The sequence below is a fragment of the Hesperophylax consimilis genome, chromosome 20, assembly GCF_061612785.1.
Source record: "Hesperophylax consimilis isolate HC1 chromosome 20, BYU_Hcon_1.0, whole genome shotgun sequence".
In the NCBI taxonomy this organism is placed as follows: domain Eukaryota; kingdom Metazoa; phylum Arthropoda; class Insecta; order Trichoptera; family Limnephilidae; genus Hesperophylax; species Hesperophylax consimilis.
In genome coordinates, this window is record NC_142855.1 from 8,181,607 (window position 1) to 8,253,695 (window position 72,089).

General features: G+C 36.0%; 1 protein-coding gene, 1 long non-coding RNA gene and 2 other non-coding genes across 4 annotated transcripts in view; all 4 read left to right on the plus strand.

The window, feature by feature from the left end:
* Window positions 1-19,892: 19,892 nt before the first annotated feature.
* On the plus strand, window positions 19,893-27,056 carry LOC149414009 (uncharacterized). Its single transcript, XR_016304080.1, has 3 exons — window positions 19,893-19,955; window positions 21,012-21,220; window positions 26,916-27,056. It is a non-coding gene; the product is annotated as an uncharacterized LOC149414009 (long non-coding RNA).
* A 16,918-nt stretch (window positions 27,057-43,974) lies between these two features.
* On the plus strand, window positions 43,975-44,093 carry LOC149414010 (5S ribosomal RNA). The gene has a single exon (XR_016304172.1). It is a non-coding gene; the product is annotated as a 5S ribosomal RNA (ribosomal RNA).
* Window positions 44,094-44,415: 322 nt separating this feature from the next.
* LOC149414011 (5S ribosomal RNA) lies at window positions 44,416-44,534 on the plus strand. Its single transcript, XR_016304165.1, has one exon. It is a non-coding gene; the product is annotated as a 5S ribosomal RNA (ribosomal RNA).
* Window positions 44,535-70,610: 26,076 nt separating this feature from the next.
* The window catches only part of LOC149414012 (uncharacterized), a 3,693-nt gene continuing 2,214 nt past the window's right edge, over window positions 70,611-72,089 (plus strand). The window contains exons 1-2 of the mRNA XM_089644088.1: window positions 70,611-71,791; window positions 72,014-72,089. The exon at window positions 72,014-72,089 is cut by the window's right edge and continues 2,214 nt beyond it. Coding sequence (XP_089500214.1) covers window positions 70,611-71,791; window positions 72,014-72,089 — 1,257 coding nt within the window. The remainder of the gene's footprint in view (window positions 71,792-72,013) is intronic.

Consider the following 72,089-nt stretch of genomic DNA (forward strand, 5'->3'; position numbering starts at 1 on the left):
TAAAGTAATTCCAGGCTTCTTCAGTGTTGTTAATTTTTTTAAGGTGTTCCCACGTTTGGTTTTCTAGGCAATGTTTTAGGTTCACGTAGTCAGTTTCAGATTTTGTGATGTTGTTTTGAATTGTTGGGTTCAATGCCTGTGTGGTCAGTCCTATCATTGTTGTGTAGTGATCTGTGATTGTGGATTCGAAAACTACGCTACAGAATTTGTTTTTTGATTTGATCATTAAGTGATCTAAACATGATTCCGAGTCTCTGGTAACTCTGGTTGGAGTGTTGATGGCGCTTATTATGCCATGTTCCAGGAGCATCAGTTGGTATTCGATATTCTGGGGATGGCCTTGTGGGAGTATATTTATGTTTAGGTCACCAGTTACGATGATGTTTTTGAAGTGGGTAATTTTTTTTATGTGAGAGTCGAGAGCTATTAGAAAGGGTGTAATGTTGTGTGATGAAGGTGATCTGTAAATAGCGAGTATGAACGTATCTGGGTCAGCGATTATTTGTAAACAGTTTGAGTTTTCTAGGGTGAATTCTGAGACAGAGGCGTTAAGATTATCTTTTATGTAAACAACAACTCCATCATTTTGGTTTTGGTATTTTGTTGTGAAATATGAGGAGTAGTTTTTTTTGTGTTTTACAGTAAAAGAGGTTGGGATCCAGCATTCTGTTAATATAATAATATTGAAGTCTATTTTAAAGGAGGACAATAGTATGTCTAGTTCGTCGTAGTTTTTGTTTAGTGATCTTATGTTTTGATTTAATATAGTAAGGGTGCCTGTCATGGTCCAAGAGTTCGAACTCCTCATTCAAACCCGCAACAATCTCTGACCATGAATTAAAAGTAAAACGGTTCACCCTGAACCAGTTCAAAGCATCGCCTGTGAAAAATTCAATCGCGCTAGAAAATAGATTATTGGTACTTACACCACGAGAATCTGCTAGTTCTTCTACACGTTCTATGAAATTGCGTACGCATGTGGATCCGTCATAAACCAGATTCCATTTGTGCACGGGGAATGACTTGCAGGAAGAGGATTGCGTTTCCGCCTGTCCCTCCGGCGAAGCTTCATTTTTATTCAGCATTGTCACAGAATCCTGAATCTTGGCGTGACTCCTCGTAACAATTTGCGGTTCCGACATGACGTGAAGAAACTATGCTATGTAGGTATGAAATAAATAATTAGCACATGTACCAAATATACACGACGACAATAATCTTGCCTCGTACCAAAAAAATTTGACTACAGCGTACTGTAAGTCAATAAACAGTGAAAAACGCAGAGCGCTAGAGTTCTAGAGGGGACACTCAAATATATAAACTTTGTAAAATGATTATTTAATTATGGAATATCATCACGAAACAGATCCACAGAGCATCAAAACCGCGAGCGACTGTCATCATAAATTCACAAATTAGCAAGATTAACACTTGAGACTTTTAACTACACTAAAAAACATTGAGCACAAATTTACATCCTACCCACAAAATAACACATCACTAGGTTTAAACCACGTTGGGAGGCCAAATGTACCGAGATTTATTGGTGTGTAATTTCTGAAAAGTGTGTCAACATGTAACTCATGTGTTGCACAATATTAAATAAGGGAATCAGAAATTAAAAAATTGCGTCAATGCTCAGAACAAAATTTATTGAGTTTAATTATCAAAATACTTAATCATCTATTAAATTACATTATTATCAAGTTAAATAGCAAGAGACTCTACGTTCATTATTAAGATCAGGGCATGTTCAGATCGTTAAACAAAATCTGACTAGTGATGCGAATATACAATACTAATATGTTAATCTGCGGGTACTAAAAATTAAAAGGATAAGTTTCACATCTCAAATATTAATCTTGCTTGATTATATAGGGCGCCAGCTCTTCCCAATCATCTTGTGAAGAACAAATTTATAAAATTAAAGTAAACCATTTTGTGAAATCTAATTAGCATGATGACAATCGCTCACGTTTTTAATGGCGCAAATCTCTCTGGAATCCGTTCCGTGACGCACGTCCTGACTGTTGTCCGAATTCCCTAGAACTGGCTTGCAATCTCAGATGTCTATGATTAAGTACCCGGCCGTGGCTGTGTTCACAATTGCACGCTTCTTGAGTTAATTAGTTCTTCCAAGCGCTTGACACCGGGGCGAGTAGTTTCAAATCGTTACAATATGCAACGTATTCAACAGCTAGGAAACAAATACTACGATGTTGATGATATACTTAACACATCAATTTCAATGCTTAAGCATACCTTATTGAAGTGTTTTTCATCAAGTGGGGGAGTATTTAAATAAAGGTATTAAATTTGACTAACACATTGACATTTGTCGGATGAAAGAAAAAAAATATATATTGGATTTTTTATAATTTGTATATTTTGTATCTACATGCTGTGGGGATCAAATTCAATAACATTTTAACTTTTTATTTTCTTGCTAGTGTTTTAAATAGTTGTTTCCTGTACTTTTTACGTGCATAATTTCCTTTATATTTTTTATATATGTATATGTAAAAGCCTCAATAGGCGTTAAATAAATAAATACATGAAACTAGCAAACAATGGTCATGAAATTAGTGAACTTTTCTCAATTTACTCTTCTCAGTTTTTAATACAAATGATGTGTCAAATCAACATGTAAATAGTGATTCTCAAGAAAGTACCTACTCGCTCAGTCATGTCTTAAATTCAAGGACTGAAATATTCAAAACTATGAAATCACTAAACTCAAACAAAGGTCCAGGTACAGAAGCCATTCCACCATTATTTATATCAAACTGTGCTAAATCTCTTGTTTTTCCTCTTCATGTTATGTTTCGTAAATCTCTTAAAGAAGGTGTTTTTCCTGATCTTTGGAAAATAGCACGAACCAATCCTCTCTTCAAATCTGGGAATAAAAGCGACATCTATTAAATTATCGCCCAGGAAGTATACTCTCATGTTTTGTGAAAAATTTTGATAGCATTTTTACACAATTTAAACATATTTTAGGTTTTGTTCAGAATAGATTCGTATTCAAAAGCTCCACTACCACAAATTTTATGGAATATGGAGATTTTCTTAGTTCTAATTTTGACATTAGAACACAATTAGGTGAAGTCTGTACTGATTTACGGAAGGCATTCGATAAAGTCAGTCATCCTCTTCTGATCCAAAACCTTAAAATAACAGGTTTCCACGGCAACCCCCTGAGATGGATGATATCTTATATCTCTCACAGGAGTCAATATATACAAGTTAATAGTTATGAGTCCTCTCCCAAACTTGTCACATCTGGTGTCCCTCAAGGATCCCATTTAGGACCAGTACTCTTTATTATATTCATAAATGATCTAACGGCAAAACTTTTTTTTTTTGTAAATGTTTATTATAATATGCGGATGACTTAAAAAATGTTCATCCCGTGAATTCCAAGAAGACTGCGAAACTTTGCAAAAAGACCTCCTCACATTGTCTCAATGGTGTATAGATAATGCAATGGAATTAAATAATGGCAAATTTAATCTCATCTCGTTCACGAGAAATGTACGTAAAATTGATTTCTCTTACACGATCTGTGATGAAATCCTAATAAAAGTAGATTCCATTAGAGATCTGAGAATCTTACTCGAGTCGAAGCTAACCTTCAGAAACCATTACCAAAATATTGTCAATCAGGCCAATAGAATGCTCGGTTTCATCACTCTCTCTGGTTTCAATCCTGGGATTGGTTTGCAGCAATTTTATCTAATCTCCTCTTTCATTCTTCCCTGTCTTGTGCGGCTCTTTTGACTTCTGCATATGATGAGCAGCGCACGTCCACCAGCAGGTCCTCCAGGTACTCTCGGCGTGGGCGTCCCCTAGAGTTGGTCCCCTCGGTCATACCCTCTATTATGACATGCAAGAGGCCTTCTTGTCGTATAACATGGCCGATCCATCTTGCACGCCTTTCGGACAAGGTCCTGAGCAGGTGCCTTCCTCCTTCGATTCTTTGGAGAACCTCCTCATTTGTAACATGGTCTCTCCAGGAAATTCCTAACAGTCTTCTATAGGACCACATCCCAAAAGCCTCTAGTCTCCGTTTATCTCTTTCGGATAGGCACCATGTTTCGCAGCCGTACATCAAGATACTCCATACATAGGTCTTGATGAGGAGTATTCTCAGTTTTAGGTCTATATTATTGGATTCTATTATTTTCGGCCTTTTATTGAATGAAAGCCTAGCCTGATGTATACGGCTGTCGACCTCGCTCTTAGACCGACCGTCCCATGTTATTTTGCTCCCGAGGTAGACAAACTCCTTGGTGTTCTTTAGTGGAACTCCTGCCATCTCTACTCTTATCTGATGTTGCGTTCGGCCTACAGTCAGCAGCTTTGTTTTGTCTTTATTTATCTTCATGTTGTAGTTGTTTTGAAGAATGCTTTGCACGGTTGTTAAGGCCTCTTGCAGTTCTTCTTCGCTTTCAGCAACCAAAGCAATATCGTCAGCAAACCTTATCATATCCACCTTTTGCCCGTGTATCTTTACACCTTTTCTGTGACTCATTCTCTCTCTCAAGTCATCGATCGCACTCTGTATATAAGCATTAAAAAGTACAGGTGACAGAGAGCATCCCTGTCTCACCCCTTGTCTTATACTGGCTTCTTTTGTTTCATTGTCAAATCTAATTATAGCGGCCTCATTCTTGTATAGCGCCTGGATTATTCGTCTATCTCTATATTTTATGTCAATTCTCTTCAGAATCTCGAAAAGTCTTTTCCATTCTACTTTTTCGAAAGCCTTCTCCAGGTCTATGAATGCGATGAATGTGTTTTGGTTTATTTTTATTATTTTTTCTAGTAGTATTCGTAGCGACAATATTGTTTCTCTGGTTCCTACACCTCTTCTAAAGTCATACGGGTCTCCGGAAAGGATGTTCTCTACTTTTGGTTCGATTCTTTTTAGAATGATATTAGTCAATATTTTTGAGGCATGGGATATTAGGATAAGAGTTCTGTGTTGTTCACATTTCGTCGTGCCTACCTTCTTTGGTAATGCGACAATTAGGCATTTCTCAAAATCCTCTGGTATCTCTCCAGTCTTATACATGGTTTGTATCATTTTAAACATGGCATCTGTGGTTCCTTTTCGTGCTGGCTTAATTAGTTCAGCCTGAACGTCATCGATTCCGGGTGCTTTCCCGTTTTTGAGATTTTTCAGTGCGAGGTCAAACTCTTCTCTAGTGATTGGATCTCCCAAATCATCTGCGTCTACCTCATTTTCTCTTTCTATCAATGTTTCGTTGTCACAATTTCCCTTTCCATTGTACAGCATTTCGAGATATCTTTTCCACCTTTCTCCTATTTGGTCATTTTCGAAGAGTATTTTACCGTCTTCTCCTTCTATTGCATTACCCTTTCCAACTCTCATCCCAAAGAAGTCTTTCACCGCAGCGTGAGCTCTTTCTACATTTCCTCTCTTGAGGTCGTAGTTTATCTCATCGCATTTATTCTGGTAGAATGTTTCTTTGGCTATTCTTAACTCTCTATTTATTTTGTTTCTCAGCACTTTATATTCCTTTTGTGATTCAGCTCTTTTATCATTTTTGAGCTCTCTCCTATCTTTTATCATATTTAGGATCTCATCGGTTATCCATTCCTTCCTTGCTTGGGGTTTTTCCTTGCCTATAGTTTCCTCTGCCGTAGTTATAATCTTCGTCTTTATTACTTTCCAGATCTCATTCACGTTCTCCTCTTCCATTAAGCTGCACTCTTGCGTCTTTTCCCTAAAACTGTCGCTGATCTCTTTTATCTTTAATACTTTTGTATCCCATTTGAAATTATTTCTCTTTTTTATTTTTTTCAGTTTTAGAAGACTTTTGGCCATTACCATATTATGGTCACTATCTATATCTGGGCCGGAATAGCTTCTACAGTATTTAATTTGGTTTTTAAATCTATGTCTAACCATTATATAGTCTATTTACAGTCTTTGTCTGTCTCCAGGGGATTTCCAGGTGTATCGCTGTCTTGGGTGGTGTTGGAAACAAGTGTTTGCTATCACTAATTTGTGTTTTTCGCAGAATTCTGACAATCTGTTTCCTCTGTCGTTTCTTGCACCCAGCCCAAAGGGTCCAATGCAAGTTCCTTCACGTCCTTCTCCTACAACAGCATTCCAGTCTCCTAGGAGAATCAGATTTTCACCTGCTTTTATCTCTGATATAAGTTTATCCAGCGAACTGTATACCTCCTCTACTTCTTCTTCGCTATGACTAGATGTTGGCATATATACTTGGATAATTACAGTGTCTACAGGCTTTGTTTCTATTTTGACTAGAATAATTCTTCCGCTATATTGCACGTATCCCTTAACCCGTCGTCCCCACTCCTTGCACAGCACAACGCCTACTCCTCCTTGGCCAGGTTTATCCTTCATGCATCCTGTGTGGATGATTCTGTAGTCGCCACTCCAGAAGTCTCCACAATTGGGCCATCTCATCTCTGCTATACCTAGGGCATTCAAATTTACGTTTTGCATCTCAGCTTTCAGATTATCCAGTTTGCTGTTTTGCAGTAATGTGCGGACATTCCACGTTGCCCATCTCGCTATTTGGTTCTTTGTATTTGATTTTGGTTTCGCTATTGACTTTGTGTTTTTTGCATCTCGAGCAGTCCCCACCCGGAGATCCGAACGGGGGACTATTTTACCTCCGGAGAATTTTACTTGAGATTGGGTATTCATGTTTTGCTGGTTCTTGGGATGCCACTTGGACCTTTAATGTGGTAGTTTCCCGTTTCTTTCCACATCCTTTGCCGTTGACCTCGAAGGTTCTTCCGCCTTTGGAGATTATTTACTTCTCCAGGACAAGAGAGTGCCCTAGACAACAGACGCCTGGTAGGGCGAAAGTTGGTGTTCAGCTTATTCCGGCCAACGCTCAGTCCCTGTCTATATTTGCCGACACGAGGTCGTTGCTCACTCCCCACCACGAGAAGGAAATAGATCAGGATTTTCCTTTCATCAAACCTGACACCAGAAGGCATTTCTCAGAGTTCTTCGGTACTTTCGGGGAGCTATTATATAAATCATTTAAGGACATCAGTAGCTTCAGAATCTTGTACTACTCATATGTAAGAAGCATCTTAGAGTACGGCTCTGTGATTTGGTCACCATATTATGCAATTTATAGCAGGAAAGTGGAGTCCGTTAAAAAAATACTAAAGAATACTAGCTTACAAAACTGGAGAACATCTGAATCTCGGTAACTATTCTGAAAGACTTACTCACTTTAAAGAAGTCTCACTCGCCAAAAGAATAAACATATCAGATATAATCTTTCTGTTTAAAATCATTAACACTGTGTATGATTCATCTTAATTCAATTAATCAAATTAACTTTAATATAAAACCGAAATCCACACGAAACCTTGTAACCTTTTGAATCGATACTTGTCGTAGTAATACAAGTTTTTCAACCAACATCGAGAATGACTTGATTGTATGATAGATACTGCAATCTTCTAGACTTACGGCCGTTTTGGCCAATCTAATCTGAGCCGAATACTCGACTCAACCCTGCTGAAATGCCCAAATCCGTTTTGCCCAAAGCACTTGATCGCCACACCACTCAAATTTAAGGAAGCTAACCTCGTGGATTAAAGACGCTTAAGGAAGACCTACTTATAAAAACTGACAACAGAGCGAAATACGCGAAAGCAATCGATCTGTCATCGCTGTCATCTGTCATCAGTTCACGCTCTTGTCCAAACCATATTTCTTAATCGAGCTTCAATGGCATTTGAAGAACACATTATTATATGAGATAATCAGTATGTAACTTACCGGTTAATTGAGTTGCTGCTATTAAAACCGAGAACCACTTCGTTCCAAGCAGTTTCTTTAGATTTCAAAAGTGTAGCGTAATTTGGGCCGCCTGTAGACCTAGACAAAATGACCCGCGACGAGGTAACTAAATCGACAAGTCGCATTTTCTCATTTGGGGTGAAATTTTTTGAGCGTTTTGCTTTGTCCATTTTGTATATTTATGATTTTGAATCTAAAGTTTCAACTGCATAAAACGTCAACCTTGACGTAAACAAAAAAGTTAAGTCAATTAACACCTTATTTTTTACATATTAAATACGTTTGTTTTAAAAATATGAAATGTCGGTTTATGTATTACACTATTTCAAGTAAATTATCTGTTTAAATAATAAATACAATTAATTAATGCTTCGGTATTAATTTAAAATGTAAAGTTTCTAATTTGACGTCATTTTTTTGTCTATGTAAATAAACAGTGCTACACACGAGGTGTTATGATCAAAATGTTGGCTACAGGCGAAATGGAGCAAATCACTACGATCACTTAACTGAGCAGCGCCTGGCTCAGGCTCAGAATTCTTTTGATAATCCATCGAAATTGTTGGCCACAACGGCCGTTAGATATATTTTAAAACTCAATTAATATCTTCAGAAAGAACTTACACATACTTATTCCCGATGAACTCCTCACATTGAGCCATTTTATTAAATTTTTTTGTACTGGGTATGTGTTGTGATCGCGCGGGTAATAAGCAAATTTCACGCTGCATACCGAATGCTCTAGAATTAAAATCCCAGAGGTGTATGTGTGGTAAATTAATGAATGATCGTGTGAGAAATGAAGAAATCAGGAAAGAATGCAAAACTTACGTAAGCGTAATGAGTTAGATAAAGAAAAGTTGTATTGAGATATTTCAAGTACCCGTTATTTTTAATATTTAATTTTGACGCCTTATATCTGGCTACACTGATGAACAGGTGTTTCGAGTTTGGCTGACAGTAGGGGGTGCGCCTGTTCTCACATTACAGATAATTTTCATTATACTAGAAATAATATCTTGGGACGGTACTAAATCGCCAAAAAATGGCAACACTTTGAACATAACCAAAGATCACATTTTTCAAAGCATCTGTCACGGAAATTTTCAAGATTGATCAAATTGAGATTATAATAAGTTATCGGTAAGTTTGAATGCCGATATATTCCTCCCGAGTATTGTATGTGGTCAAATGTAGAACTGCCCTGTGTCTAACGCGAAGTAACTTAACTTTTACCTGGCTATATCGATATTTTGTCAGAGGGAATGGCGGATTGACTATACGATAATGTCACTTTAAATAGAGATACGGAGGATTAAATCATAGGATTTTGCCAAATCGTTCTCAATTATCTTAACTTTAAGTTTTATTCAGTCAAAATTATAATTTTTTTTCAAATTATTTACTATGCATACACCCAATTAGGTTACAATACATCAAGACTCGTTATTGTCTGACAAAGTCTGAAAAACTGTCTGACAAAGTCTGGTAAAATGTGGCAGGTAAAAACACTTCTATGTAGTAAAATCTTCATTCTAACGCTGTACATGTGTGGCTAAGATGTACATTCAAAGAATATTTCCGACTAAAACGATAGCGGGCGGCGTTTTGAAATTTGCGTCGGATATATTTTACGTCACGGGCGTGACTAATACACACTTACTCGCTTACACTATAAGATGAACATGGAATACTGTATGAGATCGACTGCTATTAGGTTGTTTTATTTATTTATTTATTTGGAAAAGTTGTAGGCAAATCTTTAATTATATAATGATACAATAATAATATTATTAATTATGCCAATTATGAACTTTCCACTGATGAATAGTTAATGGTAAGGTGTAGGTACAATGTCATAGAGATGTTCTCTTAAATTAATTTCTTGTTTAGTTAGAAAATATTAAAATAAAGGAGGGTGGGGGGAGAAGGGGGAAATATAGGATAAGGATTAAGAGGCAAAGGACGGGAACATATAGGAATTGAACTTCTAGTTTGAGTTTTGTTGATTATTGAGTTTTTGTTTTATGTCGCGTAAAGTCGAGTTAAATATGTCAATATGGTAATAATTTAAGTTAAATGAAAGTGTGGATCTGTAGATAAATGAGTTTTGCTTGGAATTGATCTTACAATGAGGGAGATTAAAAGTAAGCGACTGTTTGCTGTTGCGATTGGGAACATGGAATAATAGGCGTTAAAGAAGATCAGGACTATCGATTAAATTGTGTCTAATTTTGAATAACATTACCGAATCTGCTATATTTCTTCGGAAAGTTAACGTCTGTATATTGAAGAACTTTGCAGAGTCTTCATTACTAATATGAGATCGAAAAGAGCGGAAATTAGGGTACCTTAAAAATCTATTTTGAACACTTTCAATTCTATTTTTATGTATTGCATAGCCTGGGTTCCACACTTTTGATGCGTATTCAAGGATACTACGAACGTATGAGAAATACTGTGTTTTGAAAGTAGCAATATCTTTGAATTGTTTACAGGAACGGATTATGAAACCCAGCATTCATTATACAAACGTGTTGCTACTTTCACTATTTCACTTTCTCGTATGGCGCTTAAAATATTAATATCTGAAAACAATCGAAATATATATTTTTTTCAATAATAAAATAGTTTTAGTGTTTTACGAATGAAATTTTATCTGTTGGCTTTTTATATTGGTTTTGGGATAATAAAAACATCTTCTCATCACTCACAAAGGTTTTTTATAGTGTTTGTCGGGTAATAAAAACATTTTTTCATCACGTATGAGGGCATAATGGCACTTTTTAACTCTATTTACTTAGGGGTTGCACACGACCTTACGTGACGCGTAGTAGTTTAGTACTAAAGCTACAAAATTGAAAGCAATACCGTTTCACTTTTATCTTGCCACTTTTAGATTTCTACAGCGCGTCTATATGTTTGCATACACCTCATTGTTCTTACAAAATATTCCAACTGAAATAAAGTATTCAAATCTCTTCCAAATAAGATTTTCGTTCTTAATGAAACGTTCTGTTTCTGTAGGTTTCAGTTTTATTTTTGGCTAGAACCAAACCATAATCCTACCACAGTCTTACCATGGATCTACTGAATCCAGAGCGTGTCTCCATCAAGAAGGAACCGGGGCCACAGGATGAAGGCGGTTGTGAAATGCTGTATGGGGATATGGATTTTGACTTTTCAGATGTAAAGAAGGAATCCTTACAGCATGCGGAGAGTACTCGGAAAGCCAGTAAGTTGCGATGCTTATGTCAAATACTGTTTTGCGTAAAATTTCGATGCTAGTAATCCATGTCAGTTTTGAGTTGACCAGGCAGGCCATAATTTTTGTTAAAAAGTACTTGTTTTTGTTGTTTTTGCCGTACTTTGGTATTAACATTAAATATTATATTTACAGGAAACTGCCACAAGTTACGTTAAGGTGCATTAAAACACATGTAATATTGATTCGAGCATCAAGGAGTATGGGTATAACCGGGAACTTTCTTAAATGGGTAGAGATTTATTTAACAAATAAGCAACTGTTTGTAAAGTTAAATGACGTTATATCGGATGCCTTTTCTGCCACTAGTGGTGTGCCACAGGGCTCCCATTTAGGACCAATACTGTTTATTTTATTTATTAATTACATTGTAGACGTTTTTTCCGATGTTGACATCCTGTTATTTGCTGATGATTTAGCATTATATAAAAAAATAAAAATATTCTGATTGCATAATTTTACAAAAAAATTTAAACAACTTGTTTAATTGGTCTATATGCAATAAACTGGCACTTAACATTAGTAAATGTCAAATAATAAGATTTTACAAAATAAAGAAACCGAAAATTTATGAATACAATCTTGACAAAATTATATTAAACTCAGTAGAAACAATAAATGATCTAGGTATTATTTTTAACTCAAAACTTACATTTATCAGCCATTTAACTAATATTATTAATAGAGCAATGAAGATTTTAGGATTTATTATTAGAATGTAACATTGATACTATTCGCATGTTATACATAACGCTAGTGATAAGCATTTTGTAATATAACTCTACGATTTGGGCTCCACATTACAATATCCATATTCAAGCGATTGAAAAAGTCCAGCATAGATTCCTTAGGTATATTAATTTTAAATTAGGTATTCCAAGAGAATCCGTGGACTATAATTTATTATTAAACTGGACTAATCTCGTAAATTTATCAGATCGCAGAAAAAACTGTGATCTATTAATAATAATAATAATACTTGGATGACTTGTATAGCGCCGTTTTTGTGCAAAAACTCCTCAAGGGCGCTGTACAAACTTATAATACATTTCTACAGTGATCTATGTTATTACTTAACTATTTATGGAGAAAATATACAGTACAATACTTACCTGGTAGGTCACTTGAGATTAACACTTAATTAACATTATCTAATTGTTTATTGGCGAAATTTAGATATAGGATTTAGGACTTATAATATTATATAAAATAATTCACTCGGTCCTGGATACCACTAATACTAAGAACTAATACGATTTCATTGCCCTGGTCGCGCTAACAATAGACTGACTCTACCGTTCTACTATAATAACACACATACATTATCACATTATTATTCACCAATCAGTCGATTACACATTTTGGGAAATGAACATGCTAACATCGGCGACATTTATTTCATAAAATTAGCGCAATATAAACATAATGTAACTTTATATACGCAATATGGACGTGTTGAAATGAAATGATGATACTTCTCTTTGTTCTTTATTATATTTTTGGTTGTGATACACAAAATAATTGTATGTTATTTTAAAGTTTAAAACTACTTTTATGTAATGATATTATTTTTCTTACCTTTGTACTCTATTATTTGTTTATTTATAAAAAGCAGTATAGCCGTTTATGTATTTAAAATTAAAAAAAATTAAAATTAAAAAATTTCTCTAACAATACAAAACGTGTATAGAATGTGCTCAAGAGTAAATAGTATATCCTCCTTGAAACGAACATCTGTGGTCCTTCTTATTTCCTAAATGAACCCTAAAAGCCTGTTCTCCGGATTCCCGTTTTAAAATGCTATTGATCAATTGGATCATTTAAAATAAAAGTTTTAACAAAAAACATTTTTTTGTAGTACTCTCCAGGAGATGGACGACTGTAATTGTACTATTTTATAATGCACTTCGTCTGGACTTATCAATTGAGTATTGTTGATTGGTTTTTAGGTGGCATTAAAGTGGAGACTGTTAGCTTCAAGGTAGAACCAGGATCTCAAGAAGAAGATGGAGGGGGAATCCCTTTTATGGAAATTGACATAGACTTTCCGGATGTTAAAAACGAATGCCTTAAACGCCTTCAAAGTGAAACACAGACAACAGGTAAATAAAGATTTGTTTTTTTTTCTACATTTATTGAATTAATGATGCTTATACTTATACTTATTCGTAATGTTTTTCAGACTCATTGACTGATCAAAATACACGTTCTTTGGAAAAACCATTATCTTGTTCCTATTGTAAGTACTCCTGCAAGTCAAAATCAACGCTAGAACGTCACTTGCGGACTCACAGTGGAGAAAAACCTTTTTCTTGTTTCGACTGCAAATATTCATGTTCTCAAAAGCGTTATTTGAAGAGACACATGCTGACTCACAGTGGGGAAAAACCTTTTTCATGTTCCGCTTGCACTTATTCATGTTCTCGAAAGAGAGATTTGACGATACACATGCTGACTCATAGTGGAGAGAAACCTTTTTCATGTTCCGTTTGCACTTATTCATTTTCTAGAAAGGGATTTTTGACGAGACACATACTTACGCACAGTGGAGAAAAACCTTTTTCTTGTTCCTACTGCAATTATTCTTGTTCTCGAAAGGGAGATTTGATGAGACACCTACTGAATCACAGTGGAGAGAGACCTTTTTCATGTTCTGTTTGCACTTATTCATGTTCTCGAAAGGGATTTTTGACGAAACACATGCTGACTCACAGTGGAGATAAACCTTTTTCTTGTACTAACTGACAATATTCTTGTTTTATCCTGGAGAATTCTTTAATTACGCATTCCTAGAGAATGCCTAAATAACGATAACGTAATTTGTTCATTAAATTTAATAAAATTATCCGATCGTAGAATAATTTCCGATTTAACCCGTTTGTATAAAATTATTAATTCATTGTTTGATACCCCTGATTGATTGTAGGTAATCTCTTTTAATACTCCAAGCAGGTCATTTACAAGACAGTACCTACCATATTAATGTAGCAATTCTACATCAATGTCCCAATAATACACTCATATGCAACGGATTCAACAGCTAGGAAACAAATACTACGATGGTGTTGATATATTTAACACATCAATTTCAATGCTTAAACATACCTTATTGAAGTGTTTTTCATCAAGTGGGGGAGTTTTAAATGAAGGTATTTGATTTGACTAACACATTGACATTTGTCGGATGAAAGAAAAAAAAATATTTGGATTTTTTATAATTTGTATATTTTGTATCTACATGCTGTGGGGATCAAATTCAATAACATTTAACTATATTGTGTGTTGAATAGTTTTTTTCTGCACTATTTACGTGCATAATTTCCTTAATTTTTTTTTTTATATATGTAAAAGTCTCAATAGACGTTAAATAAATAAATAAAAGAAACTGTAGCAAACAATGGTCGTGAAATTAGTGAACTTTTCTCAATTTACTCTGCTCTGTTTTTAATACAAATGATGTGTCAAATCAACATATAAATAGTGATTCTCAAGAAAGTACCTACTCGCTCAGTCATGTCTAAATTTCAAGGACTGAAATATTCAAAAATATGAAATCACTAAACTCAAACAAAGGACTAGGTACAGATGCCATTCCACCATTATTTATATCAAACTGTGCTAAATCTCTTGTTTATCCTTTTCATTTTTTGAAAAGGATAAACAAGAGATTTTTGGAAAATTTTCGAAAGTCTTTTAACACATTTTAAACATATTTTAGGTTTTGTTCAGAATGGATTCGTATTCAAAAGATCCACTACCACAAATTTAATCGAATATGTAGATTTTTTAAGTTCCAATTTTGACATTAGAACACAATTAGGTGAAGTCTATACTGATTTACGGAAGGCATTCGATAAAGGCAGTAATCCTCTTCTGAACCAAAAACTAAAAAGAACAGATTTCCACGACAGCCCCCTGAGGTGATTATATCTTATATCTCTCACAGGAGTCAATAAGTTAATATTTATGAGTCCTCTCCCTAACTTGTCACATCTGGTGTCCCTCAAGGATCCCATTTAGAACCACTACTCTTTATTGTATTCATAAATGATCTTAAACATTTTTTTTGTAAATGTTCATTATATGCGCATGACTTAAAAAATGTTCATCCCGTGAATTCACAAGAAGACTGCGAAACTTTGCAAAAATACCTCCTCACATTGTCTCAATGGTGTATAGATAATGCAATGGAATTAAATAATAGCAAATGTAATATCATCTCGTTCACGAGAAATGTACGTAAAATTGATTTCCCTTACACGATCTGTGATGAAATCCTAAAACGAGTAGACTCCATTAGAGATCTGAGAATCTTACTTGAGTCGAAGCTAACCTTCAGAAACCATTACCAAAACATTGTAAATCAGGCCAATAGAATGCTCGGTTTCATCAACAAATCTGGAGTACATCGGAATCTCGGTAACTATGCTGAAAGACCACTTTAAAGAAGTCTCACTCGCCAAAAGAGTAAACATACCAGATCTAATCTCTCTGTTTAAAATCATTATCACTGTGTATGATTCATCTTTAAGGAATCAAATTAACTTTAATATAAGACCGAAATCCACACGAAACCCTGTAACCTTTTGAATCGATACTTGTTGTAGTAATACAAGTTTTTCAAACCAACATCGAGAATGACTCGATTGTATGATAGATACTGCAATCTTCTAGACTTAGATATATTTTCAAACTCAATTAATACCTTCAGAAAGAACTTACACATACTTATACCCGATGACCTCCTCACGTTGAGCCATTTTATTATTTAAATTTCTTTACCAATCACCTACTTATGCATTAGCTCAACAATATATGTATTTGTGCGTGCATGTGTGTGTATCTACATGTTTGCATAGAATATGCGTACAGTGTGCACATCTAAGCACATAAGCGTGTGTTGTATTTAAATGTGTTTGTGTTTGTATGTTTGTATGCATCTATGTATGTGTGTACATATATAGTGTTTAGATGTGTGCATAAATACATGTAGTGTTTAGATGTGTGCATAAATACATATATGTATTTCGATCCTCCTTGGTTTTTATACATTCTTAAAATTACATTAGTTTGTGTGTTTTGATAAATATGTGATCTAGAGTCGTGGAATTATTTAGATTTTCACTTGTTGGTGAGTTTATGTATGATTGATATCCCGCATATGACAAACAATCTAAGTATTCATTTATACATTTTGTTCTTTTGTTGTTTTCATTAATGTTTATATTAATATCACCAGTTAATATTGCAAAGTTAAAGTTATTTCTGTTAGTCATTTTTATAAGTGAATTAAGTTCATTATTGAATAGAGATTCATTTAAGGAAGGTGATCTATAGATAGCTTATAGCAAATTACTATGGGTAAATGTTAATTTGATTGCGTTAACTGTTTTAAAGTCTAGAATTTCGAAGGCAGGTTTTTTAAGAATATTTTTTATAAATAAAGTGATTCCATCGTGACCAGTATGTTTACATTCGGATGAAATAGTTATATATCCTGGCAAGTTATAGGGAATTACTTCTTTCATTTACGTTTCTGTTAAAATGACAATACTAGGAGAAAAATCAAGACTATCGAAAAGAATACAAAGTTCATCAAAGTGCCTTCTTAAGCTTCTAATATTCATATTAAGAATTGAAAAGTTAACGTCTTTAAAGTGATTATTTAGTTCACTTGTGTTTTTACAAATATAATTTTCATACAAAAATTTTCATCAGACATTTTGTTATATATAAGTTATTTTCAACGTGCTAGATGTTAGATGGTCCTTTATTCTGAAGGAATGTCATTCGGCTGCCTTATGTGGATGATTGGTGCTGTTTCATCTTTTCTCATCATAACGTTACCGTTTTTCGCCCAGATGAATTTGTAGCCGAGTCTTGTGGATTTCGCCAGAAACAGGAGGTGTTTATTTAGTTGTGTTAATTGTTCGTTTATGAAAATTTTGTTATCTTCCGGAAAATTTATATTTTTAGTGTACAAGACACCATATTTTCTTTTTTGGTCGATGATTTTTTCCTTTGTTTCTTTGTTTTGGAATGATACAATTAAGGCTGGATATTTGTTTAAAAGGTTTCTGTTTCTGATACGATATATATTTGTTATTTTTGATGATTCCATTTCGCATTTGATGGTTTCCATAATATTATTGACTATTTTTGGTAAGTTTTCATTTTCTTTAAAAGGAATACCTTGTATCTCAATGTTATTTTGTTTGTGTAACTGTTCCAGTTTGTTTATTTGCTGTTTTATTTCGTTGTTTTCTGATTGCAGTTCTTTGATCAGTGTATCTTTCTTTTTATTATTTTCTTCATATTCATCAATTTTATTGCAACAAAATTCTACAGATTTCTTAAGATCTCTTAGTTCATTTTTAATTTGTTCTCAAAAAGATTTCATCAATTGTTCCGATAATTCTTCAAACTTTTTTTCCATGAATTTAAATATTTTATTTGTCTTGTAGTCATCATCAGAGTCGCTAGATGGTGTTTTTTTGCTTGCTCATTAAAAAGAAAATTGTCATGGTGATTTAATGTTAAGTTAAAAATTGAAGGTAATCAAACAATGATTCTAATATTGCATATCTTTATGAAATTATTCAATTGGGTGCCAGTTCCAAATAATAAGGATGAAACAAAATTTATCACCATGGTAAACCAATTTTAAAGTAAAATTTAAAGGAATCAATGCATGATGTAAGACCTCACGTGTCCGTGTCTCGCCAAACCACGGAGATCCTTCTTCCGTACGTCCATAAATAAATCACTCAACCGCTACTAGAATACTACTACCATAAATAAACCACTCTTTAGATCGATATCTTCGGGCTTTTTGTATTCAATAAGTTTATACAGATTACAAGCCGTACTTACCGTACGGAGCGGAGCAGTAGACAATGTAAAGATACTCAAGGCCATTTAAAAAAAGGTGCAAACATAAACAATATAATTTTACTCAGCAATTCATTATTTACCCAAAAAATATTTTAAAAATAAAAATGTCCTTGAAGCAGAAAAATATCAAAATGTTTCTTGAGGGCATGGTTCATCTGACTAAGAAAATGAACTGTTACAGCTTATTTTCTCAAGATGAAACTTGTTAATCTGAGAAAAAAAAAAACAAAAATTAAAAGAAATTTGAACTAATGAAAAAACAAACACTGAAGAAAATTTGCAAAACATGACAATACGGCGATTAATTCCGAAATTTTTCTGCCTATTTTGAACTCATCGTTACATATGTTTAAACATCTTTAATTTCACCAGAACAATCCGAATAACATTACTCAATGTTCTCTTTGTGTAATGTGCTCTCTATACATAGTAGGGTAGATTACCAACTAACGCTAGATACATTCTGGAAGACGGAATACAAAAAACTTGTAAACCATAATTACGATACTAGGCACAGAAAAGCACAAATGTTTATTATTAAAATATCGCAAAATGTATACGGAGATAGAAAAAAAAGACATAAAATTCCGGAATTACTTAACGCATTACCTGAAGATATTAAAAATGAGACATCTTATTCAAAAATCAAAACGAAAATTAGATCGTTCTATCCCGTGAAACATGAAAACAAATAATATTGAGGATAAATACCTAGATCTGTGAAAACCAAATAATATCACAAATAAATAATATTGTGAAAAATACCTAAAACTGTTAATAATCATTGTTAAAAATAAAACAATTACTATCGTACATTATGATCATAAGCATTACAATAATTAGTAAGTATTTTTACATTAGATATATACTATTAAGTAAATATTATGTATTACGCATCAAGATATCAAGTTGAGATTTAAATATATTAGTATAAGCAAATAAATAGGAAAAGTGAGAGATTTCTTACAATCAAACTGATTGATCAGTTTTGTAGGATTTTAGTTAGATAAAATATTGTACAAATAAAAAAACTGAACAAACACATTAAAAAAAATAACATTTATACGTTGTGGAGGAAGACACATTATGCCAAGTATGAAGAATTTTTGAACAAAAAACTGAAACGTCGGAATATTCTAAAAACTTTCAATTCACTTTAAACTTGAGCTTACGTAAGTAGTTTGAATATATGTTTGTAATTCGCTAACACTACACTGGCTTTATAATTTTATCACGAAGAACTTAAACAAGCAACATTTTCGACGCGAAATGATAGTAATTCGACAACAAATATCAATCCGCGTGCATAAATAAACCACTCTCATTCTTCTTGAATGATTTGAAAACAGTAGAGGGCAAGAGATCAAACCAATCCTTCTGCTAAAACCAAGGAGATCTGAGCTTTTAGCCACACTATTAGTTTTCTATAAGAATAAGGAGGTGGGCGTGGCGGTTTCAAATGGGTTTCAAGGCCAAAGCTGAGTTGAATACACCTGCTGTCAGGCAAACAGCTGTTCATCAGTGTCGCCAGATATAAGGCGTCCCCATTAAATATTAAAAATAACGGGGTACTTGATTTATGCCGTTGCAACTTTTCTTAATCTTACTCACTACTCTTATATCAGCCTTGCATTATGTCCTGATCTCTACATTTCTCACACGACCATACAATTTTTTAGCATACATACACCTCTGGGATTTTTATTCTAGAGCATTCAGTATGCAGCGAGAAAATTACTAATTAGCCGTGCGATCACAACTCATCCCAAGTACAAAAATATCTATGTTTAACGATTTCATACAGACAATTACCATTTTAATAGAAATAATGTGTTGGGACTGTACTTAATCGTTAAAAAAATGGCAACACATTGAACATAACCAGAGATCACATTCATGAACGCATCTGTCACGGTAATGTGCAAGATTGATCACATTGAGATGTTGCGTCTTTTTCATAAGTTTTCGGTAAGTTCTAATGCCGATTTATTCCTCCCGAGTATTTTGTACGGTCAAATGTAGAAATGCGCTGTGTCCAACGCGACCTAACTTAACTTTTACCTGCGTCTACCGATATTTTGTCGAAAGGAATGGCGGATCGAATATACGATTATGTCACTTTAAATAGAGATACGGAGGATAACAGCATTAGATTCTGCCAACCGTTATCAATTATCTTAACATTAAGTTCTTTTCAGTCAAATTATTTAGTTTTTTCTAAGTATTATATTTTCTTAATATTTTATTAATATTTTCTATGCATACACCCAATACACCTAATTGTCTGACATACTCAAGATGAAATGTGGCAATTAAAAACACTCCTATTTTTAAAGTAAATTATTAATTCTACCGCTGTCCATGTGTAGCTAAGATGGACATTCAAAGAATATTTCCGAATAAAACGATAGCGGTTGGCGTTTTGAAATTTGCATCGGATACATTCTACGTCACGGGCGTGACTAATATACACTTACTCGCTTACACTACAAGATGAACACTCAATACTGTATGAGATCTACTGCTATTAGGTTGACCTCATTATACTTATGTGTTGCTACTTTCACTATTTTACTTTCTCGTATGGCGCTGAAAATATTAATATTTGAAAACAATCGAAATATATATTTTTCACAATAATAGAATGAAATTTTATCTGTGGGCTTTTTATAGAGGTTGTGGGGTAATAAAAACATCTTCTCATCACTCACAAAGGTTTTTTATAGTGTTTGTCATGTAATAAAAAGATTTTCCCATCACGTATGAGGGCATAATGGCACTTTGTAACTCTATTTACTTAGAGGTTGCACACGACCTTACGTGACGCGTATTAGTTTAGTACTACAGCTACAAAATTGAAAGCAATACAGTTTCGCTTTTATCTTGCCACTTTGAGATTTCTACAGCGCATCTATATGTTTGCATACACCTCATTGTTCTAACAAAATATTCCAACTGAAATAAAATATTCAAATCTCTTCCAAACGAGATTTTCGTTCATAATGTAACGTTTTGTTTCTGTAGGTTTCAGTTTTATTTTTGGGCTAGAACCAAACCATAATCCTACCACAGTCTTACCATGGATCTACTGAATCCAGAGCGTGTCTCCATCAAGAAGGAACCAGGGCCACAGCAAGAAGGCGGTTGTGAAATGCTGTATGGGGATATGGATTTTGACTTTTTAGATGTAAAGAAGGAATCCTTACAGCATGCGGAGAGTACTCGGGAAACCTGTAAGTTGCAATGCTTATGTCAAGAACTGTTTTGTGTAAAATTTCGATGCCAGTAATCCATGTCAGTTTTGAGTTGCCCAGGCAGGCCATAATTTTTGTTACGAAGATCCTCTCTTGTCGTACTTTGGCCACAAGTTACATTAGGGTGCATTAAAACACATGTAATATTGATTCGAGAATCATTTCTCTAACAATACAAAACTTTTTTTAGAATCATAACTAAAGTTGTTCTTATCCATGGACAACTTTAGTGTTACAATCATTATTTTCCCGCGATCCTTATAATCTAACCGCAAAATAAATAATAGTGATTAAAAACACAAAAAACTTTTTAATTAAAAAATAAACGCACTTAATTTTAAATATTTAAAAGCGTTATTTGAAAAGCTAAGTGATTACTGTGCCATAAGTAAATTAATGAAAACAACATAACCTCAAAACGTCAAATTTAGTGTATTTTGTTTATGCAATCAAGTGCCAACAATAAACATTACACAGTGTTTGACAGTTTTAGTTTTTGTAAGGGGTATCTTTTAACAAAATATTTTAGTGATGTCTAGCACTCGAAGCAAAAATCAAATTTCTGAAGAAAAATTAAGCTTGAATAAAATAATCGAATATATTGATGAAAATTTTAAACTTTGAAGAAGGACATATTTATTAAAATTGAATCTCAGACCACAGAAACTACAAAAAGCCTTTAGTTTATTAGTGCTCAATATGATGTACTTTAAAAAAATGAATGTTGCAATTAAATTAAACCAAGTGATACAAACTGATTTCGAAAATATTAAAAAAGATATGTCCGAAAAAAACAATATCATAAAAAAACTTGAAATAAGACTCGCTGACATTGAAACCATTTCAAAGTGTAATAATCTAGAAATAGCTAGGATTCCCCAACAAAGCAGAGAACAGCCAGCTGAAATTATAAGAAAAGTTGCTGTAGCAGCTGGGATCACTATTAAACACACGGATATAACTAACGTCATCCGAGTCCCAGATAGACGAAATGGGGCTCCACCTAAACTACTTGTCACTTTCTCAGAAAAAAGACAAAGAGATTCCCTCCTCGAAAAAAAGAAAGACATAAATTACGAAGAAATCAAGAATCTAACAACATCTTCAATTTTCATCGGCGAAGAACTAAGCCCCTATAACAAAGAGATCCTATGGAAAGCTAAACAAATAGCCAAGGAAAATATTACCAATTTATATGGTATTAACAAGGAAAAGTTATGCTAAAGAAAACAGCAACATGAAAATATCATTTACATTCGGCATTTGGATGACTTGGTGAGAATAATTTAATTTAAAATAAATAAAACAAAAAAACCTTTCCATCCACTAAGAATTTAGTTTGCTAAAATGAATACTACAATAATTTCCTCTGAACCAAAGGTTTTAACTTTTTAAAATAATTATTTCAAAATTTTACATACAATTATAAGAAGCATAAACAAAAGTTTGGTTGATTTGCAAATTCTATTAAAATATATTGGACTCCACTTTGACATTATAATCCTCACAGAATGTTGGATAAACGATAAATATACATCGTCGGAAATTGCTGGATATACTACTTACTCAACCTTAATAAACAAAATGATGGCGTAATTGCATATGTAAAAATCGAAATAAAAGCTGAAGTGGAAGAAACCACAATAATAAATGCCAATTGTCTTAAAATTAAAATTGGAAAGGAGTCAATTATATTAGCAATATATCGATCACCTTCATCTTACAATTTAGTTTAGATCCTTTTATTAAATCCTTGGATGAGGAACTCTCTTTACAAAAAGCAACTAAAAACTTATTTCTTATTGGAGATCTAAACATCAATATTCTACATAACGGTCATCCCCAAAAAAATGAATATCTACAGATATTCTTCCTTACATGGTCTTAAAAGCCTAATAAATGAACCCACTCGAATAGTTGACAATTCCAAAACCTGTATTGACCATATTATGAGTAAAACTAAAAAACATACCCAATCTGTCATTTACGAATCAACAATAACTGATCATTTTACAACAATCCTAGCTATAAACCAAAAAAAGAAAGAAAAACTCGAAATAGACCGACGACAATAGAAAAATCTGAAACAAACTGCAATGCCGTTAAACAAAACTTGAAATGTACTTATTGGAATAAATCACATAATATTGACAACCCAAATGATGCGTGGGTAGCTTCATTGATATTATCAAACATAACATAGTTTCCAATATCAAAAAAACTGTAAAGAAAATTTCATATAAGAATATACACATCAAGCCTTGGATCTCACAGAATATTATACACTGTATAAAAAAAGAGACGAATTACATAAAAAAAACTTAAGCAAAATCCTTATGATATACACAAACTACGATACTACAAAAGTTATAGAAACATTTGCAAAAACATCATTAACACCACAAAAGAATCCTACAATAAAAATAAAATAGAAGCATTTAACGATAATCCCAGAAAAATGTGGCAAATTTTAAATGAAGCGACCAATTCTATATCCACCAGTAATACATCAAAAATCGAAGAACTGAACATAAACCAGGTTCCCACTCTACTTGCTGAAAACCCTAACAAAATTCTTGATCACGTTAATATTTTTTTCACAACCATTGGAACAAAATTAGCAAAACAAATTACACCTTGTGATGATGCAGTCGAACCAAATGAAGCTAGCAATCTAAAAAGGGAACTAAATTTCAAACAAATAACTGTGGACGAAATCAACAACATAATTACTTACTTTAAACCAAATGTATCATCGGGGGATGAAGTAATCCCAACAAATGCAATAAAACATCTCAGTGAAGAAATTGCCTTCCCACTAGCGATGTGGGGAATCGATGGTTTACTCGATCTTTTTTACCATTCGAAATATCTCGATTCATTGTCAGAATTAATTCGAATGCAACTCCGAGACAATCGTTTTGAAACGTCATCGAAAGTCGTCGCTGTGATTGGTCAGAAATAATCGATGCCAGCCAAGCGTTGTGATTGGTCAGAATTAATTCGAATGCAACTCCGAGACAATCGTTTTGAAACGTCATCGAGAGTCGTCGCTGTGATTGGTCAGAAATTATCGATGCCAGCCAAGCGTTGTGATTGGTCAGAATTAATTCGAATGCACGGTCCGAAATAATCGTTTTCAAATGTCATCGAAAGTGGAATCGAGACAATCGCTCTGAAATGTCAGAAATCATTCGAATGTTTAGTCCGAGACAATCGTTTTCAAACTGTCAGAATTCGTTCGAAAACGCAAATCGATTCTCACATTCGAGAGGTTATATTTCGAGATGTCAAAATACCTCAGATTGCTTGACAGAAACGAAATATTTTATAAGTACATTGTTGGCTGCCTACTGAAGCATGTTGATGTTATAATCAACCTCGTGTGTGAATTGTAAATTATGAATTAATACTTTTAGGTGACGATTTACGTTTCCAGTAGATATAGTTTATGTGTAAAAGATTTTCATGGTGATAGTTTTTCAAAATTGAAGGTTTAATACCTACCTATGTTATTATTAGGTTATGTATCATCTATTCGGGACATTCGGGTAGTGTATATTTAAAATAAAATAAACCAATAACTTAGCAAACACCATTTTTATATTTAATGCTGATCGGGTTTCACTACAACCGTAGCTTCTTCGGGCAGTATACAATATTCAGTATATATTAAACTCATCAAGTGACATGTGTTCGTTCATATAAACATAATATTTCTGCTACCTATGCTACGAACAAATATATTTAATTTATTTGAAATTAACATGAATGAAATTAACATCGGTGTCTCTTAGTTAGTAATTAAAATGAAACGCTTTCTGTAGTAAAATAACTTTATTTACTTAATAATAATTTGTGAATTGCATACAAATTACAAATGAATGAATGGTTTGTTTTGGATTTAGAGGTTATTTTTAACAAAACGGCATATAATTATTATCTTAAAATATAAATATATATATTTATCTTAATTTAAAAAAGGAGGTACATTATAAATATTATTAATGGGAATTTGTACCTACTGGCTACACTAAGTAGCTATTCAGCAGGAGCTTACAATATTATATAAAACATATTTGAAATTCGTGGCTAACAGGAATAATACTAATGTTGCTATCAGACAACAAGGGAATCATTGCCAGGAATGAAAATTAGTGATTGAAATTTCGCTAGTACCTGCTTACCAAAAATATTGCCATACTAATGAAAATAAATTACAACCGGAATATGCAAACAATTTTTTTTACGATAGGAATAGTCTTGATATTCGAGTTTCTATTTTCGAATCCTACCCCCACCCCCCCCCCCGACGACGGAAATTTTTTTTACCCCTGTCAGTAGCTATTGCTCCCGCACTCCGAGCGATTCATTCGAATGGATCATTCGATTATTTTGATGTTTCGGTTAAAAAAAAATCGATTATATAAATATTTCGTTCATTCCCATCACTACTTCCCACTGACACATCTAATCAATTTGTCTATAACTAAAAGCATATTTCCCACGTCCCTTAAAGTAGCAACTGTCATGGCAACTGTCATACCTATATATAAACAAGCATGTAAAAATGATATCAATAATTTTCGAGCGATAAGCCTTCTAAGTACCTTTTCTAAAATATTGGAAAAAGTGCTAAAAATACAACTTATGAAATACCTAGAAGATAATAACCTATTATCGAAAACTCAGTATGGTTTTAGACAAAACCTGAGTACTACCGACGCCATAGACGATATCATAAATACGATAACGAAAAGTTTAGGCGGGGGAAATAAATCTTTGGCGATATTTATAGACCTACAAAAGGCTGATATTTATAGACCTACTAAAGGCTGAAAGGCTGAAGGCAAAAAATGGATTTTGGCGCAGACGTTATAACAATGAGCTCTATACTCTGTTTAAGGAGCTAAACGTCACAAAGTTCATGAAACTGGGAAGACTTCGGTGGCTAGGTCATGTGGAGAGAATGACCGAGCATCACGAACCAAAGTCCCTGCTGAGCTCATACCGATAGGGAGAAGGAGCCCGGGAAGGCCAAGGTTAAGATGGAGCGACAACGTCCTCAAAGATTTGTCTGCCTTGGAGCTTCGAAACTGGAGAGAGCTGGCGCGGGACCGAGATGAGTGGAGGAAGACTCTTGAGGAGGCCAAGACCCACCAGGGGTTGTAGAGCCAAAAGTGATGATGATGATGACAAAAGGCTTTTGATACAATAGACCTTAAAATCCTTTTCAAGAAGCTAAAAAAAATGGGATGTCGAACACAACTTTAAACCTGCTGATAGTTATATGTCAAAACGAAATACCTAGTGAGGAGGACTTAGAACAAACTACATCACTTTTTTCATCTTTTTTTTTACTTAATATTGTATCATTTTTACATTAAAAAAAAAAAAAAAAATGTGCTCAAGAGTAAATAGTATATCCTCCTTGAAACGAACATCTGCGGTCCTTCTTATTTCCTAAATGAACCCTAAAAGCCTGTTCTACAGATTCCCGTTTTTAAGGGGAATTAATCAATCGTATCATTTATCGTACATTTTTAAAATAAAAGTAAAAAAAAAAAAACAGTTTTTTTGTAGAACTCTCCTGGAGATGGACGACTGTAATTGTACCATTTTATAATACACTTCGTCTGGACTTATCAATTGAGTATTGTTGATTGGTTTTTAGGTGACATTAAAGTGGAGACTGTTAGCTTCAAGGTAGAACCAGGACCTCAAGAAGAAGATGGAGGGGGAATCCCTTTTATGGAAATTGACATAGACCTTCGGGATGTTAAAAACGAATGCCTTAAACGCCTTCAAAGTAAAACACAGACACCAGGTAAATAAAGATTCGTGTTTTTTTTTACATTTATTGAATTAATGATGCTTATACTTATACTTATTCGTAATGTTTTTCAGACTCATTGACTGATCAAAATACACGTTCTTTGGAAAAACCATTCTCTTGTTCCCATTGTAAGTACTCCTGCGAGTCAAAGTCAAAGTTAGAACGTCACTTGCGGACTCACAGTGGAGAAAAACCTTTTTCTTGTTCCGACTGCAAATATTCATGTTCTCGAAAGGAATATTTGACGACACACATGTTGACTCACGGTGCAGAAAAACCTTTTTCATGTTCCGTTTGCAATTATTCATGTTATCAAAAGCGTTATTTGACGATACACATGCTGACTCACAGTGGAGAGAAACCTTTTTCATGTTCCGTTTGTGCTTATTCAAGTTTTCGAAAAGGAGATTTGACGAAACACATGCTGACTCACAGTGGAGAAAAATCCTTTTCTTGTTCCGACTGCAACTATTCTTGTTCTCGAAGGGATCAGTTGACGAGACACATGCTGACTCACAGTGGAGAAAAACCATTTTCTTGTTCCAACAGCAACTATTCTTGTTCTCGAAAGGGACATTTAACGACTCACATGCTGACTCATAATGGAGAAAAACCCTTTTCTTGTTCCAACTGCAACTATTTTTGTTCTCAAAAGGGAGTTTTGACGAGACACATGCTGACTCACAGTGGAGATAAACTTTTTTCTTGTTCTAACTGACAATATTCTTGTTCCATCCTGGAGAACTCCTTAATTACGCATTCCTAGAGAATGCCTTGATAACGATATTGTACTTTGTTCATTAAATTAAATAAAACTATCCGATCGTAGAATCATTTCCGATTTAACTTGTCTGTATAAAATCATTAATTCATTGTTTGATACTCCTGATTGATTGTATGTAATCTCTTTTAATACTACAAGCAGTTCATTTACAATACAGTACCCACCATATTATTCTAGCAATTCTACATCAATGTCCCAATAATACACTCATATGCAACGGATTCAACATCTAGGAAACAAATACTACGAAGTTGTTGATATATTTAACACATCAATTTCAATGCTTAAGCATACCTTATTGCAGTGTTTTTCATCAAGTGGGGGAGTTTTTTAATAAAAGTATTTTATTTGACTAACATTTTGACAGTATTTGTCGGATGAAAGAAAAAAAAATTTGATTTCTTATATTGGATTTTTTATAATTTGTATATTTTGTATCTACATGCCGTGGGGATCAATTTCAATATCATTTTAACTTTTTTTTTGCAAGTGTTTTGAATAATTTTTTTTACTGCACTATTTACGAACATAATTTTCTTAATATTTTTTATATATGTAAAAGCCTCAATAGACGTAAAATTAAAAAAAAAAAAATTAAACTGTAGCAAACAATGGTCGTGAAATTAGTGAACTTTTCTCAATTTACTCTGCTCTGTTTTTAATACAAATGATGTGTCAAATCAACATGTAAATAGTGATTCTCAAGAAAGTACCTACTCGCTCAGTCATGTCTAAATTTCAAGGACTGAAATATTCAAAAATATGAAATCACTAAACTCAAACAAAGGAATTCCACCATTATTTGTATCAAACTGTGCTAAATCTCTTGTTTATCCTTTTCATTTTTTGAAAAGGATAAACAAGAGGTTTTTGGAAAATTTTCGAAAAATTGAAATGAAGTTCATAACAATGCAGAAGTTGGTAGAAACAAGGTAAAACAATGGCTGGACAATAATCTTCTCACTTTCAACACTGACAAAACTAAATTCATCCACTTCAGAGAAATTCAAAGAATTAACATACATCATTACAATGACCTAAACACTTGCAATTGCAATACCTGAGATATGTGGATATCATTAAATATCTAGGAATTATCGTAGACAAGAATCTGAGATGGAATGAGCATATTGACTCAATTTCTACAAAGGTCAGAAAACTCACGCATTTTTCATAGCTATTAGAATTATTCTCTGCGTTAATGATTTGAAACTAATTTACTATGCCATGTGCAACTGATTACTTGAATATGGTTGATTATATATAGAGTACATTACAATAATAAATCAAGTATCAATTATAGAAGAAATAAATATCAGTATAAAAAGTATATAATTTAAAGAAAATAAGGAGTATATAGTTTATGTGCGAGTGAGTGTTTATGTTTAAGTATTGTTAATATGATAAGATAGAATACTACTTTTGGGCCCGACGGTAAATAAATAAAAATACTTATTGTATTACTTTGATCTCTTTTTTAAAAATACAGTAAACTCCCCGTGACATTTCTTTCGTAACTATCCTTTATCTGGATAGAGATTAAAAAAGTGCAAACTCCTCATGTATATGGTTTATTACAAATAAACAAAAACGAATATTTTTTTTCACAAAATGTTGATAATTTTTATGAAACAAACAAAACAAACAACCTGTATTTCCACAAAAATATATCGCCACTAACACATGATAAATTTTACGTTGCATAATATGTATGGACAGAAGAAATCAATTATTTGATAGAAAAGTATACTTGTATTATCAGTTTACGGCAGTTGGTAAACGAAAGTTTCTCTTTTGTAGTCGTTTTTAATTACACAATATGAAAAATGATTTGTAATATATTGTTGATGTTATTACAGCCTGTGTTATATTTTGTGTACGGACAAACCGATGAAAACCAACTGTCCTGACTTTGAACAATCTCGCTTTAAATACCTTACCAGACTATTCGTGTAGTTAATAAAAAAATGTGTGGACTTCCTAATCATAGTTTTTTCATGATAAAGCAAAAGTTATTATTTGTAGTAAGTAATTTGTTATTTCTTCTCTATAGCCAATTTGAACCGTAATGTGCTTGCGATAAATTGCAATTACATTCAAATAATTTATCATTAAACATGCTTACCTACTTTACCATGATGCTTTATTTTGTATTTGTGGCAGAGTAAGCAGTTGATAAGCAGACGCTCTTTTTGTTGATTTTATTCTTATTTGCATTGGAGAACGGTACACTAACAATGTGAGTTCTGCAGACGACAGTTTTCATGACGCCGACGATAAAGGAACGGAAACACATGCTCGCAAATAAGCACGCTTGTGAGCATGCTTAGAACCTGCACTTCAACTGGACACCTTTGCATATGTTATGCATACATGTTTTAAGCATGCTCCGGGATACGTGTACTCAAAGCAAACAAATGAACACTTTTGCTATTTAGACGCTTCATCACAGCCCAATTTGTAAGCTATACAAGAAATCAAAACAGTTTCAGTTCTCAACTGCACACCTGCCGCGAACTGAAATGAAAATTCTAGCATCTTCATAAGCAAAAGTGTTCAGATATGCTAAGAGCACGTCGTCGTCCAGTTTCATTCACTTCTCCTTGCTAAGAAGCTACTTATACTTGCTACTTCTCTTGCTACTCGAAAATGTACCGACTGTTGATTTATGATATGCTTTAATAATCATGCTTAATACTAGCGATGTTTTACATACACATGCCACTATGTAGCAACTGCTCAATAATCGCATGATTTCGTGCTACTGATGAGCATATCTGTCCGTGGCTTAAGTAGGCTACGAATCCTATGGTAAAATTGCGACGAATTCGAACTCGAAACAAACATGCTACATAACCCGACAAAATAGTAATAATGCACGTCAGATAAGGTCAGGGTTCGAAAATTACTCTACCAGCTTTCCTGGACGGTGAGCTTCGGAAAGTAGTGGAAGAAACCAAGTATCTAGGACAAAGCACCAACAGTAAGCTGATGGATTACGATGAAATCGACCGGTAAGACGAGCGCTCAGCATACAGTCGAACATGCTCAATAAAAGATCACGGTTACGCAGCCCACGTGTAAACATAATTTTTTTCTTACACTCTGTACATACATTAATACTTGCGAGCTTTGGGCCAACATTAAGAAGAGCAGTATGGAAATGCTTCTCGTGAAATACAACGCCTACCGCATGATGTTCGGCTTTCCTCTCTTTCGGTTGGTTTGGAGGTGGCGGAGTTCCTGGTTTTTCAGCCCTCATAAGAAGCCAATTGGCAGGATAAAGGGATAGGATACAGAACTCCGAAAACGTCTTAGTTGTGGATCGGATCAATCTAAATGCATAAAACCATTAACGTCTTTTTGGAGTCTTCAGCGAGTATCTAAATGACTATTACTATTATACTATTATACTAATGTCCAAATATTATTATTATTTGTACGAAATAGGATATTATTTGAAAATTTTACTCCTAGAATAAGATAAATAAATAAAATTGCATAATAAAGTCTATTTAAAAATTAAATTACAATAATTGTAATTTAATAATCTAATTATTAGACTCCGTATACTTATTAATTAAGATAAAAATTATAGGTAGAACAGGCAGACAACCAGCCATATGGCAGCTTTGCTGGGCCAACATAACCTGTTAACATAACCTGTACTAAACAGTTTTTGATATTTCAAAATAAAATTTCCAAAGAAATTCGTTGAAATGCTTTTCAACGCTTTGCAAGTTCTAAGGATTCTAATAAGGCTAGTTGTTGGTTTTATAAGAATAAATCATTTGTTTTATTTATATACAATAAATAGTTCCAAATACAAAAAAAATACACAGGTTCTGTAACTTATTATTAATATTAACAATTGACACTCATAATCTAAGACTTATTTTAATAACACTTGAAGAATAAAGTTAAAAAACTTACTTATCCGCCTTATACATTTCATCTGAAAATCATTTTCATAAAAATTTGTCTAACTTGCTATAATTGTCATTCTATGTGTCCATACATTTAGGAATACTTACAACAGAAACGTTTCTTATTTTTAAAATTCAGTGCACACGACAGACACAATCGTACTTCTGTTTTAACATGTTTTGTACTGACAATTGTAACTTTTTTTCTCCTAAATAACTGAATTTATGAATTACATTTGTTTCATTCAAAATTTTTTAAAGTTTTATGATTCATTTAAAAAAATGTACCTACTCTGAGAGCATTTCACACTTACATACTAATAACTATAATAAAAACTAGGTCTTATAGTATAAACAAGAAGAATACACTTGAAGAGTCAATTCAAAATGAAAACGTTGTCAATTGTGATAGAATTATGACTAACGAACTTTGAAAATAATAGTTAATTTTAGTTTAAAAAAAAAACAATTTAAATATATTTCCACGCGATACAAAATAGGAATAATTCTAGGCAACAAAGACTACTCTAACCACTTATTAATAATATAAATTATGAATACTGGAGAATCTCTTTTGTGCGCTAAATCCCAGTTACATTATCGCAAGTTCCGAGCAAGCCTATTTTGTAAAGAAGTCCGTGTGTCATATTAAGGTATACTTATTAGCAGATGAATTCTTTAAAAACAAGAAAAAGGTTTTTCTCCACTGTGGGTCACCATGTGTTTCTACAAAACCCTCCTTTGAGGACATAAATATCTTCAATCGGATTATGAAAAGGGTTTTTCTCCACTGTGAGTCAGCATGTGTCTCGTCAAAACTTCCATTCGGGAACATAAAAATTTGCAGAACACGAAAAACGTTTTTCTCAACTGTGAGTCAGCATGTGTGTCGTCAAATATCCTTTTCGAGAAGAAGAATAAGTGCAAATAGAACATGAAAAAGGTTTTTCTCCACTGTGAGTAAGCATGTGACTCGTCAAATATTTCTTTAGAGAACATGAATAAGTGCAAGCGGAACATGAAAAAGGTTTTTCTCCACTGTGAGTCAGCATGTGATTCGTCAAATCTCCCTTTCGAGAACACGAATAAGTGCAAACAGTACACGAAAAAGGTTTTTCTCCACTGTGAGTCAGCATGTGTCTCGTCAAATCTCCATTTTGAGAAAATGAAGATTTGCAGTCTGAACATGAAAAAGGTTTTTTTCCAGTGTGAGTCAGCATGTGTCTCGTCAAATGTCCCTTTCGAGAAAATGAATAAGTGCAAACAGTACACGAAAAAGGTTTTTCTCCACTGTGAGTCAGCATGTGTCTCGTGAAATCTCCTTTTTGAGAAAATGAAGATTTGCAGTCTGAACATGAAAAAGGTTTTTTTCCAGTGTGAGTCCGTAAGTGAAGTTCTAACTTTAACTTTGACTTTGACTTGCAGGAGTACTTACAATGGGAAAAAGAGAATGATTTTTCCACAGGAAGTTTCTTTTGATCAGTCAATGAATCTGAAAAATTTTATGAACAAGCCATAAGTAAAAGCATCATTAATTCATAAAATGTAAAAAATAAAAAGCACGAATAATTATTTACCTGTTGTCTGTTTTTTTCTTTGAAATCGTTTTAGGCATTCCTTTTTAACATCAGGAAGGTCTATGTTAATTTCTATAAAAGGAATTCCCCCTCCATCTTCTTCTCGAAGTCCTGGTTCTATCTTGAAGCTAACAGTCTCCTCCACTTTAATGCTACCTAGAAAATACAAACAACAATACTAAATTGATAAGCCCAGACGAAGTGCATTATTAAAATCGTACAATTAAAGTCATCCATCTCCAAGAGAGTGCTAACACAAAACTAATTTTTATCATAAAAAACTTTTATTTTATAAATGTACGATAAATCTTATCATTTTATTGTTCCCATTTTAAAACAATAATACGGATAACAGGCTTTTAAGTTTAATTTAGAAAATAAGAACGATCGCAGATGTCCGCTTCAAGAAGGGAATACTAATTACTCTTGCGCACATTATATACAGAGTTTTTAATTGTTGAAGAAAAAATGTTTGAATCAATATTACGTGTTAACGCACCATAATGTAACTTATACAACATCCCAAATAAGGTACGTGAGAAGTTTTCTGTAGTTTGGCAGTTTCCTGTAAATATCGTGTTTAATGTAAATACCAAAGAACGGCAAAAGAAGATGTTGTTACCAGAAATTATGGCCTGCCTGGGCAACTCAATACTGACATGGATTACTAGATCGAAATTTTACACACAACAGTTTATGACATAAGCATTGCAACTTACAGGTTTTCCGAGTACTCTCCGCCTGCTGTAAGCATTCCTTCTTTACATGTAAAAAGTCAAAATCCATATCCACATACGGAATTTCAGAACCGCCTTCTTCCTGTCGCCCTGGTTCCTTCTTGATGGGAAAACTCTCTGGATTCAGTGGATCCATTACAAGACTTTGGTAGGATTGTGGATTTGGTTCAAACCCAAAAATATAACTGAAACTGCCAGATACAAAACGTTATATTAAGAACGAATATCTTCTTTGGAAGAGATTTGGATATTTTATTTTGGTTGATATATTCTGTAAGAACAATGAGGCGTATGCAAACACATAGTCGCGCTGTATAAATCTCAAAGTGGTAAGATAAAAGCGAAACTGTATTGCTTTCAATTTTGTAGCTTTAGTTCTAAACTGCTACGCGTCACGTTAGGTCGTGTGCAACCTTTAAGTAAATTGAGTAACAAAGTGCCAAAATGCACTCGTGCATCTTGAGAACATGTTTGGATTACCCGACAAACACTATAAAATGCAAACAGATAAAGTTTTATTCGCAAAACACTAAAATTATTTTATAATTATGAAAAAAAAAATATTACGATTATTTTCAGATATTTACATTTTCAGTGTCATTATATAGAAAGTGAGATAGTGAAAGTAGTAACACATAAGTATAATGAGGACAACCTAATAGCAGTAGATCTCACACAGTATCCCGTGTTCATCATCTAGTGTAAGCGTATATTAGTCACGCCCGTATTTATATACCTACATTTCAACAGACCGCACGAAAAAAATCGCTCCACAAAACTCATTTAAATCCACAGTTAATTTACATAATAATTTGATCAATCCTTCGGTTGGTGCTTACCTGTCGATCAGTGAAGTGAACTTATTAAATCCAATCAAATATAAACGGCCTTATAAGTAAATTTATGTGATTAAATATCTGTGAACTGACAGTGATTGTTACCACCTATTCAAACTATTTATTACAATACGTAAAATCGTACCTTTGCCCAGACAATTTATTACAATTATTTCACAGTGCGTCACAGGTGACCCGTAGTCCAGTGGTGACAACGTCCGCCAAACGGCGCGCCGTAGATATTCGGAGCAACCAAGTTCGAAACCCACCTTAATCTAAAAGAATCTAAAATTTTATTTTTTTTCCTTATAATTTTAAACAAACTAAAAGTCCTTAGACTATTTATATAATAACTACCTATTTCACGGAAGAACAGAAGCGGCTTTTGGCCTAGTGGGCAACGCGCCCACCTTATCTACAACACGGTTCTAAGAACCTAAGTTCAAACCCCACTCAACTCGAAAAAAAAAAAAAAAAAAAACAAAAAAAACTGTTTTTTACTTTTATTTATATTTATTTTTCTTAATATAAAAGTGAATTCGGTTAATTTCTTCAACCTTCATTACTATTCTACTATACGTTCCCAATATACATTAAAATGGCCACAAATCGCCAAACAAGATCGAACCCTTCCGCGGGAGACTCATCCAGCTCCGTAATGGAGCAACTTATGAAGATCAGCGACCAGCTGGCCGCGCTCTCCTACTTGCCGGCCGCCGTCAAGGAACTGCGGGATGAGGTCAGCGAGGTAAAACTCTCCATCGATTTCAGTGGAAAAGTAGTTGAGGACATCAGCAAAAAGTTAACAGCAATGGAGAACAAGATGAAGCTGGTCGACCTACTGAAAAGTGAAGTTGATTCCTTGAAGGTCTGTATCGCCAATATTCAAGATGACATGGAACAGCGCGACCAGTGGGCGCGCCGCTCCAATATTGAACTGGTCGGCATTCCGTAAAAAAAGGGCGAGAATTTAATTTCGATTGTATCTAATCTAGCCAAAAAAACAGGTTTTGACATCGATCCGAATAAAGATATAGATTTCATCACTCGAGTGGCGCCAAAAGAAACTAAGAAAGGGCAATGTAAACCTATAATCATAAAGATGCAAGCACGATATAGAAAGGATGATTTCTTGGTATCAATACGAGGAAAACGGGATTTAATCAGCAGCGACATCGGTTGCGGCGGAGAATCCCGCATTTACGCCAACGACCACCTGACGAGCGCTTCTAAACGGCTGCTGCACCAGATGAAGGAAGCGGCCAAGCTAAACCACTATCGATTCGTCTGGGTCCGGAACTGCAGAATCCTTGTTAGGAAATCAGAGGGTTCACAAATCAAAGCAATCCTCAAAACAGAAGATTTAAACAAAATTATATAAAACTTCCACTTAAATGCGCCACCATAATATTACCATTTTTATTGTTTACTTTTTATCTTCTCATGTATGTAATTTTATTGTATAATTGCTTCTTAATTCCAAATGCACAGGTATTATAAAAACTTCATATCATTATTTTTGTGGATAATTTTGTATCTTATGTTTTTAATGCTTTGCTTCACTGTTCTTAGTACAAGTTACAGGTATTATAATAACTTCATAATTCTAGGTTCAAGTTACGGGTATTTTAACAACAGTATGGTATTAATTTTATTTGCCAATTTTTGTTTTAAGTATGTGCTCTTAATATTTGTATCTATGTTTGACTTATATGTTATATACAAATGCATATTATCAGTGATTTGAATATTTATTATCAAAATGTTAGAGGTCTCCGAACGAAATCCCATGTCTTCCTTTCCGGTGTTTTGAATGCCAATTATGACGTGATATGCCTGACTGAGACTTGGCTCTTGCCAAGTATATTTGACTCAGAATTATTTGATGAACGATATGTAGTGTACCGTTGTGATCGTGACTATGAGCTGTTGGACCAGGCATTCGGCGGCGGTTCACTTATCGCAGTGCACCGCGAACTACCATTGTGCCCCTCACCCTCCCTCCCATCCATTAAGCGTGCAGAGACAGCCACAGCTACTCTTGCACTAGGTTCTGGAGGCCGTGCTTCTAAACTACGTATATTCTGCTCATATTTCGTTCAAGGCACGGAGCAGATTAAATCATTAAGTGACTTTTTTGAATTTATATCTACGTTGCATACCAATTTCCCCAATGATGAATTCCTTCTATTAGGAGATTTTAATATACGACATGCCCCGTGGCTTTTTCCCTTGAACGGGGACGGTTCCCTGGTACTTAATCGATCCTCAATCGACGCACTGACTTCAACTCTTTCTGATTTTTTAGACTATACCGGCTTCCGTCAATTCAACAACCAGCTTAATGTAAACGAGCGTGTTCTGGACCTGGTTATATCGAGCTGCACGTGCACTGTAATTGGGTGTGACATACCACTAGTGCCGGAGGATGCACACCACCGCTCGCTGGAAGTGTCGGTGCGCATGTCCTACGAACCGTCCCTCCAAACGCCACGCTTGCGCACGGTCCGCTCCTATCATAGCGCTGACTACGGGCAGATTAATAGCGCCTTGGCAGCCGTCGACTGGAAAACGACTCTAAACAGCAGCAATGTAGACTCAATTACGGCGCGTTTCTATTCAGAGTTAAACAAGGTAATTGTCACGCATGTACCATCTAGGTCAATTAACATAGACTCCAGGTATCCTCCATGGTACAGCCCTGCATTAAAAAAAGTTATTAAAGAAAAACTTAAATATCACAAAAAATACAAAATTTATAACCGTAACTGTGACTATCAAACTTTCTCTCTTCTCCGAGAACGACAAAAGCGTATGGAGAAAGTGTGCTATGACAATTTCATTAATTTGGCTGAAATTAATATTAATACCGATCCCAAACACTTTTGGACCTTCGTTAAATCTAAGCAAAAAAACTCTGAAATTCCTAACAATATGTTTCTTAGTTCTAAGCATGTATCGGGTGGGGAAGATATAAGTAACTTATTTAACGTACATTTCCAATCTTCCTTCGAATCCCCCGCCCCGTGCACCTCGTCTACAACTCGAACATATAATCCAAACTCCTCCGTTCTCAACCTTAATAATGTTAATATAGACGCTGAATTAGTTTGTAAATATCTTAAGTCATTAGACCCTACTAAAGGCAGTGGGCCTGACGGTATACACCCTGTACTTTTAAAGAATTGCGCTAGTGTTCTATGTTATCCACTAAGTCAAATATTCAAAACTTCACTGTCTTCTGGCATTTTCCCACAGGAATGGAAAAGTTCATACATTGTGCCCATATTTAAAAAAGGAGACAAGCACAATATTGAAAATTACAGACCAATCTCTAAGTTAAATGTAATAGGTAAACTTTTTGAAAAAATAGTTTTTGATATCATTTTCCCTTGTATACGACCACACATAATTTCGAATCAACACGGTTTTGTCACCAAAAAATCAACAGAAACTAATCTATGTGAGTTTGTTGACACAGTTCTTGTTGCTATGGATAACGGATATCAAGTTGATGTAGTATACACAGACTACTCCAAAGCCTTTGATAAAATCCCACACAGCATCTTAATCGATAAAGTCGAAGCAATGGGTATTCACGGTGACCTGCTACGTTGGTTAGCCTCTTATCTCGACAATCGTACTCAAGCTGTAACGGTACAAGGGTTCTGCTCTAGTTTCGTCCCTGTAACCTCAGGAGTTCCCCAAGGTTCTCATCTTGGTCCCCTTTTATTTAATATTTTTATAAATGATGTCAACAAAACTATCCATAACTCTCAGCTGTATCTATATGCGGATGACAAAAAGATTGTCAAAATAATTAAGTCTGAGAGGGATTGTATGGAGCTCCAGAATGATCTGAACTCTCTGGTTAATGTATATTGTCTAGAAAATCGTCTTCTTCTGAATGCAGATAAATGTAGCGTCTTTTTTTTTTCTCGAAAGAAAAACACAATATTATATCCATACTTAATTAAGAACAATATTTTAAACAGGGTAAATGTAATAAGAGATCTTGGAGTTCTATTAGACAGTAAGCTTATGTTTCAATCTCACGTCGAGCATATCACGTCAAAGGCTTTGAAAATGTTGGGATTTATACTTAGGGTAAGTTCAGTTTTCAAAAATCCACAAACTTTTAAGATTCTTTACATCTCTTACGTCAGAAGCCACCTGGAGTACGCTTCGACAGTGTGGAACCCTCATTGTTCTACTTATAAAGCACATCTAGAAAGAGTTCAGAAAAAGTTTATCAAATATGTCTCCTATCGCGTACGAAATGATGAATACTATGTCCCTATAAACCTTAAATCTCTTGAACAACGCCGTGATATCAGAGACCTATTGATGCTCTATAAGATACTTCATAACCATATTGATAGCCCATACTTACTACAAAATATTCATTTCAAATGTCCAAAAAGAGTTACTCGATCTTTGGATACATTTTATATACCTAAAAGCAATACAAACTACCTTGAAAATGTATTTATAAGAAGAAGCTGTAGCACATTTAATAGATTATGCCCAAACATCGATGTGTTTAACACGAACCTAGCTAAATTCACAGCATCCGTAAAAAAGTGATATTACATCTTATTTAACCAAAAAACTTAATAGTTCATTGATTTTTTTTAAATATTTCAATTGATTAATACATTTTTTGATAATTGATGTACTTTATCAAAATTGTTTGTATTAGGTATGTTGTTATGTATTTTTCTGTTATGGTTTGTTTTGTCGTTATTTTATTGGTCAATGACATAACTACTCTGATCACTGTCAAATATGCATGTATAAAGACTGTTTATAACGCTAATAAATAAAATAAAATAAAGACGTAGAATGTAGTATCCGATGCAAATTTAATTCATTATATTATTTAATGTTTAATTCGTACATATTCTTTAAATGTCCATCTAAGCCACACATGAACAGCATTAGAATTAAGAATTTACTGTAAACATAAGAGTTTGTTTAGTAAATATTTGGAAAAAAAAATTTTTTTGACGGAATAGAACTGAAAGTAAAGATAATTGATAACGGTTGGCAGAATCTGATTCTGTCATCCTCCGTATCTCTATTTAAAGTGACATAATCGTATAGTCGATCCGCCGTTCCTTTTGACAAAATATCGGTATACGCAGGTAAATGTTAAGTTAGGTTGCGTTAGGCCGTTAGACGCAGCGCTGTTCTACATTTGACTATACAAAATACTCGAAAATATCGGCATAAGAACTTACCGATAACTTATGATAAAAACGTAACATCTCCATCTGAACGATCTTACAAATTACAGTGACAGATGCTTTCACGCATAAAAAAACTACTCACTAGATTGATAACTTCGGCCTTTTGAAAGGAGAAATTTTGTCAAACCGATGACGTCATTACAAGATTTGAGTCATAAACAAACCACTAAGCAAAGTAGAAGAAACATTAAAAAATAAAGCGCGGCCATAGACAATATGATCTTCATTAGGTAGGCATCTAGGGAAGATCATATCGTGCCATTTCTGCCTAAAATGTTATTTTAAAAATAATTGTTGGAAATGTCCCTCAGTCCTGCGAAAATGTGCTATAAGGAATATTTCCTTACGGCACATTTTCCCAGGACGGCGCTTTGTATGTTTAAAACTTTGTATGTTCGCCAGTTCCCCCAACATGGTTGACATCTCCCGCTACCTTCACTCCCTTACCTGGAACATCACGGGATGAACCGCGGTGGGGTGATAATAGCGAGCTGTGGGTGGACGTCCCACTCTACCAAGAAGTGTCTGCGTTTTGAAACGGTGAGTTTATTTTTTAAACGTCGTACCAGAGGCGGTCCGTAATTGAAATACAGACCCATTAAATTAATTTGTGATTTCTGTTGTTTCAGAAACTGACATGCTGGATAGCCGCGGGAGCGATATGGACGATGAAGCGAGCGACGTAGACGATGAAACCAATATTTTTTTAAATTATTTTTATTGCAAGAAATAAATAAATAAATTGTTTGCTCTATAATTTATTTCCATCCCAACTATTTTTTTTCAAAACCCAACTTTTAGGTACCTATAAAAATCATAAAGATTTTAATAAAATAAAATAAAAACTTTTTGTTTTAAAACCACGAGTTTTAATAATTTTTAGAACCGACTGGTTTGGCTTTACTCGAGCATCTTCAGGGTACAAATTATTACTATTTGTGGTTTTAAAACTAAAAGTATTTTATTTTATTTTATTAAATATGTCAAACCACAAAGTGATTGCTTTCTACAGTAATATAAAGATTTTAATTAACGTTCTAAGCTCCTACAAGTTTCACATGATAGATTTCATCACCATCATCATCAAATTTGCTAGGTTAATTCACCCGGTGTGTACTGAGCTTAAACGCTGTCAAATCACGTATTCTGGAGGAAAAATGTTGAAATACACGGAATTTAAGCAATTTACAAAGTATTTTCTGAAAGATAAGTAATCTGTATTGCTATGATATATCTTATTAAAAACCTTATTTTTTGTTTTACTATCCAATATAAAAACATGGTCATAAATATCCAGTATTAGATCTCAATTATATAAAAAGCGGCGCTTCGATTTTGACATTGTAAAATAGACTGTCTGTATTATACTATTCAATTAGTTAAAAAAAGGCAAAAATTGCAATAATTGTTATTGGAAATTGTAGACAATGAATTTATTTTTCTAATTTAATACTTAATATAGTAATTTAGTTCGTTACATTTGGACAGTCCGTGATCAAATTTTTTAACACCTTCGATTTCTGATAATATGCTGTTTACGATTAAAATCAAGTTTTTTTTCCATAGACATGTATCTTTCATTATCAAGTAAACCACAGACAACATACAGAAATATAAAATATTTAATGCTGACTCGAAAAAGTAGCTGTCACGGCAGTTTCAAAGTAACAAACACGCAGGATTCGCGCGATTATAAATTTTACGATTGTTTCTATAAATCCTACTAAAATTAAGCAAAGTGCAAAATATAGGTTAACTCATTGGCTATATAGCACCATAACAAGTGTGTACGACTACATGTAAAAATTCTAAGTAATGTTTTTTTTAAAGTTGGCGAAAAATTAAAAAAAATGATCGTTACTTCGCGTGGTCGCTCCAGTGGCTATAGAACGAATTAATTTACCTATAAAAATTTAGGAGGTAGAGGTATAGTCAAAATAACTTCTTTGAAACATAATCAGGTACAAATGCTAAGAAATTTTTTCCATAGGAAAGCTCATACCTCAGAAATGCACAAAATAATTTGCAAGGCAGATAGAAACATTTCACCTTTAAAATTATACGACGAGAATGCCAACATTTTTATAAATCCCAACCAGGAAGTATAAGATTCCTGGTCAAATAAAATTTTACACGCAAAACACTTCAATTATCTCAACCAAACGTATGTTGACAAATAATTTTCGTCAAACAAATGGTTGAGTATTGGAGAGTCTAGCGCAGAAAAAGAAGGATTTATGCTTGCCATTCAGGATAGAGTCATTAATACTAAAAATTATAGGAAGCATATAATCAAAGCTACTAATCAAATTGATGATTTATGTTGAAAATTTTTGGCTTTTCCGGAAACTATAAAACATATTATATCGGGATGTTCTGTGTTAGCACCGTCCTAGTATACATTTAGGCACAATCAAGTTTTAAAAATAATTCACCAAAGTTTGGAAACTAAACATAACTTGATTGACTGCCGTAATATCATACCATATTATGAATACGAACCAAATTCATTTTTAGAAAACGAAATTTATAAAATATATTATGATAAAACTATGCTAACAGACCAAACGATTAGTCATAATTTACCCGATATAGTTTTACATGACAAAATTAAAAAATAACTTATATATCATTGATGTCGCTATTCCAAATTCCTGTTATATTCAAAAATCTGTTAATGAAAATTAAGAAAATACAAAGATTTAGGAAATGAGATAAAAAGAATTTGGCACTCTCAGGCTATAAAAATATTGCCATTTGTTATTTCGGCTACTGGCATTAGACCTAGCTCTCTCTTTAAAAATTTAGGCTTATAAGATCTATCAAAAAATTTATACATAAAAATTCAAAAATCAGTCATTTTAAATACATTTAGGATAACGAAAGATTTTTTAAATATTTATGTTGAGGGATCAGTAGGATTTATAAGCCCTGTTAGAAGTTCTACCAAGCCGAACCCTCTGATATGAAAATATCTGGAGTCGGTGAATTATTTTCCCATTTGATCTCTGGTGAGTTGACGTGTTGTTCTTGTATTGTTTTGTATTTATTTTGCTTATAATATAGTGCACTTGCATAATGTTGATTGACTAGATGATCATTTGTGGAAAAGTGTGTGGAAGGGCTTAGTTTTTCCTATGGGGAAGATTTAACCCGGACATAAAATCGGAAATTTATAAAATATCTCAACGAAGGAGCCGTGTTTTCAGCATAGATAGGCATCGTACTAATTGGATATTCACATTCCTTAACATTATGTGGTTACAATTCCATAGTAGTGTTTAGAACGTCGAACTATGAATATATTCCTGTTTTAGAACAGTTACAGTTATAGCAAAGATAAATGAAAAAAAATATGTTAAAATCGTTACATTCAGTGTAATACAGAAATAATTCATAAAAATACGAAAACAAAAAAAATGGGTGTGTCAAGCCTACGCAAGACAGAAGTGAAACTTCTAGTATTCTTCTCTCTCTCTCTTTTCATTTCATTCTCTCTTTTTTTCTGTCTATTGACATATTTATAAGTAGCATGTGATAAAAAAAATTAAAAGTTATAAAAAAAGAAAAAAAAAATTAGTTAAAGCGGGGATCGAACCTCGGTTCTTCACGACCACAGTCGTGCGCTCTGCCTGTAGACAGCGAAGATGAGTTAGGAGAGTGAGTTAAACTAGGTATATAATATTTACACCTTGCTAATGTTTTCAGTATTATTAGGGCTTTTTTATACTAATTTTCATATATTTATTGGCAGGTAGAGTAGAAATTAATATTGTTTAGCGTTTGCCAACGACCATACCATGTTGAACACACCGGTTCTCGTCCGATCACCGAAGTTAAGCAACATTGGGCGCGGTCAGTACTTGGATGGGTGACCGCTTGGGAACACCGCGTGCCGTTGGCCTATTTTTTATTTTAATTTCATGTTTTTTTTATTTTTTTATCATTACTATAATTAATAATATCATAAAATTCTTTAACTTTTCAAGTATGCTACAGGCCTAAAATATTACTTAGTGGATTGATATTATGGTCAACCATTGAAAAAAAAAATTCCTACAAACTTATTAATGTAATTACGATCTTTTTCAAGCGCGTATGTAATGATTATTTTTATCAACCTCGCACACACCTTGCTAATTTTTTCAATATTATTAGGGCTTTTTTATACTAATTTTCATATATTTATTGGCAGGTAGAATAGAAATTAATATTGTTTAACTTTTGCCAACGACCATACCATTTTGAACACACCGGTTCTCGTCCGATCACCGAAGTTAAGCAACATTGGGCGCGGTCAGTACTTGGATGGGTGACCGCTTGGGAACACCGCGTGCCGTTGGCCCATTTTTTTTTTTTTTTTTTTTTTTTTTTTTTTTTTTTTTTTTATTTATTATAAATTTTTAAAGATACAGGTATATGCAGTCCCACAAAGCTGTCACACATGACGGCTTGTCTGTAGGTTCTACAAATAATATATATAAAACATTTTTAATTTTTAATACATGTATGACACAAAATTATACAATAAACAATATCACAAAATAATATATATCAAAGTACCTACCTATATACAAATTATTTAGGCAGGTACGTTGAGATGTTCAGGAATACATCAATAATAATGTTCAGAGATACATTGATTCGTCGCTTATTAGCCAACGCTTAGTGTTTTTGGGGCAGGGTCTCTCATTATTCTGAGGTTTAAAATAATTATTAAATTTATTGAAAATCTCTGGTATTAAATATTTAAGCGTTCGGCTTCCATACTTATTTGTTACTCTTGGAATAATGAGGCCCTTATTTTCAGTGAATCTTGTTGTGTGATTATGCACCGGTTGCTTTTTATATTTGCTATCTCCCTCATTATCCATTTTAATAATGTACCAAAGAAGACCCTTTATTGGAAGTAGGCCCTCAGAACCATACAGTAGTTTTAGATTACTTCTTTGTCTGTAGATATTCGGTGGTACAATTTTTTTTATTATAGCAATTTGTAAGTTTTGTATATATTTAATATAAATATTGCTTGAGTGCCCCCAAGTTCGTATGCCATATCTGAGTATGGATTCGACCATAGAAAAATAAATTATTTTAAGAGTACAATGAGGCAAAACAAATTTCAGTTTATAAAAATTACTTGCAAAAGATCGGAGCTGGTTACAGATTTTAGCCACTTGTTTATCCCATTTAAATTTATTGTCTACTATTAGTCCCAGATAAGTATATTCGTTAGTAAAGTCAATTGTTTCACAGTGGCAAATATTTTCAATTTTTCTATGAATACATTCAGAATTATGAGCAATTATTTTGGGTATATTCCATATTCCCAGGCTTGGTGATTTTACATACATACATTTTGTTTTTTTAACATTAATAATTAAACCAACATCATGAGCCCATTTAAGTAGCTCGTTAAAGTCACTTTGCAATTGTTGAATAGCTATGATAGGATTTTCATTGGATACTACAAGTGCAGTATCGTCAGCAAAAATGAATCTAAAGGCCTTTTTAAAGAGTTTTGACATAACAATAACATATATAATGTACAATTTCGGACCTAAAATTGATCCTTGCGGTACTCCTGATTTAATATGTCTTCCTTTACTCATATCATTTAAAATCTTTACGTTCATTTTTCTATTAGTTAAGTAGTTTTTAAAGAATGAGAGGAGTTTACCCCGGATTCCAATGTTTTCAAGAACCTTAATTAATTGTATATGGCTGAGAGTGTCAAAAGCTTTTGAGTAGTCAATAAAAAGCACCAGTACATGTTTTTTAGAATTAAGTTGAGAATTTATAAAATCAGAAAATTTTTCCAGCAATTTATCACAACTTTTTTTTTTCTGGAACCCGTACTGGCATTCATCTATAATATTCAAATTATTCAAATATTTATCTAAATTTATCGAAATATATTTTTCTAAAATTTTTTCTAGTGCCGGGAGAATAGAAATTGGCCTGTAATTGTTAATTTCGGAGTGATCTCCATTTTTGAAAATAGGTCTTACAATGCTATTTTTTAATTCATCGGGGATGAGGCTAATTTTATGTTTTTTTTCATTTTTTTATCGTTAACATCATAAAAAATTTTATATCATTCTTTAACTTTTCAATTATGCTACAGGCCTAAAATATTACTTAGTGGATTGATATTATGGTCAACCATTAAAAAAAAAAAATTCCTTAAAAACAAAAAAATAATATTCCATGGCCGAGAATCGAACTCGGATCAACTGCTTCGAAAGCAACTATGCTGACCATTACACCACCAACGCCAGTTGTCGAGATGAGCTAAGAAGCATTTATATTTTACTTCAAAACTTTTACTACATCAAATGAACTTTAATCGGTCCCGCATTTTCGTTTCGGTCATGAGTTGGTTTTACTCCTCGAAATTGCATGACGCGCGTAAAGAAGTTTCACTTCAAAAATAGTCGATATAACCATCGTGACGTCCTGTCAAGGATACCAGAGGATGTGGTAATGCTAAATGGCAGAACGGCTGTGGTAATTGTAACATATCTATATACATCTCCGGGAACTAGCTCAGAATAATATTTAAATAAATTGCAGTTTTATACTTACCTCGTATATTCTGCCTTCTCACCAACTCGGGTCGCTAGGGTGGGGACAAGGGAGGTAAATTTAATTAAAAACATCTCTTACGCCCAGAAATACGTCGCCGGACGGAGGAAAGCATATCTTGCAAAATCACTTCCTCGAACTCGACTGTAACTACTTCATCCACCGCCCAGCATCACATCGCTGGGCGGGGAACGAGTACTTCACCACCACTCCTGTCTCGGTCTCTTCTCTCTCTCCCGCCTCGGTCTTGACTGTTCATCGTTCCTGAGCTCGTGGGACCTGTCGCTTTATCCCGCCCTTCTCACTTCTTTCCTTACAACCCACGTCTATCGACACTTTATTTATAACAGTGGGATACACAACTTATAATTCAATTTTATTTGTGACGAAATTTGATTCGTTACATAATGCCAAATGGCTGCGCTCGTGCCCTAATGATCAGAATACTGAATCCGTATCATGAAGTTAATTTATTTAAGGAAACCATTCTTGAATATTGAGAAAAGCCATAGCCGTTCTGTGATGGACTGAGGTCACATCAGATAGAAGATACAAGCATGGCAGAGACATCTATCGGAAAAATCTTCAAATTGCAGGGAACTATAAGTTTCAGGTAAAGGATTTCCTACTCGGAAGGTAGATGACGGAAGCAGAAGGAGCCAGAGGCATAAATCAACTATCTATAGATTGATAACTCCGCCCTCTTTCCATACGTTTGCTTTGGTCAAGTTTTAACCTTAGATCTGGAAAATTTGAATACACCACGCATCGCCGACGTCACACCACACCATCGACAAAGGATAGAGGAAATTTAAAAAAAAAGCACAACCATAGACAATTTAATTCTGCTTCGGAACCTACCTAAAACCCAATTCATTAGCCTAAAACATAAGTAAAATGTCACCCAAGACCACAAGGTCCCATCTGACAAAGCCCTGTCCTAAGAAAGAAATGACCTTTAAAGTATCTTCCTTTACTATTTTCTCAGAACAGCGTTTTATCAGAAGGAAGCTGAAAAACAAACTCATAATAACATGTACAATAATTTTATTTTTTAAATATAAACATGAAATACAATAATATAAGCACAAAACACATTTAGAAGGTGAAATTACTGTATCAATATAAAACTAGCTGTTGGAAATGATAATTATTTTCTTTCAACATCCAACGGCTATTGAAAAAAATATTGTCAATAAGGCAGTCAACGATTCAACCTACTGTCTTAGCTGTATTGGCGTCTAATTACATTATTTTTGTTTCCCTCCTACTTATCTTATTACTTAAATATTTATACCTTTCATATATAAATAGTTAGTATATAATACTTTTTAGTTTTAAAAACTTTATATGCCTTTTAGATATTTTTAACTTAGGAATAGTACACAACATGAAGAATTTAACAGTGTAAACAGAAAAGTAAATTTAACAATAGGTTATTGTTTTAACAATACATATTGGCACCTGATAAATAAATAGGGTATAATAATAACAAATAAAAACACCAAATACAAGAGTAAAATTTAAAGAAGGTGTTGAGAGAATATTCATTATGATGTCAAGTATGTAATAAAAAAGTAGAACTATATATAAACTAGACATATAAAATAAACTAATTCGACTATTTTTTTTATTAACACTAGTCGGTGACTGAAAATGGGCTGCAGACTAATACAGCCAAACTGAATAATGTAAACGCCGCATCAGAGAATATTTGGCTTAACATTACAAACGATAACAATATTTGACTTGTATATTTATTTTTTCGTTATTATTCTACTACTCATATAGAGATGTCAATAGAAAATGAATTGGCAAGGATACACCACAACCATACAATGGACCTGATTTAATGAGGAGCATGGCGGTACTACGATATTTAAAAGACGCTTATAGGAACAAATTGTGGTCCTAATTGGTTTTAACTTATTAAAATAAATTAGTTATGACAACCATTTCTTCCTATATTTAGCATATTTTAAATGTCGCAGTACTGCCATTTTCTTCATGGAGTCAGGTCCATTGTATGGTAGTGTATCCTTGCCAATTAATTTTCTATTGACATCGGTACACCATGCATTGATTATAAATGGTACAGTAATTTTGATAATGAATTGAATGTTCGTTACAATTAAGCCAATCAAAAGATATATATTTGGCAATGGTTTCTTCAATAACGGGCACAAGATATAAATTTTTGCAATTATAATTCAGTACATACTCGACGACATAATGAATTTCAAGAGCGTTGATAGCAAATTTCTCAGTGGGATAATTTAAGCAAAACCTCTCTGTGGGACGGTATTCGCTTGCTAGGATTGAAAAATTTATGGGATCATATGGGTCACCTATGCAAGATATTTTACATCTATGTTCTGCCATCCCCTGTGCAGCAAGAGCAATGCTGCTGGTTGCAGAGAAGACATGACTGGGTCCTGCACTCATTTCTGGGAAAAAATATATCTGTGCAAAAACGGGCGGTCCGTTTGATAGATTCCCCAATCTTAACAAGCGGACTGCAATCTTTAGAGCACAGGCGTCAGGTAGGTATGCTGTCCTTGTTCTATCGGTATTACAATGGAAGATGCTCTGAGGAACTAGCGTCATTGATCCTTCGGCACCGGTGCATAGTCGGGATACACGCCAAACGCGCGCCCAACATTTGTACACGGTTGACATTTGTCACATGAGAACGGGTCGCTTCTACGATTCGTTCTTAAGTTTAACAGCTCGGCTGTGGAACGAACTGCCGGCCTCTGTGTTTCCTCCCTCCTACAACATGTGACTCTTCAAGACCCATGTTCACTCCTTCCTCTCCACAAAAAGACCCTCCACACAGCATCCCCAAAGATGACATAGGCCCTGAGGGAATTTATTTTCTTCAGGGCCTCCTGTGTGGAGTAAATATTAAAAAAATATATATATATATATCATAGTTCTTGAAGAAATTAAAGTAAAGATTGACATATTAGAGGAACAAAACTAACAATACTATTCCCTTTTTAGTAATATAAAACAGATATGTACCTCCATGTTCTACTGCCATCCCCAGTGCAGCAAGAGCAACACTGCTGGTTGCAAAGAAGACATGACTGGGTCCTGCACTTATTTCGGGAAAAAATATATCATAGTTCTTGAGAAATTGCAGTAAAGATTGACATATTAGATGAAGAAAACTAACAATACTATTCCCTTTTAAGTAATATAAAACAGATATGTACCTCCATGTTCTACTGCCATCCCCTGTGCAGCAAGTGCAACACTGCTGGTTGCAAAGAAGACATGACTGGGTCCTGCACTTATTTCTGGAAAAATATATCATAGTTCTTGAGAAATTGAAGTAAAGATTGACATATTAGACGAACAAAACTATTCCCTTTTAAGTAATATAAAACAGATATATACCTTCATTTTCTACTAGCATCCCCTGTGCAGAAACGGGTACGCTGCCGGTTGAGATGTTACGCTCTGAAATAAATATAATTATTACATTAACCGAATTTACAAAACATATTATTATTATTATAGGCTGATGCAGTATAGAATACCTTTTAGGATGTAGTCATGATACGTGCTGAACACCATTCTCGAAATGGACTCTCAGAGGTTATGGTTGGAAGCTTGTGTCGAATAGTCTCTGTCCGTACATCCTTTCACACAACACGTTTTAAGGACTTTATCGGTAGGCATTTTCACACATAAATCAAATGTTTCACACTACCAGATATTTAAAAATGTTTGACGATGTTATGATGATAAACAACGGCGTCTGTCAAACTTTTCTTACAGTTTTTTAGAGGAAGTGAAATGGCGGGAAGCATGAGTCGGCCACCTAGCGGCGAGAACACGCATTACGTAACTTATGGTATTTTCCACTCTTCCAACTTCATCACAAACTCTGGAGTTCCACAGGGGTCGAATCTTGGACCCTTACTTTTCTCGCTATTTATCAATGACATTTACCATTGCATAAAATTTTCCAAGTTTCTCTTATTCGCGGATGACATGAAACTATTCCTTTTAATAAAATCTTTGGAAAATTGCTTGCAGCTACAAAGTGATATAAATTCTATCGTCGAATGGAGTCATACCAATAAATTAGGGTTTAATATTAAGAAATGCTCCATTATGTGCTACACCAAGGCAAACAAAACGATTTACTATAACTACAAAATGTCTTATTCATCTCTTCAGCACATTGTTATTTCAAGAGATTTGGGAATCGCATTTGATACGCACTTAACATTTCACGTCCACATAGAAACGATATGCAACAAAGCTTTAAGAATGCTAGGATTTGTGCTAAGCAACTCCAGACATTTTTGCAGCTCGGCCGCGATTCGTGTGCTATACTATAGTTTAGTACGTAGCATTTTGGAAAGTGGTTCTATAATATGGGGACCAATGGATTTAACTTACTCTCAAATGATAGAGAAAGTACAAAAGAAGTTTCTGAGATATTTATATCTTAGAGACTTCGGATATTATCCCTGGTTATATCCATCAGCCTTTTTGTCCGGCATGCTGGGTATTAATAGCCTCACCGATAGAAGGAAAACTGCTTTGCTGATAACAGCATATAAACTTCTAAATGGTAACGTCTGTATTCCCGATATTATAGAAAAATTTGAGTTTTATGTCCCCGACAATTATACAAGAGCGCGCAGGCACAGAACCTTTGTCGTTCCAAAATGCAGAACCAACTTACCATTAGTAATGCCGCTCGAAAAAATGATTATGTTACTAAATTACCTGTCCCCTGATATAGATATTTTCCAACTTAATATTCACCAGTTCAAAAACGCTATTATTACTTAATAAATTAAAATAAAATGTATGTTTATTATTGGTTATGTATAACTGTAAATGTGCATTTAAAATAAAATAAATAAATAAATAAATAAATAAATTACACCGTTTGCGAACCCTCTCTTTCTGGCGCACGAGTCTTATGGTAAAGTGAGCGAGAAACAAAAAAAATAAGCATCGCCTACGTCAAAAACATAGATTTTCGAAATGGCTACAGTTTGTGTTGACGTTTTGAAGCGGAGTTATACCCCCCTGGCCAGAGGTGCGTTTGACCAATAGCTAAACGGGAACGGGAGAAGGCGTGGTCAACGGTGACAGTACAAATAAGATGCCAGAAAAGGGGTGGAGATACGTAGTGATTCATACGACGTTAACCTTGAGAATATTCCCGTGGAATTTTCGGGTGAAGTACTTCCTAGAGCCATTAAAAAATCAAGGTTGATTAACTTGACATTTTCAGGGATTCACAATCTTTTGAACCTCAAGCGTTGGTACGTACGTCACAAGAAAGCGTTGAAACAAAATTTTAATTGGAGAAAAAGGTTTACAATGACTTTAAGTTTTATTACACGGTAGTTATAACAATGTGTATCTTGACAACAAGATTTTTAGTTTATCAAGATACGACAAAAAACAAGAAATGTTTGTAAAATAAAATTGTAAAAATGATCTTGAAGCGATCAAATTTGTAAAAGGGTTATGGAAGTATTTTTCGCAGGTCCCCCGTAACATAGCAATCGAAAAGAGGAAAGATTCATTATGGTCAGAGGTTCCTGATTTGTGTAGAGACAAATATGTAATATAATTATAAAAAAATTCTTACATTAAATCATTAAGAAACGGCATTTTAAATATCTCCTCAGTGGTAACATATCGCAAATAGTTTTTATTTGACTATCGCTGAGGAGATGAACAAGTTAAACAGGTATTATTAACATTTTGCAAATTATTATTTGTTAGTAAAATTTGGACACAAAAACCTCTAAACACCGTACCGCTCGGCCGGGGTGCGTGCGCGATACGGTATCATGGATACATGGGTAAAAACGGCGGCGATGACGACCCCAAAGAGAGATGGCAAGAAATCATCGAAACCCGATACCCTATGCTTATCGATTCAATACTTCACCAATTTATACAAAAACAAAACTATTTCATGTTCTCGGAATTTATTTAAGGTCGAAAAATTTAAAAAATCGAAACATACGAGTAGAGACTATAGGATTAGGGTAAGATGTCCTGTAGGGAAAAAAATGAAGTTAGACGCACGGTTTTATGAGAAAAGTTTTAAAAATTTCATTAGTAAAGAGGTCACCGACTCTATTTAAACGGATTTGGAAATCCACAAAACATATGCATTAATAGATCGTTCATATAGGGGAAGTCCTCACCACATGAATTTCAAATTAAATAAAAAAAAACGCAACGCTGAAATATGAGCATAATTGCGAAATAATTCTCAACATACTGTATACTCTTAATAGATATGCCACCCGAAGGTAGGTACCACTAGCTAGTTACTGTATGTAGGTATGCCACCCGTAGGTAGGTACCACTAGCTAGTTACTATATGTAGGTATGCCACCCGAAGGTAGGTACCACTAGCTAGTTACTGTATGTAGGTATGCCACCCGAAGGTAGGTACCACTAGCTAGTTAGGGTATGTAGGTATGCCACCCGAAGGTAGGTACCACTAGCTAGTTAGGGTATGTAGGTATGCCACCCGAAGGTAGGTACCACTAGCTAGTTACTGTATGTAGGTATGCCACCTGACGGTAGGTACCACTAGCTAGTTAGGGTATGTAGGTATGCCACCTGACGGTAGGTACCACTAGCTAGTTAGGGTATGTAGGTATGCCACCTGACGGTAGGTACCACTAGCTAGTTAGGGTATGTAGGTATGCCACCCGAAGGTAGGTACCACTAGCTAGTTAGGGTATGTAGGTATGCCACCCGAAGGTAGGTACCACTAGCTAGTTACTGTATGTAGGTATGCCACCCGAAGGTAGGTACCACTAGCTAGTTACTGTATGTAGGTATGCCACCCGAAGGTAGGTACCACTAGCTAGTTACTGTATGTAGGTATGCCACCCGAAGGTAGGTACCACTAGCTAGTTACTGTATGTAGGTATGCCACCTGACGGTAGGTACCACTAGCTAGTTACTGTATGTAGGTATGCCACCTGACGGTAGGTACCACTAGCTAGTTAGGGTATGTAGGTATGCCACCTGACGGTAGGTACCACTAGCTAGTTAGGGTATGTTTTTTTTTTTTTTTTTTTTATAGTGAATACCTCACAAGAGTCCCAACTGCTCCCGTCTGGAGCCAGTGAGACTATGGCATCCCCAATTGGGGGATGTTGTGAGGCTGAAGGTAAGTGGGGAAGGGAAAGAGGAAGGTGGGGAAGTACCTGGCTATTCAGATCTAGTCACTAAACACGGCTAAAGCCATTTGGAGCAACGTTTCAATTCTGAATGGTGGTCTTACACCAGGGCGATACTGGTAGTATCTTCCACTCTGTAGGTATGCCACCCGAAGGTAGGTACCACTAGCTAGTTAGGGTATGTAGGTATGCCACCCGAAGGTAGGTACCACTAGCTAGTTACTGTATGTAGGTATGCCACCTGACGGTAGGTACCACTAGCTAGTTAGGGTATGTAGGTATGCCACCTGACGGTAGGTACCACTAGCTAGTTAGGGTATGTAGGTATGCCACCTGACGGTAGGTACCACTAGCTAGTTAGGGTATGTAGGTATGCCACCCGAAGGTAGGTACCACTAGCTAGTTAGGGTATGTAGGTATGCCACCCGAAGGTAGGTACCACTAGCTAGATACTGTATGTAGGTATGCCACCTGACGGTAGGTACCACTAGCTAGTTAGGGTATGTAGGTATGCCACCTGACGGTAGGTACCACTAGCTAGTTAGGGTATGTAGGTATGCCACCTGACGGTAGGTACCACTAGCTAGTTAGGGTATGTAGGTATGCCACCCGAAGGTAGGTACCACTAGCTAGTTACTGTATGTAGGTATGCCACCCGAAGGTAGGTACCACTAGCTAGTTACTGTATGTAGGTATGCCACCCGAAGGTAGGTACCACTAGCTAGTTAGGGTATGTAGGTATGCCACCCGAAGGTAGGTACCACTAGCTAGTTAGGGTATGTAGGTATGCCACCCGAAGGTAGGTACCACTAGCTAGTTACTGTATGTAGGTATGCCTCCCGACGGTAGGTACCACTAGCTAGTTAGGGTATGTAGGTATGCCACCTGACGGTAGGTACCACTAGCTAGTTAGGGTATGTAGGTATGCCACCTGACGGTAGGTACCACTAGCTAGTTAGGGTATGTAGGTATGCCACCTGACGGTAGGTACCACTAGCTTGTTAGGGTATGTTTTTTTTTTTTTTTTTTTTTATAGTGAATACCTCACAAGAGTCCCAACTGCTCCCGTCTGGAGCCAGTGAGACTATGGCATCCCCAATTGGGGGATGTTGTGAGGCTGAAGGTAAGTGGGGAAGGGAAAGAGGAAGGTGGGGAAGTACCTGGCTATTCAGATCTAGTCACTAAACACGGCTAAAGCCATTTGGAGCAACGTTTCAATTCTGAATGGTGGTCTTACACCAGGGCGATACTGGTAGTATCTTCCACTCTGTAGGTATGCCACCCGAAGGTAGGTACCACTAGCTAGTTAGGGTATGTAGGTATGCCACCCGAAGGTAGGTACCACTAGCTAGTTACTGTATGTAGGTATGCCACCTGACGGTAGGTACCACTAGCTAGTTAGGGTATGTAGGTATGCCACCTGACGGTAGGTACCACTAGCTAGTTAGGGTATGTAGGTATGCTACCCGAAGGTAGGTACCACTAGCTAGTTAGGGTATGTAGGTATGCCACCCGAAGGTAGGTACCACTAGCTAGTTACTGTATGTAGGTATGCCACCTGACGGTAGGTACCACTAGCTAGTTAGGGTATGTAGGTATGCCACCTGACGGTAGGTACCACTAGCTAGTTAGGGTATGTAGGTATGCCACCTGACGGTAGGTACCACTAGCTAGTTAGGGTATGTAGGTATGCCACCCGAAGGTAGGTACCACTAGCTAGTTACTGTATGTAGGTATGCCACCCGAAGGTAGGTACCACTAGCTAGTTACTGTATGTAGGTATGCCACCCGAAGGTAGGTACCACTAGCTAGTTAGGGTATGTAGGTATGCCACCCGAAGGTAGGTACCACTAGCTAGTTAGGGTATGTAGGTATGCCACCCGAAGGTAGGTACCACTAGCTAGTTACTGTATGTAGGTATGCCACCCGACGGTAGGTACCACTAGCTAGTTAGGGTATGTAGGTATGCCACCTGACGGTAGGTACCACTAGCTAGTTAGGGTATGTAGGTATGCCACCTGACGGTAGGTACCACTAGCTAGTTAGGGTATGTAGGTATGCCACCCGAAGGTAGGTACCACTAGCTAGTTAGGGTATGTAGGTATGCCACCCGAAGGTAGTTAGGGTATAAAGTTCACTCCAATAATATAGAAAGAGTTCAGCACAAATTTCTTAAGTACGTAAATTTTAAGCCGGAATTCCTATTGATTACATTAATTATGTCAGTTTGATGAATCAATTGCATCTAATAACACTGTCTGACAGGAGAATTATTTCAGACCTGGTTGTGTTACACAGAGTCATTAACAACTTAATTGATAGTCCTGCCATCCTTGCCACTATTAAACTACATGTGCCGACTAGGAATACAAGACAAAATATAACATTTTTCTGTAATACACACTCGACCAACTATCAGACACACTCACTGACCAATAGGATGCATGATCTGGGCAACAAGTATGGGGGCGCTATTGATTTATTTATTGACTCCATATATAGAATTAAGCATAATCTACACCAACACTTTGTTGAATCCTACAAATTAGAGTAGCGTTGGTAAATTACTTTTAATGTTTTGTCTTATATGTAGTGTTGTTGTAATTTCTTTTTTACTTTATGTTACTATTACGTTTTACTAATATTGCTACATATTTTTTAATATTTTCTTATTATACTTGTAATCACAATTTTATAAGTGTGTATTTTGTACCTTCTTTAAAATGGATTATATCTATTTACTGTCAATATCTCCTGTATAATACATATTCTCCTATGTACACTGCATCATGTATCACTTCTATGTAAAAGCCTTTTTAGGCGTATATATATATATATAAATAAATATTTGTTTAAACATCTTTTTATGAAACGTATACTATATTTCTAATTACATTCTAATTTTCTCTTCTTGTCGCGTCTGTTGGTGCAACCCCATGCTGCACACGCCACAACCATGGTTCAAACAATCCAAAATATTTAATTAAACTTGATAAACTTGCAATCAATTCTCCATTGTACACAAGCAGGCAAATCACCGCTGACTTTTACAAGATGGCGGATCGGCTCCTCAAATCACTACGGGCGCTGCTATACGGGAGGTAGGGTGATTGGCGATCTAGTCTACTATGGGTGTTATATATCTATGACCTAGATGCTAAAATGCCAAAATAATTTTCTATTGCTCTCCTTGCTCTTGATAATCGGTAATTAATGATTCGTTTTTCTGGATTTAAATTCCTTTCCGGAAAAGGTCTTCAAATGTATGGTTTTGGAGGAAAAGCCTCGTCTCCAACAAAGTAATGTGGAAAATCAATATTTGTGTTCGGTAATGGTGTACCTGCTGGTAATTTTATTTTACCGGAGTCCAAACCTCGGCCGAAGGCTGACTCCGAGAATACTCCACCATCACTTTGCGAGCCATACGCTCCGATGTTTACAAGTGTGAATATGTAGTCAGCATCACAAACAGCCAAGAGGATTATGCTGAATGTTTTTTTATAATTAAAAAAAGCAGTTCCTGAATTTTAAGGTGCCTGAATTGTAATATGTTTACTATCGATTGCACCGCAGCAGTTAGGGAGAATCCATTGCTTATAAAATTCGTTGGCTTTTTCTCTCCATTCTTCGACTGTCGGTTGTTTGCAATATATGGGACTAATAACATCCCATATTGCCTCGCAAGTTTCTTTATTATTACATGTGCAGTGGTTTTTCCAATCATAAAGGACCATGCAACTACTTGCAGACTGCAGCCTTGAGACAAATGGTTAAAATCATTTAAGCACATTATTTTTTACATCAAAATGAATAAATATAATTCTTAACATTATAAATATTAAAAGATATTATCACTTACAATAATGTGATAACTAGTCTATGTTCCGGACTTAAAGGCTCACGTCTGCTTCGCTTTACTAATTTGTGTTGTAGAAGTCCTAACAATTTATAGAAATTGGTCTGCGACATTCTTGTATATTTCTTAAATTGATCGTTGTCTACTGTCGCCATGTCTTTAAACAAATTATGGAAATGTCCTGTTTTCTTCCTTTTACGATTTATGGGACGCACACTCTCCTATTGCAGTGTATGCTAGCCCCAGAATTGACAAAAACATTCCACATGCAACAATATCTGATGAATCCATCGTTTCAATATTTATTTATATAAAACAATATTACTTTTATAAGATGGAAGAAGAATATACTCTCGGTTGACAGTTGACATAGACAAGTGACAGCGGCATAGTCACTTCTATGGACGTATTCTATTCTTTTCCTATTTCAATTATAAACGACGATCTAAAATATTACGGATTACGGCACCGGCCTATTCTTACCGCTTATTTCTATTATAAACGGGCCTTTAGTGGGAAAAGCCAATATAAATAATAATAAAAAACAACTACTCCAGTACCTACTACCTACAGTAACGCAAATGTAGTAAACTGAGCATCTTATTAAACACACATATCTATGGCCAATCTGTCAAATGAACAAGACGCTTTACAGCTTGATGTGTTGTAAATAATATCAAATGTGCTTTTCCACGTGATTATTGAAAAGCTGCCTGTGAGTACCATTTAACGTTAAATATTGCTGGATTATTCCGAGAGTTATGCCATCTATCGTTTTCCATATTTTGTGTTCAAATTAATTGAGGTTATGTGCGTCTTCACAATTAAGCACAATTTACATACCATTTAGTTTGGCTAAGCGGTTGTATCAATCTGGTTGAGTTTAACCTAAAGTTGAACCATGTGGAGATGCGTTGTATGTGATATGTGGCGTGGCTATTAAGTCGAACGGTTAGAACATCCAACCACACAACCGTTCAACCAAGTTGGATCATCTGTATCGTGGTTGAATCAACTTTTCTCAGTCGACCTAGGGAGCCGCTGTGCGTGATTGTTTGTAAGCGTACATTTAATAATTAGAAATAAATAAAATTTCAAGCATGACTAATGGACGTGAAGTTTGGATGGATTTTTTCACATTATATGTATAATGTTTTAACTAGCTTTGAGTATACTTCAAGCAAGATGTACTCTGATACAGATGCCAGGAACGAAGTTATTGTTTCCTTTTTGGATCAGTTCAAATGTATTTAAGGATGTATCCAATGAAACCGTAAAAATATTTTTTTTTATTGAAGTAGCATCACATAAATTGCTAATGGAACGAATAAAATAGAATTATTTCGTTCCATGAGCCATTTTTGTGCCGAAGTTCGTTTTCTCCTTTCATGCTTATAGTTAACAAAGGGTCAAAATCGCTCGCCAAATTTTGCTTTTTGAAGTGGAAGTCATGTTGCAGTCGCAACTGACGAAATGGCGACCCATAATCTAACCTATTACTTTTAACTTTAAAATCTAAAATCTACCATTAAAACGTATTAAAAATTAAATTTAACATTAAACGTATTTCCATAGATATGTATCTTTCATTGTCAAGTTAACCACAGACAACACACAGAAATATAAAATATTCAACGTTGACTCGAAAAAATAGCTGTCACGGCAGTTTCAAAGTAACAAACACGCAGGATTCACGCGATTATAAATTTTACGATTTCTTAATATTTTTTCTACAAATCCTAAAAATATGAAACAAACGGTAAAATAAAGGTTGACTCATTGGCTATATAGCACTATAACAAGTTTGTATGACTCCATGTAAAAATTCTAATTTAATGTTTTTTTTAATGTTGGCGAAAAATTAAAAAAAAAAATTATCTTCTGGATTTCTCGAGCAATCGAGGCAAAATTATTTATTTCGCGTAGTCGCTCCAGTGACTTATTATGAAAATAATTATTTGAACTTACCCAAACATTCCAGCGAGTATTTTATTTTTTTAGGCCACTGAGCGTACCCAGTTTTTTTATTATCTTTCCTCCCCATTGTATATGACTAGGAATTAAAAAAACGATTACACGTAAACTGATTTAAGTTGAAAAAATTTCACAAAACAGATCGGCACTAAGGTAAAGAACGGTCTTTATACCGCCAGCAGTGGGCGGTAACTGAATACAATGCGTGAAACCCTTACGTAGACGGCATAAGGGTTATTTCACAATTGCAAATTCAATGTTCACCTCCCCGACAATCGATCAATATTCGTGTAAAAAAACAAGAAAATGCATATTTTGTGAAGTTCTGGTACATATATAAAAATTTCCTCCGATAATCGAATAAAAAATTTAATTTGCCAAGCTATACAATAAAAACATAGGCCGAAAATAGATTTGTAAATAGGATATTTTGCACTAGACAGTTTTTTTTTAGGCCTGATACTTATTTTTTTTAGGCTTATAAAAAGTCTTCAAAAAATGATCTTCGGCTGACAAAGCCAAGATGTGTTCTACTTGCAGTATTTAATTAAAGCATCTGTATTATTTCTAAGCAAACAAATGTTCAAACCAAAACACCTGATTTAGCATTACTTGGTATTGGATCGCCTTAACGATTTCATTCACAGAGTTTTCATTATAATTGTAATAATATTTTGGGAAGGTACTAAATCGTAAAAAATGGCAGCACCTTGAACATAACCATAGATCACTATCATGACCGCCTCTGTCACTGTAATTTGCAAGATTGTTCAGATTGAGATGTTACTTTATTATAATAAGTTATTGGTAAGTTCTAATGCCGATATTTCCCTCCCGAGCATTTTGAATTGTTAAATGTATAACTGCGCTGAGTCGCTGTTTACCGCGACCTAACCTTACTTATATCTGGGTTTACCGATATTTTGTCAGAGAGTAGATAGAATATGCGATCAGGCTAATTTAAATAGATATACAGAGGATGACAGCATTAGATTCTGCAAACCGTTATCAATTATCTAAACTTTATGTTCTATTCAATCAAAATTATTTAATCTTTTCCAATGAATTTCGAATGAAATTTTATCTTTTGGCTTATTATAGTGCTTGTCGGGTAGTAAAAACACCTCATCACGCAGGCAGGCTTTTTATAGTGTTTGTCGGGTAATAAAAACATTTTCTCATCACGCACGAGGGCATTTTGTCACTTTGTTACTCTATTTACTCAGAGATTGCACACGACCTTACGTGACGCGTAGCAGTTTAGTACTAAAGCTACTCAATTAAAAGCAATACAGTTTCGCTTTTATCTTGACACTTTGAGATTTCTACAACGCGTCTATATGTTTGCATACACCTCATTGTTCTTACAAAATATTCTTACTGAAATAAAATAATCAAATCTCTTCCAAATAAGATTTTCGTTCTTAATGTAACGTTCTGTTTCTGTAGGTTTCAGTTATATTTTTGGGCTAGAACCAAACCATAATCCTACCACAGTCTTACCATGGATCTACTGAATCCAGAGCGTGTCTCCATCAAGAAGGAACCGGGGCCACAGGATGAAGGCGGTTGTGAAATGCTGTATGGGGATATGGATTTTGACTTTTCAGATGTAAAGAAGGAATCCTTACAGCATGCGGAGAGTACTCGGAAAGCCTGTAAGTTGCGATGCTTATGTCAAAAACTGTTTTGCGTAAAATTTCGATGCTGGTAATCCATGTCAGTTTTGAGTTGCCCAGGCAGGCCATAATTTTTGTTAAGAATTACTTGTTCTTGTTGTTTTTGCCGTACTTTGGTATTTAAATTTAATATTATATTTACGGGAAACTGCCACAAGTTACATTAGGGTTTTTTGACTTTTGATTTTCTTTATTTAACAGAGTTCCTAAACATGAGTTTACTGACTCTAACATAATTATAATTGATTATCTTTAGATACTTTACTGTTATTTTTATTATTATAGTGGTGTTGAAAAAGAGCTTAAAAACTATACTGCGGCTGTAGGCAGGTTATTATTCCTTCCGGAGGACTAATTTGGGTTTTTTAAATTTAAATTTATCATTTTCGCTATATTTCGAGAGTGAATTTATTGTTGGATTAGAGTGGCTGGAAAAGCCGGCAAAAAATTTGGTTGCTTGGGAAACAATTAAGTCTTTTATCAACGGAATGTTGGTGTCTTTATGGATAGAAGAAACTCTAATCCATTTAGGTGCATTTAAAGTAAGTCTAATGGCTTTATTTTGAAATAGTTGAATCTTTTGAATTAGACTTGGAGCGGCGTGCCCCCAAATGGGGCATCCGTACGTGAAACCTGGTCTTATTGTTGTTTTATAAAGAAGTAATTTATTATCCGTTGATAAACGACTTTTCTTTCCCATCATTGGATAAAGTGGTGCTAGACATTTATTTGCTGCTGTTATTTTACTAGTTATATGTTTCTTCCAGGTGAGCTTGGAGTCAAGCGTTACACCTTGGTATTTAATTGACTTTTCCCATGGAACCTTTTCCCCAAACAGTTTAATGAATGGGGGCCGTTTAGGCCGTGTCTTTGAGAAAACGGTCGCGGCGCTTTTAGTAGGGTTTATTGAAATTCTCCACTTTTTGCACCACTCTTCAGTTAGAGTGGCCTGTCTCTGAACACGCTTTGTGGCGATGCTCTCGACTGTTGAACTAGACATGATGTTAGTGTCATCCGCAAATTGAGTGATTTTAATGTTGTGGTCAATGGGTTTAGGAATGTCACTAGAGTAGATGTTATACAAGGATGGAGAGAGTTGACTGCCTTGAGGGACCCCAGCTGATAAGGGGCGGGTTGTGGAGAAGACGTTTTCTGACTTGACTTTAAAGCATTTATCTCTCAGGTAGCTAGCTATCAATTGCGTAAGTCTCAAAGGATACCCGAGAGCGTTCATTTTATATAAAAGGCCGTTGTGCCAGACTTTATCGAAGGCTTTACTTACGTCTAGTGAGAGGATAACTGTTTTTTTCTTAGTATTAAATCCCTCCGTGATGTGTTCCACAACACGCAGGAGTTGGTGAGAGGTGGAATGACCTGCTCTGAAACCATGTTGGAAGTCTGGCAAGAATTTACTGTCCTGAGTGAATGAGTTTAATCTTGATAGTATAACTTTTTCCAGGATTTTACCTAGGCAAGGAAGGAGACTAATAGGCCGATGATTCTCCGTTAATAGTGGGTCCTTGCCTGGTTTGGGAATTAAAATTACGTCAGCTTCTTTAAAATCCTTTGGAAAGCAACGTAATCTCAGCGACGCGTTGCAGATGGCTGTAATAGCGCAGATGCCTTTCTTTGGCAGATATTTTAAAATTTTATTTGAGATGCCGTCAGGACCGGCTGCTTTTTTTTTCTTTAATTTTTTAATTATGTTGTTTATTTCCTTAGGAGTTGCGAACCTGATTGGAGGGTCTTCAGGATCTAGACTTAATATTGATTCTACTTTTGAATCCACCTTTGCTACGAAGGCTGGGTCGTCGAAGTCTGTATTGGGAGAGAATTGACTTTGAAGGCTATCTGCGAAGGCTTCTGCCTTGTCTGCAGCGGAGTATACTAATCCGTTGGGGCCTTTAAGCGGAGAGATTTTAGTTTTTGGGCGTCTGAGTGCTTTAGAGAGCTTCCAGTACGCTGCTCTATCGTCTTCGAGAGTTGAAATGAAGTCGTGCCATCGCTCGTTGCGGAATTTGCTGAGGGCCTCACGCACTTCTCTGTTGAGTCTATTAAAATGATGCTTTACTATTGGATTGCAAGATCTCTGCCACTCTTTCCTAACAAGATTTTTTTCCCTTATAAGATCTTTGATCTCTTCGGGTATTCCATGTCGTGTGGTGTCGGTAGGAATTTCAACGGACGCCTCGTTGATGCACGATTTTAATGTTTGAATTAAGACGGAGGTAGCAGCATTAAGAGTGGCTTCGTCGGGAATTGATGTGGGAATTGTTATGTTTTTATTCATTATTTCGTTAATTTTATTCCATTTAATTTTTGTTGGTAGAGGATTAACGGGGACCAGAGGGTTAGAGCCTCCTGTTAGAGAGAGGAGAACTGGATCGTGGTCAGATGAGAGTTCGTTAAGTACTCGTAGGGAGTGTAGGTGGCTGGTATTTTTAAGAATGACGATGTCGATCACGTCCGGATTACCGGCATGGTGATGAATCGTCGGTCTATCTGGAGCATCGACTACGATAGAATGGGTACTCGCGTAATTTGCGAGTATGTTGCCTTTGGTGTTATTTTTTAGGCTGTGCCACGATCCGTGCTTTGCGTTCATGTCCCCAGCTATTATAGTGGGGACATTTTCAGACAAGAGATTGTCTAATTCTGCTGGAATTAATTTACGGGTAGGGGGTGCGTAGACAGAAATAAATTTAAGTGGTCCGGAAGAGGTATTGATTATTACCGAGGTGGATTCAATGTTACTACTAGAGAATGAATGTGCTAGACGGTGGTCAATATTATTCTTAACCAAGATGGCGGTTCCGCCTCCTTTGTTGGCTAGTCTGTCGTCACGGTAAGTTATGTAATTTGGTATTCTGAAGTTCCTGGAAGGCTTGAGCCAGGTCTCGTTTATGAGGAATACTTCAATACTATAATCGTGAAGGAATTCAATTATTTCCTCCTTGTGAGCTAGGACTGAGCCATTGGCGTTCCAAAAGGCCGTCTGTAGGTTGATTAATTTAACATTTTGTCTAGACATTGTGATTTCTTATCAGGGCTTGAATTTTTGCCAGCTCCTTGGTGGCATGTTGTATAGTAAACTGAAGCGCCGTGGCTTGTTCAATAAGTGCCTGGACATGTACGGGGTCCAGGAGTCGTGGAGGAGGGTCGGGAGAGGATTCTTGGGGAGTAGGTGTCGGATCGGGCTGGCGCTCTAACCTGTGCTGTTGGCTACTGCCCTGTGTGATGGGCGCCCTTTGTTCCCTCTGGGAATTTCGAGGATTGTAATAGTGTGGCTCGGGCCACCTGCGGTGAGAGGGAGGTAGGGGAGGGAAAGCAGCTTGTGAGGCTGCGGGAACAATGGGAGCTTGAGTTGGATTAATCGGAGTTTGATTTAACTGATTCCGCTTTTGCGGCTGACTTTGATGGCCCTGTCTCTCTTGTCGGTTAACATTTGATTTGTTTATATTGTAGTTGCGATTATAATTGTTATTTTTATTTCTATTGAAGTTATGATTTCTTTGGGGCCTGGCGGGGCACCCACCGTAATTTGCCGTATGCGCTCCGTCGCACAGGGCACATTTAGCCGGGGTATCCCTCGGCTTCTTACAGTCTGAGGACCTGTGAGGTCCTCCACATTTAACGCATCTTTCACTGCCATGGCAGCAAGTAGCCGAATGGCCGTGAGCCTGGCAGCGGTAACACTGCCCTATCCTTCCCTTGTTGCGAAGGGACTCAACCTGAATTCTTAACCTGAATAGGGACGTTAAATTATTGAAAATATCTTTGCCCGCTTCGTTCTTAGTAAGCGTGACAAGTACAAGTGGGATGGGTTTTTTTGTGCGCCCGTCCTTCATCCTATGGACGGCAATAATAGGATATTTTCTTGAGAGTTCCTCCTTGATCTCCTCGGAAGAAATGTCCTCCGGAATGCCTCTGAGGACGACCCTCAGCGGCTTTTCTTTGGGGAGTCTAAAAGTATGGAATTCTATGTTCCTAGCTAATAGATTTCTCGTGACGGCGTGGTGGTCACGCGGCGATTTCGTCAAGATATGGAGACCAGTCCCCATATTCTTCGCCGAGAAATCTATCCCTTTATCTTCAAGTGAGCGAAGAAGGGATGTTGTTTCGCTTTTCTTATGCAAAACTATTGGGGGAATACGCGCGAATTTGCGAGGCGCTGTCACTACTTCAGATGTCTCAATTTGTTGGGTAGCTGACGTAGGGGTCGGGGACGGTGATCTTAAGATTTCAAATTTATTATTAATGTTGTTAATAGCCGCCTTTAGACATTAGGGTGCATTAAAACACATGTAATATTGATTCGAGCATCATTTCTTTAACAATACAAAACTGTGTATAGAATGTGCTCAAGAGTAAATAGTATATCCTCCTTGAAATGAACATCTGCGGTCCTTCTTATTTCCTAAATGAACCCTTAAAGCCTGTTCTCCGGATTCCCGTTTTTAAAGGGTATTAATCAATCGTATCATTTATAGTACATGTACCGGATGGTGTGTACCGCTCGCGGCGGCCGCTATTTCATAATGGTCGAAGCACCGAGCGGGAGCTTGGTTTTAGAACTTACGTGGGGCTTCGATACCTCGAGTCCCGCTCGCCCCCGCATCGCTTCCCCTCACCGCAAGCGCCCGGCTGGCCCAGGCGACCGCCCAGGACCAATCAACGCGCTCCTAAGCAACGTTGTACGGGGCAATATTTTGAATTGATGATTTATTGAAATGTTTAGACTAAATTTGAGAGAGTTCGGCCGTAGATATTACGAAATAAAATACATTGATAAAACGGCCGGACTCTCCTTAGCATAACTAGATAATAAGAATTTGTGTAAAATTAAATATAAGAAAATTAATTACGATTTCCCCTGAATATGTTGGGCGGGGAACCCCACACTGAATGAATGTATGTACAACTGATTGATTAATAAAAATGCTAGGGAGGAGTGGTTAGGATCGATTAAAAGAGCATAAAGAGTAGAGTAGTTCTAAAGGTTGTGACCTCCGCTAATTAAATCTTAGCGGACGTCACAGCCCACGGATCATCAACAACCCGCGAATGAAGGCAGCGCGGCGACCCCGCCCTCCCCAAAGTCGGGAGAGGGGGATTGCACAATAAATACGGCGCGCCAGCCTTCAGCTCGCTCTCTCTGCCTTGGACCGCCACCAGCTACTCTACTCTGCTCTTCCCGACCACTTCTCTCTGGATCTGAACTTGGATACTTCTTTGACTTGGCTCCCCCCTGGATTTCTGCCCCCGCCTGCCTCCTCCCGCACCGAGGATAAAGCAGATTCCGGCCCCGAACTGAGCAAGGATAAAGAAGATTCCTGTACCGACCGGAGCAAGGATAAAGCAGATTCCTGTACCGACCGGAGCAAGGATAAAAGTAGATTCCTTTACCGACCCGAGCAAGGGTAAAGCAGATTTCTACCCGGACCTAGCGGCTAACTACGGACTGACCGGCCCCCTATTTTACAGTCTGTGTAAAAGACCTAGCTGGTCGATTACATAGTGGTCCTTTCGAAACGGATCTAGTCACCAGCCGCTAAGATGTCTCGATCGCTCCGCTCTGGTAAGGGCGCCCGTGAGGAGGGCGCTCCCGAACGAGATGACACACGCCGCGGCCCCGAAGTGCCCGGCCCAACCCCCGCAGCAGCCCCCGGCCCAGATCATGCCGGACCTGCTGCCCATCAAGCTGAACTGGCTAGAGCACGAGCTGCCCCGGCAGCGGCTCTGGCCACCTCACCCGCCCCTACCGCAGTCTCCGCGGATGAGCGCCTCACATCAGACAGCGAGGCTTCTACAGAGAACACTCTCCGACAGCTGCAACGAGAACTGCGGGCCGAGAGAAAACGCTCCCGGGACTCTGCCCGGCAGATCGAGCAACTAATTGCCGCGCTCGGAGCTTCAAGGCTGCCGCTCGAGACACCACAGCCGCTCGATTCATCGCGGCTGCCCGAGACGTCACAGCATGCCGCCAAGCCGACCGCAGCATGCGAGCCGCCCCGCCTGGAGGCCCAATCCCGTGCGTTCGAAGCACATCTCCCGCCAACCACGCCTGATCTTACTACGCTGGCGGGAGGCGGGCCATTCCCGGGAAACCCGACGGCGGATGAAACTGCCCGCCACACGCAAGATTGGGTAAACTCTAGACAAGACCCGTTCGCACACTTCACCGCGGCTGTGGTAGACGCCATCCGCAGCTCGCAGTCTGGAAGTACCCCGAGAGCCCAGGAGGAAGACAACCGGATGGTTTCCCTCATTGCCCGGCAATCTACGGCCAAGGACCTGCCGACATTTTCCGGGGACCCGGTTGAGTGGCCAACCTTTCACGCACAATACCAACAATCGACAGCGACACGCGGGATGACGGCTGCTGAGAATCTAATAAGATTACAGCGCGCGCTGCGCGGAAAGGCGCGCGATGCCGTCAACCCTCTCTTGATGGACCCCGCTCAGGTCCCGGAGATTATTGACGTGCTGAAGCACCGTTTTGGCGGCGCCCACGCCATTGCTGCCGTGATGTACGAAAAGGTCAAGAAATTGCCGCTTCTGCCTGAAGACGCCTCCAACGAAGCAATAGTTGAATTTTCGGGAACTATTCAAAATGTCGTTGCCTCGCTAGGTAAATTTCAAAAATTTCAATGATACATATACTAAAAGACTTAAAAAAATTATCCAAGCATTGGGAATGAAACAACTTGTTAAAAGTGAGACACGAATAACGGATAAATCCAGGACGTTAATTGACCTTGTCATATCCAACAGATTAGATTTGAATGTAAAAGTTCTAGATGAGCCAAAAATAACCGACCATAACCTTATCCACATTACAGATAACACAAAAAGAACTAATACGAAAACCAGCAAAGAAATAAAATACAGAAATTATAAAAAATATAACAGTGAAAGGTTAATTGAACTTCTGGGTGATATGAATGAACTTCATCAAATGGAATTTAATGAAAAGTCTAAATCATTAATAAATAACCTTCAAGAAGTAATCGACCAGTTAATACCAATCCAAACTACTAAAATAAGAGGAACAAATAAATGGTATAACATAAAACTACAATCAATACAATATGAAAGAGATAGACTGTACAAAATTGCAAAAATCTCAAGAAACTCACAAGACTGGAAAGCATTCAAAAATGCAAGAAATAAATACTCAAAACAACTGAAAGTTTGTAAGAACGATTACTTCAAAAATAAAATTATCTGTGAAAAAGGAGACACTAAAAAAATGTGGAAAACCATAAAAGGATTAATGCAAACTGAAGATAAAGGGATGAAACATGACATTGAATTTCCACATCAGATACAGGGTAGCATACAGAACTGCTTCAACAAATATTTTGTAAACAGCATAACGGAATTACATCAGAGTATACCAATACTGAAGGAAGACAACAGCGTGAGAAATGTTCCCCTAAACCGAGAAAAACTTGTGTTTAAAGAGATTGATGAAACATATCTTTTACAGATTCTAAACAGCACCAAATCAAAAGAGAGTCCAGATGGAATAAGTTTTACGGTTTTAAGGGATGCAATGCCAGTGATAGGACCTCATCTACTGAACATAATAAATGAATCGTTAAGAAGTGGAAAATTTCCAAACACATGGAAAACATCTATTGTGATCCCGATTCCGAAAGTTGTTAATACCAGAAAATGTGAAGAATTTAGACCTATAAATATGTTACCAAAATACGAACAGGTACTAGAAATTGTAATAAAGAAACAACTCGTTGAGTATTTGGAAAAACATCATATATTATGTGACGAACAATCAGGATTCCGTAATAATAACTCTTGTGAAGCTGCATTAAACATTGTGATTGATACATGGAAGAAAGAAACAGATAATAAAAAAATCACCATTGCAGCATTCTTAGATTTTAAAAGAGCATTTGAAACGATAGAAAGGAAAAAACTTTTGGAAAAATTAGAAGATATAGGTCTTTCTGAAGTAGCTCTAAATCTTTTCAAAGAATATCTCCATGAAAGAAAACAGGTAACAAAAGTGGAAAGCTCAGAATCAGAACCGATAGAAAACAACCTCGGTGTTCCACAAGGGTCGGTATTAGGTCCAATTCTATTCATTATTTACATTAATGATATAATTAAAACCATAAAACATTGCAAAATTAGATTATTTGCAGACGATACATTAATCTATATTTCATGTGAAGAGTACATAGATGCAATCAATAAATTAAATGAAGACCTACAAAATATAGCGAAATGGCTGAAATTAAACAAATTAAAACTGAATGTCAACAAAACAAAATATATGGAAATAGGCAACAAAACGCATAACACAGAGTTAAAATTGACAATTAATGACGAAAAAATTGAAAAAGTAAATGAAATTAAGTACCTAGGTGTGATACTAGATTCAAAACTAACTTTCGCAGCAAATTTTGAATATGTGCTAAAGAAGGTATCTAAAAAAGTCAATTTTCTTAGAAGATTAAGAAATAAACTAAATGGAAACACTACAGAGCTGATTTATAAAACTATAGTTGCTCCACATTTAGATTATTGCTCTACTATGTTGTATTTGGCCAATGAAGGAAACTTGAACAAGCTAGATGTTATACAGAATAGAGCTATGAGATGTATACTAGGAAAAGGAAAATACGCAAGCATAGATCAAATGAGAGAACAGCTAAATTGGATTTCTATAAAAAAGAGACTATTATTTAATGTGTTAATTTTTGTACATAAAATCATGAACAACCAAATGCCAAAATATTTTAAGGATGAAATTGTTTTTAATAGAGATGTTCATAATTACGAAACCAGAAATGTAAATAGGATTAGACTGCCACATATGAAAAAAACAAAATCACAGAACTGCCTAATGTACAAAGGACTAAAAATGTATGATGAAATGCCTGAAAGTCTGAAGAATGAAGGAAGAATGAATGTATTTAAAAAGAAATGTTATATTTATTGTAAAAATATGTAAAATTACAAAATGAAATATGATCTTGTTTATATTAGTTTATATTCAAATGTATAAACTAACTCAATAAATAATAAAAAAAAAAAAAAAAAAAAACTTGTCGGACAATTACCTAAGCAACCCGGCTCTACTCAGCGAGGTGGCCTCCAAAATGCCGCTTGCCCTACGCATCGCGTGGCTCGACAAGGTCGCAGACAGGGCCGCCGCTGCCGATATCCACCAGTTTGCAGCGTTCCTGAAGCGGCTAGCAAATGCCGTCCCGAGGTCGGGTCTCGTTGACTCTGCCCGGACATCCCGGACCCGTCGCGACCAAGTGCACGTGCAAAGCACTTCGGCGGTGAGAAGTGAGAAGATCGCGGTAAATAGTGAAAATTGCGCAAAATGCAACAGTTTGCACAAATTACGAGAGTGCCCGCAGTTTGCCGCGATTGAAATACCCGCCCGGTGGGACTTAGTGAAAAGTGCGCGCGTGTGTCACAAGTGTCTAGACAAAGGGCATTACACGCGGGTGTGTAAATTTCGCACGAGCTGCGGCGTTGGCACGTGCCGCCTGTTACACCATAAACTGTTACATGACCCCGCGAGGTACAATACAGCTCCCTTCGTCGCAATTGAAACGGTGAACACGACTTGGTTCGGGCAAAGTTCGGTTTTGCTAAAGGTAGTTGCGGTGAAAGTATGTGGCCCGAAGGGGCAAGTGTCTACCCACGCGCTGCTTGACGAGGGGTCAACCGTGACCCTCGTCGACGCCGAACTCGCTGACATAGTGGGGGTGCGCGGACCACCCCGTGGACTCCGTATACATGGTGCCAATGGGATGTGCTCATCAGATAGCGCATCCCAGCGTGTTAAACTTTCCGTGCGTGGTGACGGGGCCGAATACCCAATTATCGCAAACACAGTGACGGACCTAGATCTCCCGCGACAAACAGTGGCCGGCCGCCGGCAAGTGAAACCACGGCTATTAATCGGCCAAGACAATGTACATTTGATTTTGTCGCGGGAGGTCCAAGAAGAAGATGGCGGCCGCATGACGTCACGAACCGCGCTCGGCTGGATCAAACATGGGGGCACCCGGCGTGACGTAGAGAGCGGCACCACGCTAAATATGATCGGCGAAACGGCTGAAATGGGCAAAATCGGTGAACTCATCAAAAGGCACTTTTCAGTTGACTCGCTTGGCGTGACCGCCGTGAGCCGGGTGTCCGCAGATATACAGCGTGCCGAGGCCCTCATGGAAAGCACAACGCGCCCCTTGAGTACGGGCAGGTGGGAGACCGGCCTACTAGGAGAGAAAATAACTCATGGCTGCCCGACAACCGGCAGTGCGCGGTAAACAGGCTAAGCGCGCTTGAACGAAAACTGGGAAGGAACCCCGAACTAGCGGCGGCGTACTCGGCAAAAAATTGCGCAATTATTAGAGCGTGGGTACGCCGTCAAGCTATCCGACGCCGAGGAAGGCGCACAGGCAAAGAGAAAGTGGTACCTGCCTCACTTCGCAGTTACCAACCCAAATAACCCCGGTAAACTGCGTGTAGTATTTGACGCCGCTAGCCGTTGCCGGGGTACATCCTTAAACGACCGGCTACTAACCGGGCCCGACCTCCTCTCATCGCTGTTGGGCAACCTG